General features: G+C 63.2%; 2 protein-coding genes across 2 annotated transcripts; one reads left to right on the top strand and one right to left on the bottom strand.

Moving 5' to 3' along the window:
• Nucleotides 1-5,511: 5,511 nt before the first annotated feature.
• On the bottom strand, nt 5,512-9,023 carry SOX8 (SRY (sex determining region Y)-box 8). Its single transcript, XM_012647610.1, has 3 exons — nt 8,498-9,023; nt 6,999-7,228; nt 5,512-6,305 (listed from the first exon to the last, which is right to left on the bottom strand). Exons 1-3 carry the CDS (start codon nt 8,917-8,919, stop codon nt 5,569-5,571), a joined length of 1,389 nt encoding a protein of 462 aa, XP_012503064.1. The 5' UTR covers nt 8,920-9,023; the 3' UTR covers nt 5,512-5,568.
• Nucleotides 9,024-17,660: 8,637 nt separating this feature from the next.
• LOC105812928 (lipase maturation factor 1-like) lies at nt 17,661-55,570 on the top strand (the record flags this gene model as incomplete). The annotated part of the gene is made up of 6 exons (XM_012647492.1): nt 17,661-17,832; nt 27,808-28,117; nt 37,999-38,009; nt 52,292-52,440; nt 55,182-55,262; nt 55,367-55,570. Coding segments are annotated over exons 1-6 (927 nt in total), but the record flags the coding sequence as incomplete, so codon positions are not given.
• Nucleotides 55,571-59,633: the final 4,063 nt, after the last annotated feature.

Here is a 59,633-nt window from a genome sequence, read left to right as displayed (position 1 = left end):
TCCCTCTTGCGGAGCAGGGAGCCCCCGCACCCCCACACCCCCGCGGCCTCTGTCCCCCGAGCCAGGCAGTGAAGTCCAAGGGGCAGTACAACCGCCCCAGCTCCCCTCTGGGTCCAAACACTTCCTACCGTGTCTGGGCACAGAAATTAACACTCGGATCTTGTCCGACCGATGCCACTGCCGCTCTGCTCGGAGAGGCAGGGCGCTGCGTCCACCCGGCCGCGCTGGGGCCCACAATGCCCGGCTCGCAGGCCTGCTGGCCGCGCATACAAAGCGCCGCGGGCCATTTTCGTTCCCGAGCCGCGGTGCCCGCTGCATCTCGCGGTCATTCAGCAGCCCTGATGACTTGTCAGTCCCTCGCCCTGCCATTTTCTGTCTAATTAATTCTTTTATTGTGCACCGGATAAAGAACGACAAAGGCCTCGCCGGCAGTGACGACTCATTAAGATGCAGCGCCTTCGCCCTGCGCTCTGGCCCGGCACCAGCGCCGCTCCGCCCGAGGTGGGCACGGCCGCCCGCGCCCCTTAACCCTTTGCGGGGTCCCCTGCGCTGGACGCCCGGCCCTCGCCATGGCCCTGGGGGAGCGGGGCCCAGGCGGCTGCCAGCTGTCCCCAGAAGGATCCAGCCCTTGGGGACGGGTCTCCTGAGCGTCCCAGGCTGTCCCCTGGCAGACCTTGGCGGGATGGAGCCTCCCAGGCTGGGCCAGCCCCATCGGGAGAGCCGCCAGGTGCGGGGAGGGGTGTCGCTACACCCAGGACCGGGGTTCTGGGGACAGGTCAGCTTGAGATAGACCAGCAAGGCCCACATGCAGCCACGGCCACGCCCAGCCGGGCTCAGTCGGTCCCCAGGCACCTCGGTGTCCCATGGTCACAGGGGAAACTGAGGCACAGGGTAGTGCACTGGTGGGGGCGGAGCTGCTGACCACCGCCAGCCCACCCTGCCTTCCCTCCGGGGACACAGCCCGGGAGGCCGGGCGCAGCCCACTTGGTTTTGGTACCCGGCAGTGGTGGGAGGAGGCGCGTGCTTTGCCGGTTTGGCTTTAATTTTCTTGCTGGCAAAGCTGCCCTGTGTTGCCGACAAGGAAAACGATTCGTCCCGCGGCTCGAGGTAGTAATGACACCACCAACGGTCCCTGCCGGGCACCGCACGAGGCCCCAGCACCCGGGGCCCCTCTTGTCTCACAGGTGGGGAAACCGAGGCTCTCGCAGGAAGCCCCAGAGCCCACGAAGAAGCAGAGCCGGGGCGGGCAGTGCCGGGGATGCTGCCGCACTCGGATGGTCCTCGAGCAGCAGGCGGAGCCGAGGCCCAGCCATGTGCTGCTAACGTCTTTCCTCTGAAGGCCCCACAGCCCATCTGGGACAGACCTGCTCTCTCCTGGACGCGGGCCGGGCAGTGGGAAGCGCTGGCACAGGCAGGGACCCCAGGGGCCTCTGAGGGCAGGTGGAGGTGACCACCCATTGCCCACACTCCTCCCTCCCCGACAAAGATGACAACTCAGGAATGTTGGGGTCCGGGGCTCGGGGACGGGCAGTCTCTGCAGCTCCCACTCCCCTGGCCGAGGGGCGGCGGCGCAGGGGCCTCGGGACGGGTCTGGCAGCGCCAGGCCGTGGGGACCAGGGGCGTGGCGTCCAGTCCCAGCAGGGAGAGGCGGGCGTCTTCGTGGGCAGGGCCCAAGCAGAGGGGTCTGAGCTGCGGGTCCAGCAGTTGCCCCACCTGGTGTGCCCACTGGCCCCATGGAGGGCACAAGCCACTGTGGGCGCAGCCATGGCTGGGAGGCCCTTCCCGTGGGGATGCTTCTTTGCCCACGCACCTGGCGGGGGCGCCTCGGCCCCCCTCACCTTGGGGTCCACGCTGACCCAGGGGTGGAGGTTGGTGATTTGGACAAAGTGCTGGTTCCATGGCCCAAGGCTGGGTCCCGAGTGGGGCTGAGTTGTGGTGATACTTGGAAGAACGTGGCCCAGCCGCCATCCACATGGGGTGTCCAGGTCCTCTCTGGCATCCAGTGGCCACCACGTCACCACCCAGAAACATGTCACAGAGCCTAGCGCCTGGGACGGCAGCCGCAGCAAACCAGAGCTGGGGTCGGCAACATCCTCCGTCCCGGGCCAGCTGGGGCCTGGCATCGGAGCAGACGCCGCCGAGGAAGGGTCCCCACGCCAGGACCCCGAGTCTACGACACCACTCGGGTGCCATCTCCTCATGCAGCCTCCTGCCCCAGGGGACTGGGAGGGTCCCGGCTCTGCCTCCCCCAGGCAGCTGCTGGGAGGACACAGGCGCTCGGAGGTGACAGCCACGCCTGCCGAGCTCTCGTCCCAGCGGAAAACCTGCCCCGGAGCCGCACAGTCCCGGGACGCCCGGGGGCTTTCCCAGACCCCCAGCACGGGCGGCTGTCAGCCCCACTTCCCCTTTCGGTCTGAACAGGGCATTCTGTTCGGCTGAGATCAGAGACAACGCTCTGCTCTGGGTGAGGAAATGAAGAATAAGGAACTTTTCCCGCTGGCCTGTCCAGGATGGGCTGATGGAGCGAGCGCTCTGGGGGGCGCTGGGCTTGGGAGGAGCTTGCACTTGGAGCCCGGCCAGCCTCGGAAAGAACGTCGCCAACCAGGGGCTCTTGGGGGGCTCGCCTTCCGCGGCAAAACCCACACCAGCCAGAGGGCCGGGCAGCAGCCTGACCCCAGGGAGCAGCCCTGGGGACCCGGCGCCTGGAGGCTCCCAGGACCCCTGGCCGGAGGGGTGCCCGGGGGGTGGGGGGCGCAGCGTGTCAGCAGCCAGGACACAGGGAGGGGTGGGGAGGGCAGAGAGGGGGCACAGGGAGGGTGCAGAGAGCCGGCTGCGGCGTGTGCCCCTGAGCCAGGCGGGGTGTCGGTGCACCGTGAGGGGTGGGGGCGGCCCCGATCCCCATGAAATGCAGATGTGGGAGAACCTACGGGAGGCCCCCCTGGGCCTGGGCCGAGGGGGCTTTTTACCCCACGGCAAGTCAGATGGAGGGCCCGGGCCCCCAGGAGTTAACACGCAGGCGCCCCGCCAAGGCCAAACAAAACTTCAGGGCCTTCCAGCCCTTGGGAACCTGGCAGGCCCCAGCGCGGATCCCGGGCTGCGGGGGCGGGGCCCGGCTGGCTTTGTCAGCGAGCCGGGCGCCTGGGGTTTTCCTTGGTTCGGGGTGTCAACGCGTAGCTTAGAGGGCCATATGGACCCGGACAGCCCTTGGCTGGACCCAGGACAGGCTGGGCCGGTTCCACGAAGGCCGCGGGCCGGGAAGGCTGTGGCATCGGGAGCCTGGCGGTGGCAGCCCCTCCCCAGATGCCCCCGCACCTGGGGGGCTTGGCACGGCCGACGTCAGGAACCCTCTTAAAGCCGCGCAGCTCTCCTCACACGCGGCCACTGGAGGGCCTGGAGCGGGAGCCCCGGAGTGGGCTGGGGAGGGGGCGGCTGGGCGGGCAGGGGCGGGCTGGGTGCCCCCACCGGGCCACCCCATTAGAGCTGCAGATGCAGCTGCCCCTCCTGTTTGGGTTCTCGTAGGAGGCACAATCCTCCCACCCCCAGACGGAGGTGCCTTGAGAGGCAGCGTCCGCGTCCGCGCAGCACAGAAGTGGCGGCCCCAGCCCGGAGCAGCCGTGCGCCCGGGAGGCCTGGCAAGGGGACGAGGCTGTCCCCGTTGGCTGTCACTCCCCACAACCATTTTCTCCCTAGAAACTTCCCTCCAACCAGACAGCTCTGCCCGGTCCCTGCGGGGCGGCTTTTATCCCGCTCCCAGCCTGGCTCCCTGCCAGGGCCCGAAAAATGCGGTCGGCTCCCAGCGCTGCGCAGCCACCCAGAACCGGCTCCGGGACTCGCCTGGGGGGGAAAACACGGCCCCGATCTGGCCCCCCTGGACCCGTTGTGCCCACCGAGGCCCCCCAAGAAGGGAGACGCGGCCCTGCTTCCCAGAGGTGGCTGCGGCAGGGCGGGGAGGGGTACACTGAGACCCCAGGCCCGCGGGCGCCTCGCGGGGTGAGGGGCTGCCCTGCCTCAGTGGGACCCTGCGTCGGCCTGCTCAGGGAGCCCAGGCCCAGCCTGTGCCGAGAGCACCAGACCTTCACCGCCGGAGCTCATGGAAGCAACACACAAAACGCAGCCCACGTAGATAAAAAGCACTTTTTTAATTTTATCAAACTGATCTGTACAAAAGTTAGTGTTGCTTGGTCAGAAACTAGCGCATTCCAGTGGGCGAGAGACAGCACGTCTTCCCGGACGCGGCGCCGAGAAACAGATCACATAAAACCAGTTTGCCACGGTCCCCCACCCCCAGAGAGAGGTGCAAAAAAAAATTCTTTTTTTTTCTAGAAAAAGGTAGGAAAAGTAGAAAAAGTAAAAAGAAGCAACTTCTCAGATGTATTTAAATTTACAAAGTTTTAAAGGCACGAGTTTCCACGAAGTAGGCGGTTATCATATGCTCAGCGAACAGCAGAAGCAGTGTAGCTAAATCAGCTTCTCTCCTCTAACTCTAAGGACCTAACGTTTAGTGGAGAAGGTTTAGTTTCACAGCTTGGTAGGTGGCGCCGGGTGCCTGCAGCCAAGATCCTCGCGTTTCTGAAGCCACCCTCCCCCGGAAATTCCTGTCTTCTGCCACCTGGCACACTGCGGGCAGGACCAGCCCTGCCTCCCAAACCCCAACCTAACCCTGGGCGCCGGGACACCCGACCTGGCCATAGACGCTGCAAGGCAACCCCTTCTCCTCCCGAGGGTTTCTGGCCACCGAGCGGGAGGGGGGGGGGCTGCCCAGCAGAGGGCGGGGCAGGTGTCCTCCCCAAACGCCCCAAATCTGAGCACTGAGATGCCGCCAAGGCTGCGACCCTCCTCCCCAGCGGCCCCGAGCAAGCTTCCCGGCTTCCATTTTGTCTTAAATTCTACTCTTTGCACAAACTACTTCATTAATTAAAGATAAAATAACATGGAACATAAATACATCTTTAACAGCTTTGAAAACAACATGTTTAAGCTTCAAAAATAAAAATTGCCAAAAAATAAAATAAAGAGAGAGACGTTTTGTTAAGCACAGCCACACCTTGCCCGGGAGAACCGACTACAAGAGCGCCAGGGTCTCACAGGCTGGTCCCGGCGCTCGCTCGCGTGGACCAATCCCGAGCGTGCGACACACCACCCGCCGTCCCGGGAGTGTCCTCGTCGGTGCCGGGGGTCTCCGTGCCCAGGCAGGCCTGGAGCCCGGGCAGCCACAGCCGAGACCACGCGCCTCCCGTCCTTTGTGCTGCTGCTTCGCACGGACAGAGACGAAGCCCCAGCAGCCGGAGTCCGTCGGCCACACAGAGGAGGGACGAGTGGCTGTCCTTCGGGATTCCAGTCACCTCAAAGAGGGAGGAGGAAGGAAAGAGAGGGCCGTCCCTCAGCCGAGGCTTGGAGACCTGCAGGCCTCAGGCCATCGGTGACAGAGGCGTTTTGGCAGCTCCGGCAGGCACTTGGCGGGCGACCCCCGCGGCAGCCGCCCACAACTGGGAGACCCGGGGCCTGGCCTGTCTTGGCCGAGAAGAGGCTGTCCTCCGCTGGCGGGAGCCCCTCCAGGGCGCGGCGGCCTCAGGGCCTGGTGAGCGTGGTGTACACGGGCTGCTCCCAGTTACTGGTGGGGCTGTGGGTGGGCGGCAGGGACAGCCCGTTGAGCAGGGGCGAGGCGTAGGGCCGGCGCGGCGAGTGGAAGTAGGGGTACTGGTAGAGGCCGGACGGGTAGCCGGGGTAGGGGCTGTAGTAGCCGGAGGCCTGCAGGTCGGCGTAGTCACACTGCGAGCCGGCGAAGGAGCCGGCGGCCGTGGCGGGGGCGGCCGTGGTCGCGCTGGCCTGGGCGCCGTAGGAGCCGTAGTCGGCGCGGCCGGGCGAGCCGTGGGGCTGGTCGCCGTAGTGGCCGGGGCTCAGCTGCTCCGTCTTGATGTGCGGCCGCGGGGGGCCCACCTCGGAGGGGGAGGCCGAGGCCGGCGGGGCGCCCTTGTGGGCCCACGCGGGGGACGCGCCGGGGTGAGAGTAGGAGGCGCCCGTGTAGGATCCGGCGGTGGCCTGGCTGGGCTCCGCGGGCAGGGCCGAGTGGCCGTTCAGGGGCAGGTACTGGTCGAACTCGTGGACGTCGAAGGTGTCCATGTTGCCGATGACCTCGCTGCTGAGCTCGGAGATGTCCACGTTGCTGAAGTCGATGTTCTGGCGCCCGCTGTCCACCAGGCGGCGCCCTTCCAGCTTCAGCTCCGGCTTGGCCCCGCCGCCGGCGCCCGCCTGGTGCAGGTCGGCCTTGGGGGTGGTGGGCGGGGTGGGCGGCCCGTGGGTCTGCCCTGCGGAGAGAGCACACTGCAGGGATGAATGCTCCTTCTGTGGGCGCGGGAGGGGCCGCGGCCGGCCACGAGGGGAGGGACACCGCAAGCTAACTGCCGCAGGTACGAATGAACGGCTTTTTGTTTCTTTACATTTCCCAGAAATGCCAGCAAAGTCAGACCCAGACTTCATTCCTCGGCCGAGAAAATTCCGTGAAGCGCAGTTCTACGGGAAGACCTCGGCCCATCCCGGGAGACCATGGTGGGGGTAGAGGGCGGCAAGCGGCAGCCGCGGCGAAGCCACACACAACCTCCTCCCCGGCACTGCCGAGCAAACCCGGGCTCCAGCCAACGTGGCCAAGGCCGCTGGGCTCCAGGAGTCCACCCGCCCGTCTGACCCTGGGGCTGGGGCTGCCACCGTGCGGCTGCCCTCCTGTCAGCACAGCCGGTCTGGCTGGGCCCCGCTGAAAACACCCACCTCCTGGGGCACCAGACCAAGGGAAGCCAACAGAGACGGCTGGGCAGCCCCCTGGTGGGTCAGAACCAGCTGTGCTGGGGGGCAGGGAAGGAGGCTCCCTGTTGGGCATCTGCGCTGGGCTGGCAGTGAGCCCCGCCCCCACCGCCGTGGCTCAGCCTGGCGCCGGCCAGACACCCAGACACGCCCCTACCTGCCCCCCACCCAACTCTCAGATGCCACGGGGCCCTGGCGCCCACCTGTGTGGTCGCCGTGGTGGTGCGCGTCACCGAGGCTGGCATCGGCCTTGTACATGGCGCCGCCAGGGTGGTGGCCCAGCTCGGCGCCCGAGTCCGAGTCGCTCTGGCCGGTCTTCACGCTCTTCCTGCGGCGCGGCTGGTACTTATAGTCTGGGTGGTCCTTCTTGTGCTGCACACGGAGCCGCTCCGCCTCCTCCACGAAGGGGCGCTTCTCGCTCTCGCTCAGCAAGCTGCAGGGCAGGGCGGACACAGGCATGGCCAGGGGCCCACGCATCCTACCCTGGGGCTGGCGGCGACGGCCAGGCCCGAGGGCCGAGGGCCGAGGTGCAGGGAAAGGACGAGACACCCTGTCCCGGGAAGCCGCCACAGGCGCAGCCCTCGCGGAGAACAGAAGGCGGGAGCTGCGGTGCCTGCCTGGGGGGCTGTGTGCTGTTCCAGCCAAAGGAGCGGCCCCAAACCTCTGACTTCTCCTCTTACTGCCCCCCTTCCCAAGCCTGTCTGTACCCTCCCTTTGGGGCTTTCTGAGGGAGGCAGGCAGGACCCAGCCTAGAACTACACTGTGGACAAAAGCAAGGCCTCCCGGGAGCTGTGCTGGACCCGGCGGGCAGCGGGCTTGCAGCCGCTCGGGTCCCAGACTTAGAAACTCTGGCGACACCCAGGCGTTTGTCCTCCCTGCGCCTCGGAACACACGTTCCGCACAGCTCCCGTCCAGCTGCCGCGGCAGGGCTCAGGGGAGCAGGGCTGTGCCCCAGGTCGCGACAGAAGGCAGGAAGGGCAGGTTTGAAAGCTCCAAGCCTCCGTTCACCAGGCGAGGAGCAGGAAACAGGGAACTAGAGCCCCAAACCCACAGACTTCCATTTTAAACCCAGGTGGAGGACGCTTGGTGGGGGTGGCCTGCTCCCGGCAACGAGTCCTCCACTGCGTGTCCTACTTTCTGCCAACGGCGTGTGCACAAAGCCTGCCTCGGCCCCGCAGCTCCCTCCTCGTCTCCCCTCCATCCTCCCCTGCTGCGGGCACAGAGGTGGCCGGGAGGGGCCGAAGCTGTGGGGAAGGCAGCAGCTGGCCAGCTGGCACCCCGTCCACCTGCCGGCCCCACTCCCTCCCATGGGCGTCCTGGGAGCCCTTTCCAAGAAGGGCTCCTCCCGGGAGCTGCAGGACGCCGCCTCCCGCGCCTGGCCCGCTCACAGTGGCTGGGGGTCACCTCGCGGTGCCAGCCACGGCCCCCGGCAGGATGTCCCCAGAGCTGGCCAATGTGCCCGAGAGCGTACATACCACAGGGGCGCACATGCCACAGCTGTCCCGGCAGGCCCAGACCCACGCCTGCTGCAGGATCTCGCCCGCAGGGTGCTTTCCCACTCGGGTCGCGGAGCCGGAGGAGGCCGGCGTGGGGTTGCAGCCCCTGAGCCCCCGCGCTCCCCCAGGCCCCGCTCGCAGCCGGAGGCCAAGCGGCCAGGGTCCCCGCTCCCCGCCGCCACGCGTCCCGGGGACAGCGCACTCACCGCCACAGCTTGCCCAGCGTCTTGCTCAGCTCCGCGTTGTGCAGGTGCGGGTACTGGTCCGCCAGCTTGCGGCGCGCCGCCTGCGCCCACACCATGAAGGCGTTCATGGGCCGCTTCACGTGAGGCTTGGCCTTGAGCGCGCCGCCCCCGCCCCCGCGCACGGGCATGGGCACCAGGCTCCAGTCGTAGCCCTTGAGCACCTGAGACACGGCGTCGCGGATGCAGGCGGGGAAGCGCTCGTCCGCCGCCTCGGCCGCGTCCCCCCGACCACCGCCTGCCGTGCTCCCCGCGCGGCCCAGGCCCTCGGAGCCCGCGGGCGACGGCGGCGCGTCCGAGTCCGAGTCCTCCACGTGCGACATGGAGCTGGCGGTGCCGGACGGGCTGCAGGGCGGCTGCGCGCGGGCCTCGCTCATGTCCAGCATCGGGGCTGCGCGCGGAGGGGCGCGCACGGGGAAGTGCACCGGGGCCGGCGCCCGGGCTGCGCTGCGGCCGCTGCGGGACCCGAGGTCGCCGCGCGGTGGCCCGACCTTCGTCGCCACCGCCGCCTCCCCAGCTCGGGCGCCCCCGCCGCCGCCGCCGCCGCAGCTCCGTCCGGGCTCCGAGACCCGCAACAAGTTTCTTTAAGCGGAGCCCGAGGCCCCTCCCCCCACCCGTCTCCCCATTGGCCGGGGCGCTCCCCACTCCCACGGGGGCGGAGCTCGGCCGCCCCCGCCCCCCCACCCATAAAGGAAGCTCCGCGGTTCCCGCTGCGCCCCCGCCCGCCCCGCCCGGCGCCGCACCACGTGGGCCCGGCGCGCCCAGCATCCCAGGACCCGCGCCCTCCCGCCTCCCCGCGCCGCGAGCCCCCCTTCCCGGGGGACCGGGAAGGAAAAAGGGGGCCCGGAGGGGGGCGGGGGCTCTGCGGCCCCGTGGCCGCTCCTGGGTGTCCCGCCCCCAGGCCCACGCTCAGCGAGGCAGCGGGTCCTCGGGGCCACCCCCAACACACTCTGCCCGTCTCCAGCCCCGACGTCTCGCGCGCAGCCCAGAGGCGCCGGGTCAGCCGTCGCCTGCCCGCGGCCCGGGGCAGGGTCCGCTCAGCCGCGCAGCGCCGACGCCCGGGCTCCCCGTCCGCGCGGGCGCGACGTGCGGGAGCCGCCAGCCGTTCCGAGCCTGCGGGCAGCGCACGTCCAGGTAACGCGCGCCCGGAGCCGGGAGATCCCAGGTCGCCCTCCCCGTCCGGGCGCGAGCGCTGGCGGGGGCGCGGTCCCGGGCCGGGCGGCGGGAGGGGCGGGAGCGCTGGGCGGGGCCTGGGCTGACCCCGGCTGCCGAGTCCCCGAGGCCACCAGGCGGATGGCGTGGCCGGACGCGGGGGCCTAGGGCCTTCCGGGTGTGACCCCGGGGTTGGAGGCGCACAGGCCCTCTGGCGCGGCGGCTCTGGGTGGTCCGACGGAGGCGGAGGCAGCGCCCTGGCCTCTGCGCCTGGGGCGCCTGGAGAGGAGGAGCGGGGGCGGCGGGGTCGGAGAGGGGACATTTCCCTCGAGGCGAGCGCCGAGCCACTGCTGCGAGTCCCCGCCCGCGGCCGCCCCCGCGAGTTGGCCCCAGGCCCGCAGTCCTCGAGCGCGGCCCGGATTCTGCCGACCAACGCGCGAGAGGCGACAGCCACGCCGGCCCCTTAGGCGGCCGACGCGGGACTCGTGCGTCCCCGAGGTGTATCCCGCGAGACCCGGCGACCCTAAGCAAGGGTGCCAGGTCCCCCAACCGCGCACGGCTCCCGCGTCACCTACGCCTGGGCCAGTGGCCGCCAGTGGCCACCGCAGTCCCGGAGTGGCGCCGCCTCCGACCGGGCCGGCAGAAGGGCCTGGTGTTCCCAAACGGCAAGTCGGCGGCTCGCGCTGCAACTTGCCAACCTCGGGCTCGCTCTGGCGGGCGGGGAGATGTGGCCCCGGGGCTGCCCGGACCCGCAGCCTCACATTTGGAACGGGTGGCACCATGTCCAGGAGCTGGGGCTTCAAGGCAGGCCTTTCCCGGGAAGCGTGGGTCTGGGGACGGAAGAGCTAGGGCTAGACTCCTGCCACCTGCCCGCGGTGGAGGGGAAGGTGCCCTTGTCTGGGCACACAGGGCTGACGGGGGGTGGGGCGTGGGGAGCCTTGGGGAGGGCCACCAAGGTGAGCTGTGCGCCGGGAGGCTCCCCGTGAACTGGGTACCAGAGTGGCTGTGCTGCCCTCTCCTCCGCCATCTGCCACCTCTGGCTCTGTCACCTGCCAAGGAAGACCCCTCCCCACCAGTCTGCTGCTGCTCCATGAGGAAGCCCCCCCTCACCCAGGTCCCTGCCTTGGTCCTCAGTGGTCTGCGCAGCAGAACCCATGGGGGCCTGAGTCGGGGTGCCACCAGGGGAGCCAGGGACCTTCTCGCCAGACCTTGGACCCGGCAGTTGAAAGCAGGGGTTTAAGTGGAGGGGACAGGGGTGGGGGACCTGGCCCAAAGGTACTGCCTCTCACACCCGCCCTGGTCCCTGGGGAGTAGACTTGCACCCCTCCCTCGGCCTGGGGTGCCACTGGGGCAACAGGTCTCCAGGGCTCCGCGTTGCCGGGGCAGACAACGCAGTGGTTTTGTGGGTGTGCGGGATGGCTCCCTGCCCACCGAGGAGGGCACCACACCCATGTCCCCACCCCTGGGACCCTTGGGGGAGAGGACACAGAGCCCAGGAGTCCAGCGCCTGGCCCGGGTCACACAGTGGTCAGTCAGGGCCGTCCAAGGTCCTACCTGGGCTGCGGTGACCACCCAGGGGCTGGCAGGAGGTGCCGGTGGGTGGCCCTGTCACACCTGTGCAGGCCACTGGGGGTGAGTGGGCAGGGGCACGGTCCCCGCCAGGGGTGGGCCCGGCTGGCCCAGAGGGTGTCTTTGCACGTCCCCAGAACACGGTGTGAGAGAGGGCCTGGCCCCTCCTGACCCAGCTCAGGGTCCAGGCCCTCGAGCCCCGTGTGGGGTGCAGGGACATCAGACTGGTCTCTGGTCCATCTTGCAGTCCGCAGGGCAATGCCAGAGCAGTGTGGGCTTCCCCCTCTGTTAGTGCTGACTCAGTTCTGCCCTCGGCCACTAGCTCCTAAGTGGACCCAGGGACCTGGCTTTCAGAGACGGAGATGCCTACGGTCGGTCCATGTGTTCCCAAGTATTGATTAAGCACCTGCTGTGTGCCGGGGGCTTTCCGTAGTGGCACTCCATACTCGTCCCAAAGATGCTGGCCTTGGGGCCTTGGGGCAGGGGAGGTAGCCAACAAACAAGTAGTGTCACCAGGGCAGAGGTCCTTGTCACTGGGCGGGATGGGGGGTCTGTAAGAAGGGATGGTCTGGGGAGGGTCCTTTGAGCCTTTGACAATTAGGCTGAGACCCAAAGCTTCCAACCTCATGGAGACAAGAAAAAGCATTCCCGGGGTGGGCGGCATGTGCAAAGGCCCTGTGACAGCACCGAGCACAGGGAATTTGATGATAGAGGCCCTGGTGGTTGAGGAGTTGAGGGGCAGCTGTTGGAGCCACCACTATACCCACGTCTTGGGCCCCACGTCCTCACGAGTGGGCCCCATTTCCCCCTCCCCTCACTCCCTCTTCCCTTCCCGGACCTGCTGGGCTGGCACAGGCCCCCCCACAACCCTCACAGCAGCTTCAGGGAGAGGGTCTGAGCAGTGGAACTGGAACCAGGTGTGGGAAGTTGACAGGAAAGAGGTTTCTAGACCCCCACCCTGCAGAGGCGCCCAGGGCACCTGCGCAGAAGGGGTGTGGCTGGAGGGTGCTGCCCGCGCCCCGAGAGGCCAGTCTCGGCCCGTGGGGGCCTCCAGGCCACAGACCCCACACAGCCCACTCGTGGGTTTCTAGGGATGGCGCCCCCGGAAGGCTGTGTGTGGACAGCGGTGTGACGTGCCGTGTGTTTACTTGTGTGTGTGGTGGGTGTCTGTTGTGTGTTTGGGGGTGTGCACAGCATGTGTGTTGTGCTGCATGGCCGAGTGCCCTCGTGGAGCGGCATGGCTGTCCCTCCCTGCTGGTCCCCTGTGGTCCCGCCCACCAGCCGCCTGGCCCAGCGAGGCCGCGTCGTGTTTTGTGCGGACTCCAAGGGAAAAGCGCTGGGGGCCGGTGGAGTGGCCCGTGTGTCCACAGCCCTGGCCTGGCCTCCTGGCCCTGTGCTCAGAGGCAGTTGGCGTCGCATCCCGGCGAGGCCTCGGACGTTAATTGGTGCTTTTAATTACCGGCTGGTGTTGCAGAGACGAAACAGCGATGGGTGCACAGCTCTGAGCAGCGGCTGGGTGGAGACAGCCGCCTGCCCCGCGGATCCCTGGAGAGGCCGGAGGGGCTCACCGGGCTCCACCCGGGGTCCCCCTTTCTGGAGCTGCCTCCTGGTACCAGGCTCGCGGGGCTCAGGAACAGCCTTCTGCTGAGCCTCCTAACGTGGCGTCCCTGGGGTGCTCATGGTGCCAGCTGGGGCCCGAGTCATGGTCTGGGTCAAGGCTGGCCCCTTGCTCGGGGTGACGTCTGCTCGGGACTGGCCCTGTCCATTCCCTGCCCTTTCTGCAGCCCTTGGACACGACGGAAACCACCCTGTGCTCCTCGTTCCTGGCCCTGCGGGAGCGGAGTGTTCCAGCGCCCGGGCGGGGCGAGCTGCCCGCGCCTGTCCCTCCACGTCCTCAGCCCTGCCCCCCTCCGTGCACCGAGAGCCCCTGATAAATGGACCCACACTCGTGGGTGGCCGTCCCGCTAGGAAAGGGTTCCGGGGGGGGCCCAGCGCTCATTTCTCCCCAGCGGCAGGTGCGCGCACGGATCACAGATGCGTTGGGAACTGCTGTGGTCCCCGCTGCTCTGCGTCCATCGCCCCGTGCCGCTAGCGGGTCCCCACACTCCCTGCTGTGCCCCATGCGCCCCTCCTCTCGGTCGGGGGTCGGGGTGGAGTGGACACCAACAGCGCCGTCAGCTCTTGGCGCTGCGTGCTCCATGGCAGGCAGAGGTGCTTCTGCAGCCAAGAAACACCTGCAGGCGGGGCCAGGGGCCTCCATGAGCAGCGAACCACGGAGGCACCTTCCACAAGGAAAGCCGAGTCTGTCGGTGATGTTTGAGGCTCGGGGTCGAGCCATCCCTGCTCCGGACGTTTCCGTCCCATAACGTAGATTCCCTTCCCCGACTGTGCCTTGCACCAGAAGGTTCTGTGATAGACACGTGGACCTCCAGCCCCATTCTGGGCCTCATCCCCTGGATCCGGGGCCCCAGCCCATCTCTGAGCCCCCAGTCCACCCTGGTCCCAGGCTCTTCTTCCGGGTATGAGCTCCTCGGAGAAGCCACCCCAGTGCCTGTGGAGAATTTCTCAGGCCCACCGGCGGGAGGGAAGCGGGACACTGGCGGGACTCTCACTTCAGAAAAGCAGCTTTCTGGGCCCAAACAGGCTGCCACGACCAGTGTCCGTCCTTCCAAGCCCGACTCTCGGATTTAATGAGGCTTCTTGCCCAAAATGCCCAAATTTGAAACCTGCCAGAGCAGACCTGTTTCAAGTATGACTAGGGAGGAAAATGTTGGCTCGAAATAAACACGTCACAAAGAAAAATCCCTTTCCAGTGAGGGGGCTCTGCCCGGCTCGGGTGCTGACCTCCTCTGCCATGATGGAACATTCCAGAGAATCATTAGGTCCACGGGCAAATTAAAACACACCCTCTGAAAAGATCTCTGCTGTCTCCCAAGTATTTATTTTTCTGAACATGCTGAAGGAAGGTTTGATTAAGATGCCCTCAGGCGTGTACGTTGGCAAAGTGGAGGAAAGCAGCTGGTTCTCAGCAATACAGATGGTGCTGCTTCGAGGGGCTGCAGTCAGGAGGCTCAAACCAGAGTCTGCAGCAAAGCTTTGCTCCCAGAGGCTTGTGGGGGGTGCAGGAGACACGGGATTCCTGGGTCTGCCTTTGCGCCGATTCCCGTGGGCTGTTTTTTCCGGGGTTTTTTTTTCGGCGGGCTTTGTGTGGTGTTTGTTGACTGACTGACTGATACTTCTCTGTGTGCACAGTGCAGCCCGTTGGCTTCCGGTTTGTGACCTCTGGGTGGGGCAATTTCCAAGACTTCTTCCAGTTCAGAATATGAATTCCAGGAGAAACACATTCTTTTTCTGCCACAGGACCCCACAGCCGGAGAACATGACTGCGTTAGGAGGTTTTCTTCCCACTCTGCCTACGAACCACGCTTGCCGGCTCGCGGGGCTACACGGGGCCACATCTTCTGGGGTACAGGGGCAGGAGCACTCCTGGCCCGGAGCCGAGGGTGCAGGAGGAGACCGGGCCAAGCAGAACAGCCGCCCGTGAGTCACCGTCCCAGGACGGCCGGCAAATGGCATGACACCTGCTCACCCGCCCCCACCGCACCTGCCAGCCTCACTCCGGGGGTGTTGGCCACTGGACAGCCACGGCGGCATCTGCCTGAACTGACCGCCCTTCCAGAAGGGTTAGCATCGACGGGTCCTGCCCCCCTCAAACAGATTTTAAGACATGAAAAATTGGGGTAAATGAAGGGTGCACGATTAGATTCGGGCCCAAGCTGGGTTCTTGTGGGTGCCAGAGACAGCTGCAACTGAACGTCAGGGACAATGGCCCTGATGCGGCGGGAGCTGCCAGGCCGGGGTGCCGGGGGGACAGCTGGACGAGGTGCTGACAGGGGCTCATTCCGCTGTGAAGCCGGCCCGCAGCTGCTGGGAGCGCAGCCAGCCCCCGGCTGTGTGTGCCTCGGTCCTGGGGGTGGTGCTGGCAGAGGCCGGGACAGCGGAGACAGGGTCCCACCCTGGGCGTCCACCACTTGAGCTGGCGCCTCCACTCAAGGAAGCACCTCCTGCTTTCTCCCGAAGCCCAGGGCAGCCCTGGGGCAGCCTCTCCTGTCAGCTGGACCTCTTCTCACATGGTCTCTGCTCTGCGGTGTGAGTTCAGGAGCCCCTCTGCCTCCCGTGGGCGGATCCTCGCCGCCTGTGGCCTGCGGGGCGCTGAGCTGCAGGGAGAAAGGACACATTCAGAGACCCCGCCTGGCAGGTGGCCCCCCTCCCCAGCACGGATCTTCCCGGCGCTGCAGCTTGGTCTGGGTTTGCAGAGGTTTCTATCTTTCTAAGTGGAGCACGGTCTTAGGGAGTGAGGCACACCCGTGTCTAAATGTTATTTTTAAGTTGCCAGATGCTCCTTCGTGCAGATGAAGCAGGTTTGGTGTAAATGGCACGACCCATTCAGGCAGGGGACAGCAGTGCCGGCCCGGTGGCTCTGCAGCCACACCAGTGCAGGGTTGTCTTTTGTTGTTTTGTTTTCGTTTTACTTTTTTTTTTTAATCGGGGTGAAATTCACAGAGCATAAAATTAAGCGTTTCAGGTGGTGTTTAGCACATCCACGCTGTGGCACAGCTCTCGCCAGACCTAGTCCCAGAGCGTTTTCATTGCCCCAGGAGGAAACACAACCACTAAACAGTCCTTCCCGCGCCCCCCAGCCCTGGCAGCCGCGAGTCTGCTTCCCTTCTCCGTGATGTGCCTGTTCTGGACATTTCACGTGAATGGAATCGCACATCACGTGGCTTCCGTGTTGGTCTTGTCTCGCTTAGCTTGGTATTTGTGAAGTTCGCCCATGCTGTAGAGTGTCAGAACTTTCTCTCTTAAGGCTGAGTGATACCCCAGAGCACTTTGGATCAGCTTCGGGCTGGGACGGGCAAGAACGGAGCCTGTCCTTGGCCAGGCCCTGCCCCACGTGACCCAGGCTCAAGCCCAGCCCTAGGTGGTGGACGGGCCCCACAGGAAACTCAGCGCAGGAGCTCCCTGCAGGCCCTGTGCACACCCAGAGCGAGCCCGGAGCACAGCCGGAGCCTGGAGCACTGGATGCGGAACAAGGGCCCTTTTCTGCGCTGCACAATGCCCCATTGTGCTCTTCCGGGGGGGACAACACAGCCCCAGCGAGGGGACGCTGGGAACAAAGGGGCCCTTTGTGAGACTGCCCCCACCTGAAATGCAGCACCCAGGGTCACACCTGATGCTAGAGCCGTCCCTCCTGGCCATCTGTCCCCTGGGCAGCTCTGGCATCCAGGCAGGGACCCAGAAGTCCTGCAGCTGGGGTGAGTGAGGGGCGGGGAGGTGCGGGTCTGGGGTCCCGTGGGAGGACTGGGTGCAGGGCGCAGGCTGGGCTAACTGTTCCTGCCATCCTGGGGCGCACACTGCCCTGCCCGGAACACGCGTGCTCCGCCCACCGCAACCCCTTTTACACAGCCCACCTCGCAGCTGGGCTCCCAAGGGAGGGGTTTTCGTGGAGAAGAAAAGGAAGCTTAAAGTCACACTGTGAGCTGTCCACGTACGCTGTCGCCCAACACGGGGCAGGCTGGCGGTTGGGGAGGGGTCCCCGCAGCTGCCGCGCTGGGCTGGTGTTGGGAGAGCCAAGGTCCAGCCAGTCCCTGTCCTCCTGAGGCTCACACTGCGGTGGTCAAGATATAATTAAACAAGCAATGAAGCTCGATCCTTTGACCATGCAAGTATTAATGATTTATGTCAAAACCCTGGGAATGAAATTGAGAGGCTGGGAAAAGCTGTAAAAACAAAAACAAACCCAGGGCAAACATTTGCATTACACACAAAAGAGCATTTCATATGTAAAAAGCTCTCACAAATAAATAAGGAAAAACCCACACCTCGAAGATTTCCTTCTGAAAGCCCTGCGTGTGTCCAAGGGCCGGGACCTCCACCCCTAGGGACCTGCGGCCCTGCCCCGCCGCCCTCGCCGCGGGCCTGAGCGCCCAGGTCAGAGTGCGGACTCCCCCGGGCGCGGCCTCCGTCAGTGGCACTAGGTCGGTGGCACTCGGGCCCCAGGGCGGCGGAAGCGGCCAGGCTGGGGCTCCCGGCGGGCGGAAGGTTCCGGGGGGTTGTAAGGCCCGGCCCAGGCCCACAGCCCCGCGCGCTGGGAACGGCGCCCGCCCGGGAACGCGGGGCAGGAGCGCGCCGGGGCCTCCACGGCGACGGCCGGAACCAGCAAGCGGGGTCTGTCACGCGCCCCTCCCGCACCCAGCCCCGGTCCCCCCGCCGCAGTGTCCGAGAGGCCGGCGGGGGCGGACTCCGCTGTGGGCGGGGCGTTCGGCCTGTGGGCGGGGCCTCCCGTGCGGAGGCGGGACGTCTGGGAGCGCGGCCCTCCCCGCGCATGCGCCGTGCCGGCCGAGCAATGGCTGCGCCTGAGGCGTCGTTGAGGAAGCGGAAAACCGGGGACGCCGACCCCGCGCCTGGGCCGCCGCCCGCTGCGGGCCGCGATTCCGCGGACAGCCCGGCCCGCCTCCGCTCGGGCACCTTCTGGCTGACCAGGATCGTGCTCCTGAAGGCCCTGGCTTTCGTTTACTGTGAGTGCCGGGCAGGCCCGGGCTCCCGCCGGCGTCAGCAGCGCCGCGCGCCCCGCACCCCACGCACGCCCCGCACCCCACGCACGCCCCCCGCTCCCCGCTCCGCCCCCGCGCACGCCCCGCACTCCGAGCCCCGCAACCCCCGCACCCGGCCCCTCCTCGCTGCCGCAGTCTGGGCGAGGCGAGGCGACGCGGGCAGGGGCGGGGAGGGGAGGGGAGGACGGGGTCGCGTAGCAGTGACTGCACCGGCCCCCTTTGCCGTCCGTGCCCGCCCGCCGGCTGTCGTCTCCTGGTGCCCCCCAAAGTTGGCACAGTGCAGTTGTGCGTGGCGGTGGCGGCCCCAGGGCCCCTGCCCCGAACCTCGGAGTCACCCGGCTCCGGCTCGGGATGAGGTCGGGGTTTGCGTGCGCCTGCTGCCCCGCGGCACGCGGCAGCCCCGCTGTGAAGGCGTGAGAAGTTCCCGCTCTTTCCCGGCCTCTGCAGCCCCTTCCCAAATCTGGGAGCCCCTCCCGCTCCGTGTCCCGGCGCGGAGTGGAAGGTGACTCTGGTGGTCCCGCGGCCGTTTCTTCTCTAACATTCTCGACCAAGCTGCTCCTTGGGGAGGGTTCCTGGAGGAGGCTGGGTGGGGAGGGGCGACGGGCCGAGGACTTCACTGGGGTCAGCCTGACGCCTCCCTCGGGGATTTGACCCACCGGCTGAGGACCCTCCAGGCCGCAGCTGTGCGGGGCCTGCCTGCTGACCAGCCTGCACAGCGGGCTTCTGGGAAGTCAGCTCAGGCTCAGAACCTCTGGACGTGTCCAACTTCCTCCCGCCCAGCCCCCTAAAACCCAGAACTTTGGTTTGGAGGGGACCGGTCCCGTGGTCATGGGGACGTTAGTGAACACGCAAATGTTTCATAGGCCCAACCTGTCAGTAGTAACAAAGACTGAACCCTGCGGTTCCCACGCAGGCTTGGAAGTGGGGGGAGAGCACAGGCAAGACGGTGCTGGCTGGGGTGGGAGGGCTGGGGCTGCAGAGGGGCTGGGCCGGGCGCTGCCCAGCGCGGTTGTCCGCTGTGGGCGTGGAGTGTCTGTCTCATTCTTCACCTGCTGTCCTTGCGCGGAAGGAAGGTCCCCATCGCAGAAGCTCTGTTCCCCGCGGCGTGGGCGGTTGGCTGGCATATTCCTGTGGAGGGGGAGGCTGGGCTTCACACTGTGTGTGACGACTCGGGCCACCTCCTAGTGCAGAGCAGAGACGCGGTCACTACCGTCGGGCTCTGTGGGGTTGCCCACGTGGGCTTCCGCTTAGGCACCTGCGTGCACTGGAGCACTTTCCCTGCCTGGAGCTGTTAAAAAACAATAGTTCTCCCCAGCGGTGCTTTCTCCTGCACAGCATTGAACAGTCATTTATAAAAGTTTGCGCTGTCACTTAGCAAAAGATAAAGTCAAGATAAAGTGAATCTGTGAGACTTTAATAGACCTTTAAAAGGAGAGCCTACACTGCAGTGGGAGCCCCAGCGGCTTTGCGTGCTCGCGCTAACCCTGCGCAGGGGCTTTGCAAGGAGCGGAGGCTGCCTTTGATCTCCGCAGGGACCCTCTGTTCCATTAAATGTTAAACCACTGGGTCAAGCGGGTATTTTAAGCCTGGTGCCCAGCATGGAGCAGTTTGCTTTGATGTGCATTTTCTTCTGTCTTGTGAGTGAGTATATTTGGGGTAGAATCAATGCTTTTCAGCTGTATCAAGGAACCAATTTCCCATCTTCCGGGGATGTGGTTTTCTGGCTGAGGCCTGGTGCAAGCTGACAGTCATCCTGCATTTACCTCTTTCTAGAAAGTTCTGGATTTACTGGGACCGTGAGCCACATCCTGTCCCACAGAATCCCAGGGTTTTTCCAGAATGCCATAGGGGCTCTCCAGATATTTCACTCGAGGTTGAGTTTTACAATGTTTCTGGCTACAGAAATACTTGTAATAGAAGACACAGCCAAACCCGTTCTGTAGAAACTCCCGTTGAAAGATGCTGAACTCAGGCAGGCTTAGCCTCAGGCAGCTTCTCTCCAAAGGCATGTAATAAAGACAGAGAGATCAGGAGAACTGGTTGCTTCAGAAACACAGAAAGGCCCGGTGAAGACTTGAAGCCAGACCCGAGAGGTTGGCTGCCAGCAACAAGCTTCTTCCTGTCTCAGCCGGGTTTTGTGTCCGTGGCGCGGGGCCCTTCCCCAGCAGCCGTAGGCGACTCTGCGGTATGTCGGGGTGTGTCGATGCCAGGGCTGCGCTCACTGCACGTGGTTCAGGCCGTGCACGAAATGGTTTCTGGGCCGTCTGCGGTGATCGTGGGGGCCGGAGCGTGTTCTATTATAGGGAAGCCGCGTCTCAGCAGGGCTGAGGAGCAGGCCGGAGTAAGGATGCGCCTGTCATCTTGACGTGCGGCCCCGTCCCTGAGATGCTAATTGTGCTGAACAGGCATTGCTGTGGCACCTTGCCCGGGCGCTTCTCAGTGCACCTTCACCCCCTGGCGACGTCCCCCTCCCGGTGGGCAGCGAGGAGGCGGGCTCAGCCGCCGGCCTGTGTGCGTCGAGTGCTGACGGTCCTGGGGTCCAGGCCCCTGGCTCCAGCCCACGTATCCCAAACACCAGCTTCACCTCTCAGGCCGTGAGGGGCCCCTGGGAGGACAGTGGCTGCCCTGCCAAGGTGGCAGTGGACACCTGACACCGCCCGTGCACCGCGGACGGGTTGCTGCTGCCAGGAGAGGCTGGATCTGGGTGAGTAAAAGCTCACGTGGTAGGACTTCCCGGCCTGGGCTGCGGTATCTGGGTGCTGGTCCCTCCTGTGGTCAGGCCCGTTCCTGTCCCTGTGTACAGAGACAGAGCCCAAGAGCGAGTGCCGCACTCAGGGTCCCTGGGGACGAAGGACAGAGCAGCCTGGCCAGGAAGCCCTGTGACACGGCCCCTCCCGATGGCCGTCATGCTAACAAGCGCGACCTGGTGTTCTCTCATGAAGAGTGGGGCTAGCAGGGCCCACCCCTGGAGCCTTCGAGGGACACGTAGGAGGGCGGTGCGTGTTGCTGTGAGCCCTGCATGGGGCTGGACACGCAAGTGCTCACCTCGTCTTAGAGACGGACCTCAAGTGCTGAGCCTCTTTCTGCTGGGCTCTGCGGGTAGAAGGCAGCGGAGGACGTGGTAGAGACTGTTGAGCCCTGCGGGGAGAGGCGTGTCCAGTAAAGAGCTGGTCTGGAGCCCTGCAACCGGCCCGGCCCCTGGGCCCTTTGAAAACCCCCCTTCCTGGGTGCGGAGGAAGGTCCGTGGTCTGCGGCCCAGAGCAGCCGGGGCAGAGCTCGTGGGATTCCGGGCGGCTCCTGCGCTTGTGAAAGCCGCCGTCGGTGAAGCCGCGTTTGGAGCCACGTGGGTGCTGCGAGTGACCCGCCAGAGCGAGACTCGATCAAATCCGTGCCTGCTTTTCCTGGGCTGGACTCAGACTGGTTTACCGTTGATGAGAATTACACATGATATGTCGGCGAGGTGTCTAAGCCACGTTGGAATCGAGAAATTATTTGGAAATAACGTCAGTACAGTTGGTTGGCATTGGATTGATCGTTGCCGGTTCACTGAAGAGAACTTTCCGGAAGCGTGTGATCGGTGGGAACTGCGAGGCTCAGAGCTGGTCCTCCACACCCAGCCGTGTGACCTTGGCCACGCCACTCATCTAGACGGTTCCGTCACGAGGCGGACAGCTGGCTCGGCCACCGCGGGGCTGGGGCGAGACTCCTGCGCGGTCAGGCATGCTAGCTACCCTGAGAACAGACCGGGACGCGCTGGGAGAGGCTTGCGGGCAGCCGCTGAGCGCACCTGAGCGTAGCGAGAGGACATTTCCTTTGAAGTTCAAACGTTCAGGAGACATTTTTCCAGCTGGGGAGGCGTTTGTGGAGACCGGCGGGCGCGCGTCTGCAGACTGGTGCTGCGCTGTCCGGCGCTCCACCTCCCCGTCATGTGACAAGGCGCCTGGGAGGCTCTTGTTCTCTCCTGGGGGCCTCAGGCGCTGTCCAGTCTCAAGACCGCGTCCTTATCCCTGGACGAGCTGGCCTCACTGCGTCCCTCAGTCCAAGTCCCGCGTCTGCGCCAAGCGGAGCGGCCCGGCTGGGGACCCTTGCGCGTCCAGCTTGAGCTGGAACGGGAAACATGCCCCTCATGAAGCGTAAATAGAGAAGAAAGTGGCTCCTCCCGGCCCACTGCTTGGCGTGGTCCTCGGGTGACGTGGGCTCCCCAGGGCGGCAGGAGGCATCCGAGCTTGTCCTCCGCTTCCACGTGTTCCCCTCGAGCCCCGGGGCACGTTTCTTCCCAAAACGCGACTTCTGAAGGGCCTCAGAGCCAGCGGTGGGTGGTTTTGCTGGCGACGCCGTCGCTCGGGTTCAGACGCGTGTGTGGCGCGCGTCTCGCAGGGCCCGTCGTCCTGTCATGCTACACGTCGCCGGGGCTTCACCGCTTCTCCCCACAGTCGCCGTCGGGGTACACTGAGGCGCATCTGAATGGCGCTTTGGGAAGCTCGTCTCGCGCTTCTTCGAGATAAATCCAGCCTCAGCTGAGCCCCCGTGGCTCCGCCTTCTCGACGGCACCAGGACGGGACTGACTCGGCCAGCAGACCCGTGGCACCGTGTTTGCCAGCCTCCCGGCTGCTCCTTGGAAAATTCGAGGACACAGGGCCAAGAGGAATGGTTGAAGTCCCGCTCTTATTCTGTTCTGTTCTGAGCGCTCGGTGGTTCTGAGAGTGCGCGGCGCGCCCCTCTCTCCAGGCCGCTTGAACGCTAGCGACAGGACACGCGCCGCTTGGCTCTGCAGGCCCCTGTGTGGAAGGCCTGGGCGTGTCCACAGAGCAAACCGCTCGCCGAGCTCTGGGCTCTGCAGCACCGGCCTTCAGAGGGAGCGCCCTCGAGGCCATCGTGCCAAGGCCTGGAACTTAACCACAGAAATAAAAAGCACCCAGCGGAGAATGACATTTCTGGGATGATTCTGTTTTAGTTTTATGGCAGTTTATCTGAAGTGGAAAGAAAAAGAGCAAACTAGTTTTTTTGTGTGTGATCTTAAGTAAATATTTGCAGGTCATCGTCGCTGAAACAGCTTAGGTGACACGGTGTCTCCTGGCCGCTGCTCCTAGGTCAGGCTCAGGCCGGTGACAGCTGCAGGGTCTCCGGGGCTCGGCCGGCCACCCTCCTTCGCGGGGCGGTGACTGCGCCTGTCTGAGGGGCTTGGTCGGCTGGTTTGGCTTTGGGAGCCTGTGGCGTCCGGAAACGTTCGCTCTGCTTTCTGCTTAGCCGTTTTTGTGACGCGGGAGGAAGCTGGAGTAGCTTTGTTCCCTGCAACCTAAGTCTAGTCTCTCTCCATTCTCTCCTGGTAAGTAGGAAGTTTCCTATGTGTCTTGTCTTAGAATTATTGCTTAAAACTTAAACTTAAGATTTGATCTTGTTTTTCTTCTGTGGCATTGCAGTCTGAACCGTGGTCTAGCTGTTGAGCTGTTGCTAATTAGGTCCTGGTGTGGAAGGAGCCCCAGCCCGCGCGGGTTAGGGTCGGCCGGCCGCCATCTGTGCTTCCCCCACTCCACATGCACACGCACTCACATGCACACACTCGTACACACGCACACACATGCATGTACATTTACACACACGTGCATACGTATACACATGCACATGTGTGCACATACCCACACATGACCTGGGCTCTGCTGGAAGCAGCTGGCACTGTCCGTCCACATGCGGCTGCCAGGGCGGGCCTCGCGGTGGGGCGTCCTTGCGTTGCTGAGAAGGGCCACGGCAGAGGCAGGAGGGCTGTGGCCGCCGCTGCGGCCCTGTGCTCTGCTGCGTCTCCGCCGTCTTCCCGTTTACGCGCTGCCACTCTCCATCCCAGCACCTCTAGGGGACCGGCCGGCTGGCAGTTTGTAGCCCTGGGGCCTGCAGTGCTCGCACTGTGGGAAGGGGCAGGTCCCAGCTCCCTGTGCGTCCCTGCCGGGCGCCACGTAGTGGGCGCCACGTAGTGGGCTCACAGGAGACGTTCTCTCTCCCTGCCCCCTCCTCTCTCCCTCCCCCTCCCTCTCTCCCACACACACACCATTACTAGTCAAACTGCTGACTCTCTGAGTTTCCCACCACTGCGCTCCCTACTCAGGACCCCGGCAACCACGCTGCACTCAGTCCTCTCGTGTCCTTCCTCCCCTCTGGCCTGGGACCGCCTGTCCCAGATTGCACGACCTTGGCAGTTGGAGCAGTCCTGCCGTGTGGTTTGTGGACCGCCCCCCAGACTGGGTCTTTCTGGTGTTTTCTTGGGATTAGACTGGGCAGGGGTTTGGGAAGACCCCAGAGCGGCGAGGGGCCCTTCTGGTCTCACGTGAGGGCACCCGGAACTGCATGGCTCTGGTCTCCTGGCTGAGCTGTGTCTGCCAGGCGCCTCCTGCCGAGTCCCCGCTTCCCACCTTCTGTCCTCTGGACGCTGGTCACTGTGTCCAGCCACCTCCAGGGGAGGGGACCCCGTGCCGCCTCCTGGGGGTCTGCAGGTACGATTTGGAATTGCTCTGTAAGGAAGACTGTCTCCTGCCCCATGGGTTTGTACACCAGTCACTGATTTGTGTCCCTACGGACGCGGGCACTTTGATTTTATACTCTGGGCGAGAGTCCAGGGGAATCTTCACCAGCCTGTGGCTCAGCTCGTCCCAGCTGTGGCCACTGGTGGTCTTCTCAGGGGGTTTCCTTGTCCCTTTGCTGCGCCTCTGTCCTTTCATGGACACCTCCCTGTCCTCTGGTGCCACAGGACGCTGCAGGCTCGTCTCGTGGTTCCTGCCGCAGCCCTGGAGTCAGCCGTCTCTCCAGGGGTGCTGGCGCCGTGTGTTGGGGCTGGTGTTGGAGACCCCAGTCTGGGTGCTGGGGGTGCCGTTCCTACGGGGTGGCGCCGCCTCTAGCCCTCTTGGTGGACAGCGCCAGGTGGCGTACGAACTGCCCTGTTAACGCACACGTGACTGTTTCTCTGTGTGTCCCCACACGTGTGCCGTGGTGAACGTGGTCCACACCGAAATCTCGCTCTAACCAGCACGCCGCATCCTCGCCTGCCCCGGCTTATCCGAGCACCCCCCGTCCTCGCCGTGCTTGGGAGACCCCAGTGCCCCTGCCAAGAAGCTCAGAATTGTTCACCCAGACCGCAGCTGGAGCCCGGTGTTCGTGTGCTGTTCCTCTGCCCTTGTCCTCGCACTTTCCATGGGAACTGTCCCCGGAGCTGCCCAGCCGGCTCCCCCAGCACTCGGCGTGGCTGTGAAACACGTCTGCGTCAGAGTCGTCCTCACGGTCCGCATTCCGTCCTCACCGCCTAGTTGGGTTTTTTTGATAGTTGATTCATGTTTAAATGATTAAAGTTCATTTTTGTGTGATGTGCAATGCTGAGGGTTTAGACACTGCACAGAGTCATCCGTGACCCCGGCACGGTGCGGAACAATTGGAGCCCTGAGTTTGCCGGTGTGTGGGCGACTTTCCCTCCACCAGCCCCGCACGCTCGCATCCGTCCTCCGCCCCTGTGGTTTTGCCCTTCCCAGCGCCTCACGTGAGTGGAATCATGCATGTGCTTTCTGGGTCTGGGCTCTTGCTTAGCAAAGTGCATGTAAGATCCATCCTCGTTGCTGACTGAGTCGCTAGCTCCTGCGTTTTTATCTCCGAATATTATTCCGTCGTGTTAACGTGAACGCGCCGCAGTTTGTTTATCTGTCTCCACCTTGAAGGGCACCTTGCTTGTTTCTCGGTTTTAGTGGTTACGAGCGAAGCCGCTGTAAACATTCCCACGCAGGTTTGCGTGTTCGTTCAGGTGAACGCTGAGCGCCCCATGGCTGGTCGTACGGTGGCGCCCTGCTACCCGCACGGGATGCCGCCACACAGACGGTGCAGTGGCTGCGTCGTTGTGCGTTCCCACCAGCAACAAGTGGCCGTTCCTGTTGCTCAGAATCCTCCGGAACATTTGGTATCGTTAATTTTTAAAAATCTGGCCATTGGGACAAGTGTGTGGTGACGTCACATTGTGGTTTAATCGGCATCTCCCAGCGATGGGGGCGTTGAGCGTCGTTTCACGTGCGTGTGTGTGCGTGTGCACGTGTGTGCATGTGTGTGCACGTATGTGTGTGTCTGCCGTCTGCACGTCGCTCACGTGAAACAACTTACGTGCCTGCTCAGAGCTTCGGCTTCTGTGTTCTTCCCGCCTTTAAAGCCGGGTTGCTCGCTTTCCTGTTGAGGTTGAGTCGCTTGCACGTTCTAGACGCAAGTCCTTTCTCAGAGGTGCGACTCGTGGGTGCCTCTCCCCGTCTGCGGCTGCTCTCGTCGTTCTCTTAAAAGCATCTTCTGCAGACCAGAAGTTTTCCGTTCTGACAAAGTCCAGTTTGCTAGTTTCTTATGTCACGGGCCATACTTTTGGTGTTGTCTAAAGACTCGTTGCCAAACCCAAGCCACGCAGATGCTCTTCCACAAGTTTATACGTTTCTGTATCGCACGCAGGTCTGTGGCGCTTTCTGAGTGAATTTCCATGTAGGGTGCTCGCAGAGGTTTGTCTGTGCGAGTGGACGTCCGTTTGTCCCGTTTACTGCACCCGCGTGGGGCTGTGTCTGGGCTCTCCGTTCTGCTCCATCGGCTTACGTGGCCGTCCTTTTCCAGTGCCACACTGTCCCGGTCTGCTCACAGCAAGTCTTTTTGTTTGTTTGTTTTGAGACAGGGTTTGGCTCTGTCACCCAGGCTGGAGTGCCATGGCGTCATCACAGCTCACAGCAGCCTCAAACTCCTGGGCTCAAGGGATTCTCCTGCCTCAGCCTCCTGAGTAGCTGGGACTACAGGCACCACCACGCCTGGCTAATTTTTGTATTTTTTGTAGAGACGGGGTCTCACTATATTGCCCAGGCTGGTCTCAAGTGATCTTCCGGCCTTGGCCGCCCAAAGTGCTGGGACGACAGGCAAGACCCACAGCACCCAGCCTTTATAGCAAGCCTTGAATTTGGGTAACGTGAGCCTTCCAACTTTGTTCTTCTTTCAGAATTACTTTAGCCATCCCAGTTCCGTTGTCTTTCACATACATTTTAGAATCAGAAAATCCTGCTGGATATTTTGGTTCAGATTGTGTTGAACTTGTGGATCAAAGTAGGGAGAATTGATTCCTTAATGATTTTGACTCTTCCAGTCCGTGAACGTGGTCTCTGCACGTAGTTAGATCCGTGGTCTTCTCTCCGGTGCTTCGCGGGTGTCCACGTGCGGGTTCTGTCCTGCTCCGTGAGCTCTGTCTTTCTGTGCTCGGGGTGGCTGTTGTCATCCCTCATCGTTGTGCGGCCTCCTCCGCCCTCCCTCCTTGCCGCCGAGTCCATTTGTGCAGCGGTGACGTCGCCCCCAGCTTGCTCTGGTTTTGCGTTTTCGGGGTCCGTCTTTGTTACTTTAACCTACTTTTTTGTCCTTCACGGCTACACACGGGAGTGTGGTTCCGCGTCTCCGTGTCCGCACTGACGCCCGGAGCACGCGGGAGCACTCGCGGGGTGGGGACCTGGGCAGTGACCGCAGAAGCTGTGGCTGGGTGGAGGGTGATCATGGCTCTCGTGTGAGCGACATGCCTCGAGCCCTGTGGCGTGTTTGGGGGCAGCGCTCTCAGCCGACCCGTGGTTCTCAGGACGTGTTTCGTGGCGGCAGATGCGGAGAGCGGTCTGGACGGCCAGCTCACCCCTCATGTGCGAGCAGGCACGTGTGCTATGTGAATGCCGTCTAATTTGTTTATACACACGTGTAGGTGGAGAAGACACACATGTGCGTATACACACACACATAGACAACGCGTCTTTCCCAGGTTGGGTTTTCCAGCATTTCCCCCGAGACTTCAAGAAGGTGCTGACTGGAGCCGGAGCTTGGACTCTGCCCCCTCTTCCCGCCAGCCACGCCCCGCGCGTCTCACCGGTGTCCACAGACGGCTTGTCCTGCTCACCGTCCGTTGTCCTCCTTCTCTTCCAGGCGTGGCCTTCTGGGTGGCTTTCCGGCAGAACAAGCAACTGATTGGCGACCGGGGCCTGCTGCCCTGCAAAGCGTACCTGGCCAGAGTCCAGCGCCACTTCCAGGGCAGGCGCGGCTGGGAGGCCCTGAGCTCTGCTCCGACCGTCCTCTGGCTGCTGGACTGGTCAAACATGAACTTCAACCTGGACCTCCTGGCACTGCTGGGGCTGGGCATCTCCTCGTTCGTCCTGATAACCGGCTGCGCCAACATGGTCCTCATGGCCGCTCTCTGGGTGCTCTACCTGTCCCTGGTCAACGTGGGGCAGGTCTGGTAAGTGGGCAGGAGCGAGGTGCCCGCAGCGCAGAGCTGCTGCCACCCGGCGTTCTGGGGACGCTCCCTGCGAATCGCACTCCCAGGTCTCCTGGCGGGTGCGGAGCCCGAACACGCTTTCGTCTTGCATTAATTCAGGGGAACGTCATCATTTCACAAGGCCATGGTAGAGGCTGCTGGTGGCCCATCAGCCAAACTGCAGGAGCCGTTATGTTGGGGAACAAGACCGTGGTTCGTCCCCACTGGAGACGCCCCGCGGCCAGCCTGGGGGAGGCAGAGGCAGGGGTGGGCTTTGGGAGCACTCTGGGGGGCTGGATTTTGAGGCTGGCCCTATTACTCCCCCCTTCCTCATTCAAGAGGAACCACCACCAGTCCCAGGCGCAGTGTTGGGGTCACAGGTCAGACCTACCCCTGGTAGGAGGAGTGGACCTTATGGCCGTGGAGACCAGAGGTAGACGTGGGGCGGCCGTCCGTGTGGAGTGTGGGAGGTGGAGACTTCCAGGCCTCTCTCAGTGACCCGTGTGGGCTGTTTGTCCTCCCGGGGAGGCGTGTCGTCCTGACTCTCTGCAGTGCCGGCCTAGGGCGAGCGGCTCCCTCGGCCGTGGATCGGGACGTGGCGCTTCCTGAGCGTGGACTTCGAACGCAGCGCCGGTGCTCGGGCACTTGGCACCGAGCTTCTCAGCGTGGCCCTTGCTGGCCCAGCCGACGGCTCCAGGCTGGGAGCCGCCGTCTGCGGGCCCACCTCGGTCGCGCGTCCCGCCCTCTGCAGCCGTCTGAGAGGCTTTGTCCCACCCGGGGCCCTGCTTGCTGGTGGGACGCTGGGTTTGCGCAGGCCCATGGGGGCTGGGCTTGGGGGGCCACGTGTGTGTGACCCTGGGTAGCAGGCGTGAAAGGGGCCGCGGGACTGTAGACTGGGCGCTGCGGGCCTGAGGCCGCCACTGTCCCGGGCCGTGCCTGTCTGCTCCCGCACAAGCAGGCGCGCCGTGCCTGGCGGAGCTCTGAGGTTCAGGGAAGGCGCTCAGGAGCGCTCCAGCTCCGTTCCGTCGTGGCGTGAGCTGTGCCACACAGGAGACTGAGCTGCGTGTCGTCGCAGGGAGCAGCGAGGGGCTGTTGCAGCCATTCACTCGACCACAGGCCTGTCTTCTATGAGCCGTTTGTAAAACGTGGGTCCCTGAGACCAAAAACACATCGTGGTTGAACACCATGGCGTTCAGTCCATACGGGACTGTGCTGGTTTCCTAGAGAGGGATGAACCGCGAGGGTGGAGATAGGAGCTGTTGCGCAGCCACTGTTGGTTGCTGCGTGGCGAGGAGGCCGTCGTGCACGCCCCAGCCGTCTGGTTGCCGTGGGGGCCCACGTGCGCTCACCGTGCTGGCCGAGCCGCTGCGGTGGGGGAAGCCTCCTCCGCACCCCTCCCCCGTGGTGCGCAGGGGCTGCCGTCGCCTCGGGCCCTGGCGTCCGCGCTCCCCCAGTCTCCTGGGGCAGTGAAAGGGGAAGTTTACAGCACGGGGGACTCTGGCTGCGTTCTCCTGCGACTCTCGGAGGCTGCTGGTTTTTTGAGACGTGGTGGTTTTAGTCCAAACCAGAGGAGGAGAGTTGGAGGTGCCCCAGCCCAGCGACACCGGTGGGAGTCACAGCAGGTGAGCGCGCCCAGCCGTGGTGCACGCGGGCGGCTCCCAGCCCGACGCGAGCCTCAGACCCCACATCGCTCCACTCAGCAACCGGGAGAAACTGCACGGACTCCGAGTCTGACTTTGCAAAGTAGTTCTGTCGTGTCCGGGACGTGCGGATCGGGAAAGATTAACCCCGTTTGAGGTTTTGAAGACCAGCTGAGCACTCAGGGCGAGAAGGTCGTCTTGTATTTCTTCATGGAAAAGATACTCTGTCCCCCCTTGGACGTGTTAAAAGACGTGACTCAAATTCATTCAAGCTCCCTAAAGCCAAATGAAATGGAAGGACGTTTTCTCAAAAACGATGCCCGAGTTGTTGAGGTGAAACGTGCAAGAAGAGGCTCTCGGTGGAGACAGGCGGCTGACCCGCCCTTGGTGCGGGAGGTCTGTGCTCGCGGCGCCGGGCCCTGCCTGGGGGTCCAGAGGTGTGTGGCCGTGGTGCCGGGACACACACGCCACGTGCCCGGGTGAGGTGCTTGACTGGACGCAGGCCGTGCACGCAGACGGTGCTCTCAGCTCAGCCTGGAGCCTGGTTTCCCTGGCGGACGGCAGTTTTCGGGGTGTTCAAGCTTGAGGAAAGGTCACCTTGACAACACCCCAGACGGCGACGACCTGCCAAGCAGAAAAGGCTTTCTCCCTCCTGCTACCCCAAATTCAAAGTTAAAGTCAGACACAGTCTCTCGCTTACATCCGTGTATTTTAAGTTGAGAGAAGAGAACCTGTGTTTGGGGCTGAGATGCTCAGACGGGGCGCCGATGCCGGAGCGCGTCCACGCGGGGGCAGCAGAGGGAGGGTCGCGCCCACCCGTCCAGCTCAGCACCTTCCACTCGGCGCCGCACAGGTTCTTGGAGGCCCATCAGTGCTGTGCCCGGGAACCGGCTGCCTCTTCGGAGGCCTGTCGGCCGCGTAGGTGGCCGCCTGTCGGCTTCTCCCGACTCAGACAGAGGCCGAGAGGAAGTCCCAGCGTCGGAGTCACTGTCGTCCACAGACGTTGGGAATCTCCCGCTTCTGCTGAGGGCTCCAAGGCACGGGGGCCTCAGCCTGGTGGTGGGTGTTGGGGACCCGGCTGCCGCCCCAGGCCCCGTCCCCGTGGTCGGGTGTGACTGGACGAGCCTTGGAGTGATGACGTTCAAGGACAGGAGCGGTGGCACGGGTCTCAGGGGCTGTCTCTGAGGGCGTGTGGCTAGGGGCAGTCAGGGCCATTCTGGGTCCCCTTTCTTAAATAGAGAAGGTCTTTGTGAGAGACAGAGAATTTTGTGCTTTTTCCGTATTGTCAAAACCCATATGACCTACCTGTCCCGGGACATCCAGTAATGCCACATGCTGGCCCCAGGCTGCTCTGTGGTCGGTCAGTGGTCTTGCCTGTCAGTGGTCCTGTCAGTGGTTGGTCAGTGGTCCTGTCCATGGTGGGTCAGTGGTCAGTCAGTGGTCGGTCAGTGGTGGTCAGTGGTCCTGTCAGTGATCAGTCAGTGGTCCTGTCCGTAGTCAGTCAGTGGCTGGTCAGTGGTCAGTCAACAGTGGCAGGTCAGTGGTCAGTCAGTGGTCCTGTCAGTGGTCGGTCAGTGGTCCTGTCCGTGGTCCTATCAGTGGTCAGTCAGTGGCAGGTCAGTGGTCTGGTCACTCTTGTGCCTGTCACCACAGGGCTCTTTCCAGGCCAGGTGGCTCGGCTGAGCCTGCTCTGGCTCCCGCACCCCCAGCCTGGTTCTCGTGAGGGGCTGGCAGCTGCGGGGTCCCAGGCAGCTCTTGTGGGTGTCAGGGAGGGAGACAGGAGCAAACTGGCCTGGTCCCCAGGGGTCAGAACCAGGACTCTGTCCAAACACGCCCCCTTAGACTGGCCAGAGGACCCTGTGGGATGAGACTGGAGTGTCATCGAGGACACCAGTGAATTCGTGACGTGCTGAGAACTTGGCTTTATCTGTCTCGCGGGGAACTCCCGTTTCCCAGATGTCGCATTGAGCGGAGGCTGATGACGCCACAACCTGGCCTTGGTGGCACAGCACAGTGCCCCGAGGTTTGTGCAGGGGACAGGAGCTGGCACACAGGGCGCCTGCAGGTGAGTATGACCCCCCGCCATGTGGCTGTGCTGGCCTCGAGGCCGGTATTCCTCCCAGGTGGCAGCACACTGGGTCAGAAGGGTGTCATTGACTGTCACCCTCTTACAGGGCAGGGCGGGAAGCTGCTGCCCACGGCCGGCTCTGCCCCACGGCCTCTCTGTGGCCAAGGCACACGCGTGCAGTCAGGACGGGCTCCGGCGTGTGCTGGGATCGGTGTTCGCCGCTGGCTGGTGTGCAGGGAGGGGGCTTGTTCCTGCGGACCTGCCCGTGCACAGCCGCCGTGGCTGTTGGTGGTTTGCCAGGGAGCCTCTTCCCCACGTGGTGCTGGGCACCCGCTGCCCACACGACTCACCCGTAGGACGTTGCCCCTGCCCGTCCAGCGGGGCGTGCTGTCGGCTTTCTCCACGCAAGCCGCTTCCCCCTCGCATCCAGAGCTTTCTGGGAGGAGTCTGTGCAGCCACGCGCAGGCCCGGGGGCCCCGCCTCCCTGGGGGGTGAGGACGCTTCTGCGGGGAGCTGTGTCCCCGGTCCCCCATCACTGTTGATCTGATCACTGTGCGTGTCAGCGCGGACTCAGATGTGTTCTAGCACTTTGGGTGTCTGTCTTGGTCTAGGAGTTTAAATGTCTTGGGGAGCGCCGGCGTGCGAGGCAGGCGGAGCCGGTGTCTAGTGGCCGTCACCGCACACGGATGTAAATGGCTCTAAAGAGGGCCTGACTCTGATTGGAGCTGGCCTCTCCACAGCGGGCCTCGCGCGCGGAGAGTCGGAGCCCTCGGAACCGCTCCCGTCTCTCCAGTTGGCGTCGACTTGGGCAGACGTCGTGTTTCCGATCCTTTATCTGCGCTTTACTTGGCAGCGGCCCTGAGAGTCTCTCTGCTGCTGTCCCGGACGGCTGCACAGCACCCTTTTCTCTTTCCCAACCCCGACAGGAAGAAAAGATTATCTCTAGAAACTTGGGCGGAAGTCGGGGGGTCTCAGGGGTCCTCCCTCCTGCGGGGGAGCTGCCGTTGGCACTTCCTTCCTAGACAGGAGGGACGGTGGCTCCGCTTCAAAGAGTGCCGCAGCAGAGGCCGGCGCTGCAGGGGCGTTCAGCCCGTGCCAGGTGGGCTTGGGCTCCCGGCTCCGTTTTTGACCAACGAGGAAACAAAAGTTGTTCTGGTGCCAGGACTTGAACGCAGTGAGGTTCCGTACATTTCCCCACCTGCCCTGCGCGGGTCTGTAGGTCCGCCTCGGTGGGCCTGGGGCTGTGCCCCTCTCCTGGGTGGGCCGCATCCCTGTCTTTGGCGCACTTTAGGGATTCGAAGGGCAGAGATGTGTTCGATGTGCAAGCCACCTGAGCTGTCTGTTCACAAGGTCCACGGACTCTGGCGGGAGCGGTCGCTGCAGAGCAGGTGCTCCAGGGCCTGTCCCCGGCCTCTCCTGCGTCAGCAGGGCCACAATCGGGTCCTGCTTCTTAACTGCCGTGAACTGGGCGTTGGTGCCATTTGCCAGACGCCTTAGTCTGAGGCACCTACTGCTGCCCGAGCTCAGCGTCAGCGCGGAGGCAGCGGGTGGCCGGCGTGGACGGCTGGGTGTCAGAACCTGCGGCACGTCACAGAACTTCACAATATATGCAGCAAAAATCGACAGAACTAAAGGAAGAAATGCGCAAATTCACAGTTACGGTTGGAGGTTCAGTGCGATTCTGTCAGTAACTGAAAGAACAGCTGAACCAACCCCTGTGAGGGTCAGACGGTCCCAACGGCGCCTCCGGCCACTCTGCGCGGTCGATAAATCTCTTCACCCCGAACACGTCGGGGTGTGTTTCCTGAGAATGTTCTTTTACGTTCCTACGGAATCAACCTCTGTACGTTCCACGTGGATCCACCCGTGACCTCATCTCCTGCTCGTTTGCCGGTTTTGTTACCTGACCTGAGAACGATCTCTGCGACGTTTACTTTCCGGTCTAGGGTCAGCGTCGGGCTTAGTCGTCACGTCTCGTCCGTGCCCCTCGCTCTGCGACATCCGCCTTTTACAACGGTTCTAAAATCACGCGTCGCTTTGAACCACACAGGGCTTCTCGTGGGTTTGTCTGCGTTTCCTGTGGTCGCATGTTCCTGGCGGGACGCCGAGAGTGAGCGCCTGCCGGGGCACCCTGCCCGTCCTCAGGTGTGGCGCCGGCTCCCCGGGAGGTGAATCCGTGCTTCGGGGTGGTCACCTGGGAGTGGAGCCGTGTCCAGACCACTGCCCACCACCCTGTGGGAGACGCACAGCTGACGTTCTGTGGCCGCACGATGGCCACTCGCTGGGGCTTCAAACAATAGAACTCTATTCTCTCGGTTCTTGGGGCCAGACGCGCGAGGTCAGGGTGTCAGCAGGGCCGCGTCTGCTCCCAGTCTACAAGGAGGAGCCTCCCGTGTCTCCCAGCTCCTGGGGCCCTGGCGGGCCTTGGCCGGTGGCCGCACTGGTCCGCTCTCTGCCTCTGGCCGTGTGAGCTCCTCTCCTGCCTGTCCCGTGTTTCCTGTGCCTTCTGATGCAGACATGCGTGGTTGGATGATCTCGTCCCAAGAGCCTTAATTTAGTGACCTCTGCAGAGACCCCTGGTCCAGATAAGCCGTGGGTTCGGGAGTGCGGCACCGACACGCCCGCCTGGGCCCCCGATCGCCCGCAGCCCGGTTTCTCCCGCACAGAGAGGGGCCCCGCTGCAGGGCTGTTTCCTGCTCTGTGTGTTTCACTTAATTCTTAAGTTGTGTTTATTACAATATTTCATAACAGTATTTGAAATAACCACCTAAACGTTTTTTAACTTCATGTCAGATTATGACTATCTTCCCGTGTCACCGCTGTTCCGCGGCAGCGTCTGGTCGCACCTCCTGCTTTCCTCGCTGCCAACGCAGGTGGAGACGAATGTGTCCCGCGTCTGAGTCGCTGCTGAGAAAGCAGGTGTTGGCGCCGGCGCCCTGCGACGCGTGTGCTTTTTATTCACTAAACAGGGTCACGCCAGCCGCAGCACCACACACGTCTGCCGTCTTGACTCGGGTCGTTCGCTGACGTGTGCGGTGGCTGCGGGTACCTGTCACATGCCTGTCACACGCGCTCGCTGTGGTGACCAAGCTCCGCCCACGGGCGTTTCCTTCGTGTCTGTTTTTTACCACTGGAAGTGATGCTGCGTCAGACAGCTCTGTGGCTCACGACCTTTTGCAGATCCGTGACCTACCGCGTGGGCTGCGAGGTCAGAGTGCGTCGCCAGGGCGGCACCGCGGGCGGCCGCGTGCAGTGGTCGGGCCTTGCCGCGTCCTTTTGCTTACGCAGGATATCACGTTCCCAAAGAGAGTCTCTCAGAGTTTGACAAGTGAAAAATATGATTTAAACACATTTCCCTGACAGTGTTTCCTGGTTGGTTTTTGCTGTTTCTGTTTCTCTTGGGATTTGCATTCGGGCCTTGGCCGCGTTCCCCAGGGGCGAGCGTTTTCTGCTCCTCATCTCTAAGAGGCCTCGACATGTCGCACCTGTCCGGCCCTCTGACCCTCAGCACGATGTGTTTCACGTGGAAAACGCGTGTGCAGGTCTAACCCGTGTGCCCCGTCGTGTGTGTGATGTCATCATTTGCCGCCCGAGGCTCCTTCGTGGAGTCAAATCTGTCAGTCCCGTTCCTTTCCGACTGGTGCTGGGTGGAAACACCCACCGCACTTGGTCCTTGTACTTCATGGGTCTTCGACCATGTCTTAAATTGCTCACTTTTTCCGTGAACGGAACACGTGGTCTGCAGGCAGCTCTCGGATGGCGTGAGAGCCTGTCTGCGCCCGTCTGCGCCGCGTTGCTCCCAGCGCCATCCGCGTGTGGAGCCGATGCCTCCTGACGCCCACGGGGATTCGCGGGCTCCTTCACGACGGCAGTACGTGGTGACGGTGTTCCCGAAGGCCGCTCTTGTCATTAGCGTTTTGCTTTCCGTGTTGTGTGAACACAGTGTTAGGGTGGCTGAGGGTTAACGGAGTGACCCAGCCCCTCCCTGCCGACCCCGCCAGCCACTGTCCAGCTCTTCCCCTGCGCCAGGCAGGCTGGGCCGCGGTGGGCTTGCTGTCGCACGTGGTCCCCATCCTGGCGACTGGGTGGGAGGCACGGGGGCCTGCTGGGCACGCCCCGCCCCCTCCCGGGCCGTCTCCACGAAGGCCACTGCTGTAGCGCCTGTGGCGTCTTCCTGAGCTTCTGCGAACAAATCCAGGTATGGGCCGTCACCACATGGCAAGGACTCCGCCGTGGTGGTGTCAGCTGCACGTCAGGAGTGCGGGTGTGGGTTAGCAGAGCAGTGTGCTGATTCTCCACTGAGCACTTCCTGGGTGGGCTTCCGGGAAGTTCTCTGTGCCGGGCAAGAAAGTGGAAGAATTCTTGTACGTTTACAGCCAGACGGCCCATGCTGGGGGCAAATCTGACACATGTTTACACACGAAGCCTTTTTACAGACGAGAAGTCGCTGAAACCAGTGCCCTTCCCCATCAGAGGCTCCGACCAGAACGGGGCCTCGTGGAAAAGCTGCCGGTGGGACGGGGCTGCAGCAGGACGGGCCTGTGCCGGGGTCTTCCTGCTTCCTCAGCCCGCAGACCGAGGGACCCTCCGTCCGCCTGGGGCCTCGCGGGGGAGCAGGACCCTCTTTAGCAGACAGACGGGGCGCGCAACACGCAGCAGGTGCGGTAAAGTTGACGTCGCCCAGAGCAAAGAAGGACTTGAGTTTCTTTAGAGAATAAAAGAACGGAATAACCCCCAGGATAACGCCAAGTCGGCATCTTCCAAAATAAGTGGCAGCTGTTGAAAGTATAATGAGACCGTAAAAGCCACGAAGACCTTCTCGTGTTTCGTGAATTAGCTGAAACAGCCTGGCGTCTGAATCTCCCGCACCGGCAGCCTTGCCGCTCAGCTTCCGACCAGGCGAAGCCACGAAGGTCCCACTTCCCGGCATCCGCAGCGTGGCGCGTGGGGGGCGCGGGGGCAGTGTCTGGGGACGCCCTGGACTCGGGCCGCGCGAGCTCTGGCGGCCCTGGCCCTCCTGGCGCGTCCAGTCTGGTCCGATGCAAACGCAGAACTTTTCCTCACGGGTTTTGACATCAGCCGCTTTCCCGTTTGCTGTTCCTCAGGGTTACCCGTTGGGAGAGGTTGTGGGGTGAACTGACTCCTGGCATCAGCCGGCGAGCGCGGCGGTGGTGAAAGGTTTTCCTCGTGGAGACCGAGAGGCGCGTCCATGGGGGCCGCCTCCCTCCCAGCTCCCCTCCTCTGGCGTGGGGACACGCCCCGCGTCGTGCTGCTGTACCTACGCGGTGTGGTCCTGCCGGGGGAGGGCGACCGACGAGGACACCAGAACCATGGCATCCGCAGCTGGGGAGGAGCCAACACTCGTCCCCCTCCCTCCTCCCCCCACAGCGCCACAGATGCATTCAGAGTGGGGTGGGCGCCTGGGGCGCGTCAGAGCCCCGCCCTGCCGGCTGCGCCCGTCCTGCCTTCCGTCCGGCCCACTCCCCACCAGGTGCAGTGCACACCAAACATCCAGGCTTGGGAGGGGCCAGTCAGTGGTTTCGTGTGTTCACTGGGTTCTACGGCCCTCACTGTTGCTCAGTCTAGAACGTTCTGCTCACCCCACTTCAGCCCCCTCCCCCTCCCCCTGGCAGCTGCTGGCCCACAGCCCGTCCCTCGGGGCTGGCCTGTTCCGGGCCTTTCCTGAAACGGAGTTGCATCCGCGGGGCCTTCTGTGTCTGGCTCAGCTCACGGAGCTCCGTGTTTCGGGGTTCGCCACGCCGGGGCGTGTCCGCGCCTTGTCCCTTTAGTGCCGAGAACTGGGCCCGATGCTGGCCGAGGCGGCCGGGCAGGTGTTCGTCCTGCACCCAGGGTGGGCTTGGACGTTGGTGGGGCCGCGTGTGACCCCAGCCGCTGGGTGTTCCCGGACGTGGTCGGATCCAAACGCGGGCGACTCGCTGTTGCTGCGTCTTCGCTCCCTGGGGTGTGGGGGGCTCCTGGGCCCAGCGCTCGGCCGGCGGGTTCTCGCGTCAGCTGCCCTGACCCCACGCTGTCCCGGGGGCCCACGGTGGGGTGGGGGCTTCACATGTCAGGGAAACACAGTGGTTTAACTTATCATAAGTCTTTGGTCGAAGCAAGCCAAAATTTTAATACATTTTTCTTTTTTTGTTTTTCAGGTATTCTTTTGGTAAGTGAAAGCCGCTGGCCCGCGTGTCGGTAGGTGTCTGCGCGCATCTTCCCCCGCTGTTCTCCCCGCTCGGGCCTCCGCCGCCAGCGTCCCAGTGCGCTGAGCCCTGGGCTCAGCTCTGCGTCCCGCAAGCCGGCTCCGCCCAGAGAGCGGCCAGTGCCGAGGTGGAAACTCACAAGTGCCTTGGGCAGCTGCTTTGTCCGATCAGGGGACCCCAACGGTGCCACCCCCACCCCTTCCCTGGGGTGGAGCCCCAGCTGTCCGTCCCCCAGCACACGTGAGCCTTGCGGCCCGTTCGCACAGGTGCTGGTGCGGCCCACGGGCAGTGTGGTTTGTGCTTCGTCGGATGGGGGAGGCTTCAGGCCGTCCAGCCCAGGCAAGGAGAGAGCTGGCGGAGGGCGGGAGGACGGTGGGCGTGAGGACGGTGGGTGTGCACCAGGTCGGGCCAAGGCCTCTGGGAGGTCCTAGGACACAGGGTGGGCCTGTGACTCGACCGACTGCGGGGTCCTTGGGAAGCGGGATGCCCTCCTCCCGCGACTTGAGGGAGGGAGGAGGAAGAGGCAGGTTTCCGTCTGTAAGGGCCTTACAGGTGCGTGAGCCTCGCGGACCAGCCCACCTGGGCTTTTCCTCCGTTCTGGGGGTGGGGGAGGGGCGTCTCGTCCGGGCCCCCCACGGCTTCAGGCCACAGAACCGTGTTCTTGTGTTACGGGCCACTCTCTCCGTGTTTTGTTCCTTGTATATTTTCATTCCTAAGTATTGAGGGCCTGTGGTGTCAGAAATTTGGATCTACTAAAGAAATGAACATCAGAATGTGCTAAAATGTAAATTTAAAAAGTTTCCTGATTTTTAATCACCTTAAAAGGCAGGTAACTGTCTGAAGCCACAATGATCAGCTGTCTCAGGCCTGGTGCCATCTGGGTGCGCCGGCCGGGCCGGCTCCAGGGACCGACAGGATGTGGGGCTCTGGGACGTCCTGTGTGCGAGGAAGGGTTATTTCAGGGGCTCCTTCTCCATTTGCAGGTTGACATGACCTGCTCATAACCAGCTAGTCACAGGACCTGTTAGTGGCACAAAGTCGCGTCAAAGGAAAGGAACTCGGGAGAGTTTAGAAGGGAGGAGAGACGTCAGAAGGTGCCGCGCATCCTGCGCAAGGCCCGGGCCTCCTCGTGGGGTGAATAAAATTTGTGCGATACCAAAATTCCTCTCCAACGGTTGGATCAGCAAACCTTCTTTCCTAGTAAGCTCTACTTGCTTATCTGCAGTCGCAGCAGCATCACTTCTTTCCAGTGGCTTCGCGCAATGAGAGTGTCGGGCCCTGGCTCCCGGGCGCGGCGGGGGAGGCCCCTGCTCTTGGATGAAGCGAATTCTGGGCAGCAAACCACATGCGCATGTTGGCGCCACTCGGGGCTGCGCGAGGGCAGGTGGCGGAGTCATCGCCGGGGGTGGGGGCAGGGGGCATCGGGGAGCTGGGCTGTCTGGCACCCGAAACCCCCACCCTCCGCTCCCTCGTCAGGGGTGGGGCACCGGCCGCGGGCAGTGGACGCCAGGCGGGCGACGCTGGAGCTGCCCTCCCACGCCCCAGCCACCGGCAAAGCGAAAGCGACTCGAGGTCCCCGCAGCGGTGGCGCGTGAGCCGTTAGGGCCGGGCAGGAGCCGGGCTGGAGCAGAAGCGAATCTGCCTTCCGTGTTTGCTTCTGTTGGTGCTACCTGGGGTCTTCGCAAACGTCACTGCTGCTTTGGTCGCAGTGATAATTGCGTGATAATTTGGTGATAATTTTAGGGACTTTGAAGCAAATTGTTGACTCAATACATTTTCCTCACGAGAGCCCCCGCGGGGGACTGGATCTCGCGCTGTCTTCGCTCGTGCAGCGCAGCACGCTGTTCCGAATATCGCGTGGGAATTAGACCCCGAGGTGTAGCCGCTCCCTCCCCACCCTGAGCGGCGCAGGTCCTGGGACTGTCGTCTCCGTCCCTCGTCTTGGAGAGCGGGAAGCAGCCAGGTACTGAGGCGGGCCGGAGCCAGGGTCGGAAAGCCCTGGGAAGTCAGACGCCTGCTCGACCCGCGGGTTTCCTTCCTCTGGCCTCGCTGCGGGTCGCCCAGGTTTTCACGGAGAGCACGCCGTCTCCCCCTGGTTCTGTCTTTATGCTCACGTGATTAACGATGACACCTACTGTGTCTTCATTCCGCGAAGCAGCTTTAATGAGAACGTGGCAGCCGCGTAGCTCGCGCTGAGATGGTGCAGCCCGCGCCCGCGGGAGGCTCGTCCCCAGCAGCAGCCTCGCGGCCCCGTGTTTCTGAAGTTCGTCAGAGAGGAGACGCTGGGTCCTCCGTGGCGCCAGCTGCACCTCAAGCGCGCAGCCGCCGTGTGCGGCCAGGCCTCACGGGGCGGCGACGGCCCCCTCCCACCCGCGCCGTCCGCTTCCTCCTGGGGCCCAGGCTCTGTGTGCCCCGCCCTCGAGCCTTCGTGGGCAGCGGGGCGCGTGGGGGTTTGCACGGGTGACGTGGGGTTTGCGGCTGGCTCCCCTCGCTGTGCCTGACGTCTGCGTCTCTGTCGGCACTTTCCTACGGCCTTAAGGCCCCCTCGGCTGTCCGGCTGTGTCCCCTGTGGAGACGCCGCGAGCGGGGGTGTGATTCGCAGGACACAGGAAAAGCGCAGTGTTCGTTAGACCCGCGTCTGCGTCTCTGCTGAGGTTTGGATGTGGCCGCGCTTCGAAGGCCGCCGAGTCCGGTGACATCTACTTCAAAGGATGAGGCCGAAGTAATGAATTCCGCGCCCCGTGAGTGCTGCCTGCTTCCTGGCCCTGCAGGAAGTGAGCTTTTTGATATTTGGTGAGCTCGGACCCCAGAGCCGTTCTCGAACTTCGTGCTGTCCTTGTGCGTCTGAGAACGACGCGGGAATCTAAGAGGGCGCGAGTCTGGGCGGCCTCCCGGGGCTCCCCGCCTGTTCCCCCAGGACCGGGCGCTCTTGGCAGGCGCCTCTTGAGTTCACAGCCCCTGAGCGGGGTCTCGTTCCCCCTGGGGCTCCAAGCTGAGTGCCCAGGCCGTCCAGGGAGCTCCGGGGAGGGTTCCGGGGCTGAGTCCTGGGAACCTGTCCCCAGCGTAGACTCTGCAGGCTGCTCTCAGGCCTGGTCGGCCACCAGGGTGAGGGTGGGAGAGAGAAGCGTGGTAAGGGCCTCGTGACCAGGAGCTGCACCTGCCCCCCAGGACCAAGCAGCAGCCTTGCGTGATGACAGGGCGGTCCACTCAGGCCGGGCCGGTGTGGGGCTTCCTCCGGCTGCCCCCAGGCCATTTTGCAGGGTCCTTGTGCCCAGACACAGCCATGGGGGTTGGGGGAGACCGGCACTTTCCGGAGGCCCGTGGAGCGCCGTGGCCCCAGAAGGCGTTTGCGCTTGCTCTTCCTTTGGTTGTTTTTAGCTCAGTGGACTCGGGCGTGGGCGGGTCGGCCTCCAAGCAGTACAGTGAGGGCGTCTCCGCCCCGCACCGCAGGGCCCCTCTGGCGGACGCAGGGAGTGGGGGGAGTGGGGCCGAGCAGGGGGACCAGAGTGCGGTGGGGACTGTGGAGGGGGCGGGCCTGAGGGTGGGCGCCGTGGCCCCGCTGCCCCAGGGCGCTACCGGGGGGTGGCGGTTCCAGGATGGGGCCTGGGGGTCCTGGCGCCCCGGGCTACTCTCTACAGCGGCGTCCCCCGCACTGCCTGAGCTCCGCACCACCCTCCCCACCCACGATACCCACCCCACCCCTGTCCGCGGAAAATCATCTTCCGTGAAACCGGTCCCTGGTGCCAAAAAGGTTGGGGACGCTGCTTTATAGGAAAACGTGTTCTGTTTTTAACCACGGCCCCTGCAGGTGAGAACTGGTCACCCTCGGGGCTGGGCGTCGGGCCTCCTTTCAGGAGGAAGCTTTATTGGCGAAGCCCAGGCAGATGAATGCCAGCTGGTCCCAGCGCCAGGTGTCAGCGAGTGCGGCCGCGCACAACGGGCTCGTGGGAGACGCTGCACTTGAGCTCCGCGTCGCAGGGGACCCGGGATGAGCACCCCCAGGCGGCAGCAGGTCAGTGGGGGGCCGGGTGGGGGCACAGGAGAGCACGGGGTCCGCCCGCGTCGCAGGGGCTGGCGCAGACTGGCCGTGTCTTGGGCTCGTGCCGGGTGCTGCTCCCCTCCCCCGCCTCACCGGGTCTGTCTCAGGCCAGCACTGACCCAGGCGAGGGCCGAGCTGACTGCCGACACGGCCTGGACACTGCGCTCGGGGTTTTCCATCCCGGCAGCTGCGACCTGACTGCCCGTGTGACCCTTCACCCTGGCTGCTCCTAAATCCATGCTTTAAAAATAATACAGCGTAACCAGGGCTTTGCTGGCCCAGTTGGAAACTTTTACCAAAGCCTGTTAGTGCCGGAGCAGGGCCGGCCTGCAGGCAGCGCGGCGGGTTCCTCCGAACAGCTCCCAGGCCCGAGCCTCCGACACCGCGGCTCTCCTGCCGCTGCTGCCGGGGATGGTCCGCCTCATTCTCTTCCCAGCCCCGAGTGCAGCGATGCGGCTTCTGCTGATTAAATCGTCCCCGTGCTCAGAGGCGGCCCCGATTGGCCGTCCCGGGCTTACCGCTGCCAGGCTACCGCCGGCAGGGCCGGCCCCAGGCTCCTTTCTGGGGTCTTCTCGGGCCTTTCCGTGTTGCTTAGTCGCTCAGCCTGCACCGGGGGAGCACTCTGGAGAGCGCAGCCCCCAAGCGCCGGCTGAGCCTGGAAGCAGAGCCCCTCCCGCCTGCTCCCTGGCAGCGTCTGGCCGAGTCCCGCAGGGAAGCCTGGGTCAGGTGGCTCTAAGCACTTGCCGGTGACGCGTGCTGGCCGAGGACCGGTCACTGCCCAGGTGGAGAGGGTTCCTGCATTCTCTCGCGAGTGGCCCTCAGTTGGCCGTGAACACCGGAGAGGGAGGGGCCCCCACAGGCCACCTCGCGGCCCCCGGGCCCAGGTCTCCTCCTCGGATCAGCGCCGTTCTGGAATCCCCGACGCTGTCCACCAGGGTCTTGGGGTCTCTCTTGGCTCCAGCAGTTGCGTTTCTGCCCGGTTGCTCCTCTTTGTCGCCACGTCACCGTGCTGTCTGTCCACTTGGCCACCGGGACACCAGCCTTGGGAGGTGGTGCTGCCCAGGGCGCGGCTTCCTGCTGCTGGAAGGGAAAATGGGGGAGCGGAGAGGCGCAGAACTGGGCCGGGCAAGGGTGCCGCCCCCAGGGAGCCCATAGGACCTGTGGCGGGAGCGTGGCCAGTGTGCGGCCAGCGCGGGGCAGGAGAAGAGGGAAGCCGCCGCCGGGCGGACGCCGGGACCCCGGACGCGAGCAGCCCCTGTGGTGTGCGTGCTGCTTTCTGCACGTGCGCGCTCGGCCTCACGGGGCACGCGTTTTCAGAGTGGTCTTTACATCTGGTTTCTGTCCTCTGCCTGCGTTAACCTCTGGCCATACCCTTCCTTCTCTGCTGCCGACTCAGATCTGCGTGCAAGTAGGCACATGCACACGCGTGCACACACGTGTACACATACACACAGGATTTAGGGGTCAGTGTTTGCTTTACCCAGACCAGGCCGTATTATATTCATTTCTTTCGCTCCATTTTTTCACTTAGTAATTACGGGCGACGATTGTCCGGTTGAACGTAGAAGAAAACGCGTCTTAAAGACCACGTCTTCACTTTCACACGATCATGGACGTCTGTCCGCTCTGAATCTCTCCCGTTGCGTCCCGTTCCCGTCTCTGGTTCTGAAACGCGGTGTCTCTTCCGCGTGCAGAGTTCTGCTCTGAGTTCGTGCTCCAGTCCCGCGTCCGTTTGGTGCCCCTGTCCAGACTTCGTCTCGGCCATTCTTAGTTTTCTGTACCAGATCGTGCGGACGAGGGGCGTTTGGCCAGCGTTTGCTTTTTGTCCAGAGCGTGGCAAGGACGTGGCGGCTGTGAGTTTCCTGCATGGGGCGCCGTGGCGGGTGACGGGACCTTAGCACCCCCGCTCTCTGGGGGCAGCTGGGCCTGGCGGTGGTTCCAGGACTTGCTCCGCGCCCCCTGTGCAGGGCGGCCCCGCCCACGGTCGGTCTCCTCCTGCGTGGGCCGAGTGCTGCTCAGGTCCCTCCTCTCCTCATGCTCAGAACGGCCGTAGGTGGCCCCCTTTGTGGGTCCTTTCAAAGAAATGGTTTTATTCGTCAGATTTTTAGAAACGCATCCAGCTTATTAATTTTTACTTTGTGTAGGTTTCTTCCTCCTGGGAGGAAAGGGTTTATTTTATTCTTTTCCAACGTCTCGAGCTGATGGCTTCATTCGTTCATTTTCCATCTCTCATCTGCTAACAAAAGCACACTGCAGGCGACGACCCACCTTGGGCTGGGTCCCTGTCTGCCCATCAGCTGGGCCTGGGTCCCCTGCTGGGCAGGCGATGTGGTTCCAGAACCTTTCGTGCCGACGCCTCTGAGCCCAGGACTGCTGGAGCAACGCTTCAAAATGCCGCGGGCGCAGGCTCACAGGTCACCACAGCCAGGCAGTGTGGCCTCGGGTTGTTTCCCGTTATTAAAAAATAAAAACTCATCCGTGTGCCCGGATGAGTCAAGCCGTGTCCCGCGGGCTACAGAAGAGCAGCAGGTCCCCGATGTGTCTCTCTCCACCCCGGTGCTGGTCTCCAGCCCTGCCTTGGTGTTCCCTCCGTGTCCCGAAGAGCGTGTTCCGGCCGGTTCTTGGTGTCCCGCTGTAGGCGGTGTCTGCGCACCCTGCTCCGAGGACAGGGACGCCCTCCCAGCCCTCGCTGTCTCAGCTCCTTCTCTGTAATTCTCTTGTTTTTGTTTTGTTTTTAAATTTTCTATGTAGGCAGTCACGTTTCTTCTGTTTCGGACCTTATAACTTATTTGTTTTTGCCATAAGAATCGGGCCTGAGTGGCCTGGGCCTCCAGGGAAGGGGCGTCTCATCCTGCTGGCGGGGGTCCCCGTGGGCGGGACTCCTGTCACCTGCCTGGGCCGAGAGTGAGCCCGTGCGCTGATTCTTCTGGGAAGAAGCGTTCCTGGCCTTTGTCCAGGCGTCAAGCGCCTGCTGCGCAGGACGTCACTGCCCCTCCCCGAGTTGCTGCGCCACCCAGACCCCTCCCTGGGTGAGACGTGGCCGTCGGCAGAGCCCGCTGGGTCCCGGGCTGGGGCCAGGTGCCCATTCTTCCTGTCCAGTCCTCGTTCCTGTGCCCCCAGGAATGCTCACTATGGCCTGGTCGGCCCCTTGGTGCCCAGGCGGGTCTGTGGGGGGCTGTCCCTCAGCAGGCCCTGGTCTTTCGGCCCTCGTGCCCTGGCGGGAGGGCCGGAGACAGCTGACTCACGGGGTGTGAGGGGGGCCAGGGCGGCATGGCCATGGTGGGCGGGGGGAGAGCTGCGTGTCCACTGCGGGCTCTTGGCAGAGACCATGTCTGTGCGGGGCAGAGGCCCCAGGGCCACCCTGACCTCTGAGCTGACCTCTGACCTGGGCGCATGCCGGCCGTGGTGTGGGTGACTCCCGCCCGCTTCCCCGGTGTGCCGACTGTGGCTCCTTCCCGGTGGGTGTGGGAGCTCATGGGACTGGGCACGCCTGGTTCCACCTGTGGCAGCCTGTGCCCGGCGGTGGCACCTGGGACACGGGGCGGCTCTGACCACCAAGCGTGTGGGGAGGCGTGTCTGCTGACACACGGACAGGGCGCTCAGGCCCAGCGAGCTCCGGCTGACTTTCAGCCACGGGAAACGGAAGCAGAGGAAGGGTCCGGCCTGTGCCCCGCAGCCTGGCATGGCTTAAATACGCGGAACGTATTAATCCTGAAACCCTCTGTTGCTAAGTCTAATTTCCGTTGACAGGAAGCATTTTCATATTTATCCCAAACCAATAAAGCTGCTAAGGTCACTGCTTGGGTTTTGTTTTCAGGCTGCTGGAGACACCTGGACGCAGCTCAACTGCCCAGACACCGGGGGCCAGGAAGTCCGGTTGTCACGGCAACCGAGCACTAACAAGCACCACGAGGGGCGGGATGGAGGGTCGCTGGCAGCATGTGGGTTACAGAGGTCACTTCCTGTCTCTCTACAGAGCCCGAGGACGTCCTTGAAATACATATTCAGTTTGCTAAGTGCTCCATGACTGGGAGCGTGAAGCCTTTAACCAGCTCTTCCGAAAGTCTCCGCTTGCTAGAAAATGCTCTCCGTTTACGACCTGCTCTCTGGTTCGAGTCCCGCCGGCCGGGGTCGGACGCTTCCTGAGGCGTCCCAGGCTGTGCAGGTGCGTTTCTGTCGGCCGCTGTGCAGCAGGTCCGCAAAACGCACACAAAACGCCATCCTGACGGGAACGTGACCTGGAGCCGGGCGAGGCTGTGACGGGGTCGTGTCCAGAGGGACCCGACCGGCTCGGGCCACGCTGCAGACTCCTGTGCAGAGCTCGGCCCGGGGAGGCCCGGCCCGTACCCCGGGGACCCCCAGTGAGGAGCACTGGTGGCAGGGCTGCCGGGCCGTGCCGCCTGGTCGTCGCCAAGGGCCGGAGGGGTCAGCAGGCCTGGGCGAGACCCCACGTGCGGGCCGTGCTCACAAGGCCGTGTGCCCGCTGGGCGGGGGGGTGTGAGATGGTGGCGGCCGTCCGTGTGCAGGACGGGCTCTGAGCGCGGGCTCCAGCTGGCTGAGCTAGAAACCGCTCCGCGAGCGCTTCGGCCCGACTCCGTGCAGTCGCCTCCGTGTGCCAGGCCAAAGCAGGTCCACGCGTGACCTTAGCTCTGCCTAAAGAACGCAGTGCCAGCACTCCCACCCTCCAGTGGGGTCTCCGTCACGGACACCGAGCGGCGCTCACCGGAGCTCTCGGAGTGGCTTTGCAGGGCAGGGCGTGTAACAGAAGCGTGGATCACGCATCTGAGGGTCTGAAGACAGCGACACCCCGAATGCCGGCGGGGAAGAGCAGGTTTTCTCCTTGGCGTTGCCTCGGTTGCCGCCAGGGAGCCCGTGAGACGCTCCGAGGCCAGTGGCAGAGCCTGCACCTGCCGCCTTTGCAGCAGGGACGTGGCAGTCGTGGGTCACAGGAGACACGGTCCCTGGGGTCAGAGACACGTGGAGAAGTGGGGTCCGTGGCTTTGTGTGTGGCGGTTGTAGCGCCGTGTGGGTCTGGCCTGCGAGCGCCGCCGCCCCCTGCGCTGGCCGGGCCGCGTCTGGACACAGGTCCGGTGGCCGCGGTGGCTTGGCAGCCGGTCCGGCCCCGGGTGTGCAGCAGCAGCTCTTCCCTGCGTGGGCCGTGGCGCACTGAGGTCTCGGAATGCTGCTTCATAACTTTCATCCTAAAATATAACCTGTGAAGATTGAGGAAACTTTTAAAAGCTCCCAGCTCTCTCCAGGGCCACGATTAGAAGCCCCTCGGGTGGCAGAGGGCGGCCAGCTCGGCGCTGAGTGACAGCCGGGCGGGAGGGAAGGGCGCTCCCGCACCCGTCGCAGCAGCGCAGCTAATGGATTTCCTGCTTCTAACTCGGATGGCGGCTGTCATTTCTGAAGGATCCATCTGTGCTATATTTAATCACTCTCCAAGCAGCTGAAATAGTTTCAACAAAGTTAATGAGACCTCAGTTGGTGTTTTCCTGCTGGCGTGGCCATCGTGGTGGTTCGCGCCTCTGAAACGTCGTGTTGAATCACGTTTCTGCCGTGGTCAGAGGCGGCTCAGCCCCAACACACTGACCTGACCACGTGCGTCTCCCGGGCCTGACGCCCCTGCCCAGCCCCCGCCCCAGCCCCCGCCCCAGCCCCCGCCTGGCTCCAGCTCACCCTGGCGGCCTTCGCTCCCCGTCCAGCCTCGGCACACGTGACTCCAGCCAGACCACGACGTGCCTCCGGTCCGGCCCTCGCTGACCTGGAGCAAGTGGGCTGGGCGTCCCCACCCATCCCAAGGGCCCCCTCCCTCCTCCCGCACCTCCGTCCTCAGCCCCTGCCCCGATTCCTCCGCCTCGGTGGGGCCTCTGGCAGGGGCCGGTGTTTCACGCGTTTTACGTAATTCAGTCAAATTGACTCTTGAAAATCCAGCTCCGTGACCGCTTGTCTCAAACTGTCGTTGCCTCTTTGCTGCTCTCACAAAAAACTCCAGCTCAGGCCTAGCCCTGCTCTGCCTGGCAGGGCACGTCCCGCCCTCGCCGGCCGCCGCGATGCCCCCCACCAACCACGGCGGCCACGGTCAGTTGTCGGCAGGAGCTGCTGCTGGCTGAGCGTCCTCACCCTTCCCACCACAAGCAGCCGCGTCACGCCGGTGCCCCCGCAGCAGTAGCCCTGGCCGCGCCGCCCCTCGCTGGTTCGGTGCCTGTTCCCTCCCCTGTCACCAGGCGCGGATCAGGCCTCCTGGTGGCGAATCGTCTGGTTCCTCCGTCTTTGGTGTGCGTGAGCAGAGAAGGGCGCGGCCTTGCTGCTGCGCTGGTTTTACTGGGGAGCGGGTGCCCCAAGTACGGCCCTAGAGCACGGGCAGCCCCGGGCCACCCCGATGATGGGGGCTCTGGGCGGAAGGCAGCTCTCTGCCCTGCCACGCGGCTCCACCTGCTGGGCCACCCTCAGCCCTGTCCTGTGTCCGGCTCCTCGTGGGTGTTCCGGCCCCTGCTGTACCCGCCCGGCCTGCGCAGCCTGCGTGTCCCCAGGCCACGCGCCCCTTGGACTGCTGCTCTGGCTGTCCGAAGCCCGGGTCCTGGGCGTTTTTCCCTCGGCTGGTTTTAAATAGGTGCCCAAACAGGTAGTATCAGACTCGCCGTCTGCAAGGCAGGTGGGAGGGCAATGCCTGGCACCCTGTGAGCCTCGGGAGGTCGGAGGTCGGAGGACGCCCCTTCCTGGGCCAGCACAAGGAGTTCTCAGCCTTGGTTTTGGGTGAGAACCGCGTGGCCCTCTGGTTCCGCGTCTACGTGTCATTAGTGGTGTGCGCTTGGGGACTTAGTGCAGAGAAACCACATCTTCTGAGCCCACGGCAGCGGGTGTCTCGCCACCGCGGCTGGAGGGAGGAAGGGAGAGAACTGGGAAGGCCGGAGCAGTACCGTGGCCTGCGGCCCACGCTGAGTGTGCGTTTTCCTGCGGGCCCCAGGAGCCAGCGTCTGCGCGGGTCCTGCAGGGCAGGGAGGCCAGGCAGGGAGGCCACGGTGCGCGAGGCTCCGGTGTGTGACCCGCTCTGGCCTGTCACTGCCCCTTGGTGAGGCTCTTCCTGCCTTTGTCCACTTGACACCCGGGCTGGTCACCGATGCTGGAAGGATTTGTACTGAAGCCATCGCTCTTTCTTGAACGTGGAGCGTTTCTCTGTGTCTCAGGAGCGGTCGGAGCTGGCCCGGGGGACAGGTGTCGTCATGCCTGCAGACAAGTTTTTCCCAGCAGGTGGACACGGAACGTGGGCTGGCATTGAGGTCAGCACCAGCCATGAGCGGGAGGGGCTGGCTCTGCCACGGGGGTCTGGTTCCCTCACCCCGTGCCACGAGTCTGCCCGGCCGGGGCTGGTCCAAGTCCGCGGGGCCGAGCTGCCGGGGGTCACGACTGACTGACGCCCGGGCAGTCTGCACACCACAGGCGAGGACCTGGGGCCGTGGACGGGGCGGCGGCCCCCGAGGCTGCGGTCAGACCTGCACTGGGGCCAGTCGTCTGTGAGGTCTGAGCTGGACGCGCCCCGTGGACTCCTGGAGTGTGGCCCCGGCCTCAGGGCGGTGTCTGTGCCCCCCACTGTGTCCTCCCGAGGTGGGAGCCTCTGGGGACGTCCCTGGGGGACAGTGAGCCCCCAGCCTCAGGCCGGCACCTCCAGAAAGCAGTGCAGCCCCGGCCGCCCTCCTGTCCCTGGCTGCACCTGCCTCCCGGCCTCTCGTGCCGAGTGGCTCCCTTGGTTTTGTGCCTGCGGCTTCTCCAGCGGGTTGGTTTTGTGCCAGAGCCACCGTCCTCCCCGCCACCTCCCCCCGGGGAAGGGCCCGGCGGGCAGTAGAGCCCAGACGTCGTGCGTGGAGGGCCGCGTGCCTGGGACAGGCGCTCGGTGGGTCTGCGGCTGCCCTGTCCTCCGTGCTGCCCGGGGCGCGCTGGGCAAGAGCAGCGCGAAGAGACACCAGCCCCTCGGCCCTGGCAGGCGCGGGCTGTTTGTTTTTCTGGGGGACGCGCCGTCCCCCACGCTGAGGTGGAGAACAATGATGCTCCTTGTCCGGTGGCACAGCTGCTGGGACACCGCGGGACCCGAGCACAGTAGACAGAGGCAGGGGGGTCCTCGCGACCCTTCCCTGCCCAGAGCGTCCGCGAGGGCCCGCAGCCGGCCGGCGGCTCCAGCTCCTGCTGGGGAGATGGGGCCAGGGAGCCCTGGGGGCGCGGGTGGAGGGGCCTGCTGCACGAGACCCCCAGGCCTCTGCTCAGTGGCCCGCCTGCTCCCGAGCCGCGTTAGGACCGTGGGCCGCTCCGGAGGGGCTGGGAGGCCACACCCCCTGGGCCTGGTGGCAACGGCCGCCCCCGGGTGCTGCTGTGGTTCCTTTAACCTGTACCAGTTCTGCTCGTTCCAGAACTTTCTGTAAGGGGAACCACAGTGTGCCTGCCCTTGTCTAAAGCCTTGTTTACTCAGCGCGTCTGGGGATCCATCTCGTTGGGATTAAGTCACTGCGTGATCCCCGGGTCCCTGGTGACAGGTGGGTCCCCGGTAAACCGGCCCCTCGGTGTTCCTCCTCTTGGTGACAAGCTGCAGCTGCACAGCCCTGGGAGGCAGCTCGGGGGTCCCAGGGCCCCCCGCACCCGCTGCGTCCTCCGCCCCGGAAGGACCCTAGGACCCCACTGCTGCAGCTGCCGTCTCGGGGTCCGGTGTCTGCTGCTCCCAGACAGCCAGGCCTGTCCTGCCTGTGGTCAGAGCCCCCCCAGTCTCCTCCAGCCACAGGTTCCCGTTAGAACCGTCGGTGACCCGCAGGAGGGCGCTGGGGGTGTTCGTCGGCTGCCTCCTTGGCGGCAGGCTGGCGTCCCGTCTCGTGGGTGATAGTCGTTAGAGCGAAATGCAAACCCGGGCGCAGGGCTGGAGGATGGGGGGCGGGGCAGACCCTCGGGCCGAGCGGAGCCAGGGCTGGGGCACAGCCGCAAGCCCCAACTTTTTAAAATAGGTTTTATCTTTCAGAGCATTTTAGATTTACAGAAAAATCGCGGAGCTGGTACATGGAGTTCCGCGTACCCCACACCCAGCTCCGCGGAGCCGGCATCTTGCGTGAGTGCGGCTCGTTGGTCACACAGCTCGTCAGCCACGTCCACGCGGCCTCCCGCTCCCTCGGTCCTTCCCCGGGGCCCTTCCCGACCCAGGGTCCCAGGGACGCTTGGTGGCCACGTCTCCTCAGGCGTCTTGGGCTTTCCTTGTTTTGGTGACTGGGACGGCTCTGGGGGTTCTGGGATGTGGACGGGGCGCCCGTCCACGGGTGTCGTTGGTCGTCTCACAGTGGCCGGGTTGGGGAGGACGACACCTCTGCACACGGTCCCCGGATACCGCTGCCCACGGGACGCGTCCCCGCCTGGCGAGCTGTTGGTCCTCTCCACGTGGGCGACTCCGCCCCTCCCGTCCTGCGCTCTTTGGGAGGAGTCTGTGCGCGGCCACACGCGGGCCTGGCGCTCTGCCTCTGGGGGGTCTGCGTGGGTCGTGAGGATTCTTCTGCAGGGGGCGTGTCCTGGTCCCCGTGTCCCTGTCGATTTGATGATTTACGTCATCGTGGACTCAGGGATGCGTATCTCATGCTTTCCGTTGTAGTTCAGCGCTACTTTGTTAGCTTCTTCTTTAAAAGCTTTTATTTTAAAATACTTTCTAGCTAGGGAAGGACCCCCACTGCGAGCCTCTGTCCACGTGTCCTGCCAGCCCCGCCACGTCCCCGTGTGTGCGTGCGCAGGTGCTGTTCTCAATGCCAGGCGTCCGTCAGTGTCACGCGGAGCAGGTGGGCTCTGGTCCTGTCTGGTGCCCGGGGAGGCTGGCGTGGGGCCCCTGGTCCCCCAGGATGGTGAGCTTCAGGGACAGCCACATCCATGACGGGGCTTGGCTCAGTGGGTTTCTGTGGGAACGTGGGCCGTCCCGACTGTGAGCACAGAGCCGAGATGGACGAACCCGTCGGGTTTCTCGTGCCGCGCTCGCCGCTACCGTCCCACACGGGGATGGCGGCCAAGGCACGTCCTTGTTTCCTGCGCAGACGCTACTGCTGTTCAGACGGACGCGGTGGGGCTCGTGCCCGCTCGGTGGCGAGGTCAGTCCCACGTTAAGGACTGTGCCGGTTGAACCGAGTGGGGGAGACGGCTTCTCTGTGCACTTCTGGCTCTTGCTGACACGCCGCGTCTCGTCTGTCGTTTCAGGATGGGAGTCCCAGCTCCTGGAAACAGGGTTCCTGGGGGTGTTCCTGTGCCCGCTGTGGACCCTGGCGCGACTGCCCAGGCACAGCCCCACGTCCCGGGTCGTCCTGTGGGGCTTCCGCTGGCTGGTGTTCAGGATCATGCTCGGCGCGGTAAGTAGAGCTCTGGTTTGTCAGCGACGTGCCGAACCATGCCCGCGGCTGAGCCGTGCGGCTTCCAGGCGAGGTGGGATGTGTCCCCCTCGCTGGCCTGTGGCTTTCTGTCCTCCCCTCGGCCCGGCCTGGCCAGCCCCATGTCCTTCCGCGTCCCGCAGCGACGGCTGAGCACTTGGAACTCAGCTGGCTCCTCCCGCCGTGTTCGCGGCCGCGACTGCGGGAAACAGCCCACGGGGCTCACCTCGCCAGGAGCCTCTCGGGGAGCAGCCGCCTGGGCCACTCCCTCTCCCCCAGCCCCTCCCGCGGGTTCCGGGGTGTCTGAAATGCTGCAAAGATCGTTTTTAAAGGGTGAAAGTCACGTGCCATATGGGGGTCATCTGTGATTCTGCCGGGAAGCCTTTTCTGCTAGTCCTTTCTTGTGGACGCCAGCTCGCCTGGTTCTGGGTGTGTCTCTTATAAAAGCCACGTACGGGCCGGGCGTCGTGGCCCCTATAGTCCCAGCTGCTCGGGAGGCCGAGGCCGGAGGGTCGCTGGAGCCCAGGAGTTGGAGGCCGCAGTGAGCTGTGATGACGCTGTTGCACTGTAGCCGGGTGACAGAGCGAGACCCTCAGAAAAACGAAACAAACTAGAAAGCCAAGTGCGTGGGGGAGGTTTCCTTGGAATCTGGCGGACGAACGGGCTGCGCGTGCCTTGTGCCCGTCTGTCCTCCATGTCCCTGCTGGTCCCCGGAGATGCGCAAGGCAGACACACATCCCTCCTGCTTTTCCTTCTGGCAGCGGCTGCCTTCACGGTTTCCGAGACCTTCCTTGAACTTGGAAATCGAGAGTGACGTGCTTCCTTCCGACTGCGCTGAGCAGAGTTTGGCGACCTTCACTCACTCTCTCTTGCACTTCTCACTGTTCGTTAGATCTTAATTTTTATACTAGAATTATTATTAAATATTCAGGTTGTTACACTGGAGGCCCTGTGCAGATATGCTAGCGTGATTGTTTGGATTTGGGGGCTGGGCCCATCGCACACTCACCAGGAGTTAGGGTGGCGCGACGGCTGCTCCTGGCCCTGGGGGCGGCTGCCGTGCCAGGACCTCACGTGGTCGTCCCGCCGTCTCCTCCTCTGCTTCAGCCTGAGTGTTCCACGGCCTCCCCGCCAGCCCTGGCCTGGCACTTGGGCCGTGCGTGGGGGCCGGGCCCTGCGGGGCTGTGGCGCCGTCTCACCCGCGCCAGCTGCAGACTCAGGCGGTGACGTTCCCAGCGGGAGCTGCCCGGGGCCCGTCGGCAGGTGCGTGTGGCCCCCCAAGGCCCTCGCCCGTCCCCTCACGTCTCGGCCAGCACCAGCCTGACCGGAGCCCGTGGACATCTGCTCTGCGCGGGGGTGGACAGGCCGGCGCCTGGACGAGACGCCTGACGCCTGTCCCCGGGGCCAGGCTCGCCCGCTGTCTCGGCAGACGCAGCCACGTCAGTCTCGGCAGCCCGGCCGCAGCAGCAGGAGACTCCGGCACAGCCTCAAGGCCGAGGCCCTCGCGACCCAGGACTAGGAGGCTGGGAGCCTCCCTTCTCCCTCCCCGCGTCGCGACATGGCGGCCTCAGCCCCGGTGCTCCTGCCCCTCGGATGTCACCATGCCCTGGTGGCCAGGGAGGGGCAGGCCGCTCCACGTGAGGAGACGCGGGCACTTATGGACAGCGGGCGCCAGGGCACGCCTGGCGGCTGGGTCACCTCTGACATCCTTGTGGTCTGACCGTGTGGACGCAGAAGGCCGGCCCGATTCCCAGGAGCCCACCCCGTACTCCGTGATACCCGCCTGCGTGGTGACCGTGTGTGGTTAGCTCTGCGTAGGGCTCAGTGGGCGGGGCCCCAGGACGTGCTGGAGGCAGCTGGAGCAGCAGGGCGTCGCCACGTCACTCCAGAGGGCGGCGCACCTGCCTCCCGCCAGGCCAGGTGTGTGGGGCCGCACCGCAGCAGGAGGGCCGGCCGGGTAGAGCTTTGGGGAGCCCCATGGCAAGGCCCAGCCCAGGTAGAGCACGAGTGGCCACAGGTGATGAGGAGGGGCCGGCGGGGTGGGGTCGAAGCAGCGACCCTGTGTCCAGACCCCACGGTGGAGTGTGATGCTGTCTCCAGATGCATTTTTCCAGGTCATTAGAAAGACAGATGTTTCCGTGGTTCCCTTTAATAAAACGTCGAAAGTCTTTTTCGTCGCTAATCACAGCACAGATGTTCTTAGGCTGTGGCCCCTCGTCCGTCTAGGACTTAGTCTTAGCGTCATCCCTAGCTGGCTTTAGTAAGCATACAAACGTATGAAATGTCTCAAAGGACTTTACGTGGACCACAGCTTCGGCAGGCGAGGCAGCGTCGAGGCGAAGCCCGGGGAGAAGCTGCCAGACTGTTCCATGCCAGGTTCGTGGTGCCAAACTCCCACGGTGCCCGGCAGAGGCGGTGAATTATCAGCACACCCAGAGCACCTTTTACGGCGTCTGATTGCCGGTTAGTGCCCGCAGGTGAGACGTCGCCGGGCGCGCTGAGAGGCGTAATTTCCCGGACGGTCTGGTGCTGGACGTCACTAACTCACCGCGGCGGGAGGCAGGAAGGCCGAGCTGGCTGAGCAGGAGAGAGTGGCAGCAGCAGAACGTGCCTCTGTGGCGAGGTGGAGACAGCCGCGGCAGACGCTGGCGGGCAGGCGGGCAGCACCCTCACCCCACGCGTGTGCTCTTGGTCAGAGCCGGAGCCCGTGGTCGGCTTGGCAGGTTCACTCAGAAAGCAGCACCCGTGGTTTTGTGGCCGGCGTGTCTCGGGAGCCTGTTCTGGGGGAGCCCCACGGCCGCCAGGTGAGGGTGCTGAGCAGAAGGGCAGGGACAGGCTCGTCCTCCACGCCCGCAAGACGCCTGGTCCAGGGTGCTGAGCCCTCCTGACCCCAGAGGACCCTGCGCAGGGCCGTGTGGACGCTGGCACCAGCGGGAGGCTCGTGCAGCTGCTGTGCGTGGTCGTCTGTGGGGAAGCCCCCGTGGCCGTGCTCTCGGGGCCACAGCTTCAGACGGAGGGCAGGCAGCGAGGGGCCAGGCCTGGGGTGCGGGGAGCAGAGGTCAGTGAAGGGCGCAGGCGTGGCCCCCTCCAGATGCTGCTGGAACTGGGCAGGGTACGGAGAGGGATCCGTGCGGACGAGGGGCTGCGAGGACACAACATCACTTCTTTATTTTTGAAAACACGCCCGGCTGCCGTCTGGTCACGAGAATCTTCAGACAAACCCTTGCGGAGAGACCGGCGTTCTGATGGGCACCAAAGTCACGGGAGATGGCAGAGCCCAAGCAGCTGTCCACCTCGGGAGCGTGACGGTTAAATGCTTCCCGGGTGGGGTCCTGGTACAGAAAAGGCGTGGCGGGAACCCTGGGGAAACGCGGCGGGCTGTGACGGTGGCCGTCCTGACGGGTGTGAGGCGGCGGCTCGCCGTGGCTTCCACTGGCCGCGCCATGGTGACCAGTGACGGAAGCCATCACTTTCCCTGTACTTGTTGGCCGTTTGCGTGTCGTCTTTGGAAAAATGTCTGTTCCGACTCTTTGCTCACTTTTTATCATGACCGTGTTGTTTCTGTGCCGTTGAATATGCAGATGTTTCGCAGATGTTAACATTCTAGACGTCAGCGTCATCCGATACGCGGTTGCAAACGTCTCCTCCCGTTCGCAGGCCGCCTTTCCCTGAGCTGGTTGTCTCTCCGCCGTGTAGAGCTCTGCGGTTTGTCGTGGCCCCGCCATCTCTCTGTGCTTCGTGCCTGTCCTCTGGTGCATGTCACGGCCAAGGCTGGTGTCTGGGAGCTTTTCCTTGCTTTCTCCTGGGAGTTGTACGGTTTCGGGTCTTGTACTACATTCGAGTCTTTATTTTGAGTTAGTTTTGTGAGTGGTGTTAGATAAGGTGCGGTTTCATTGTTTCACGTGTAAATATCCAGTTTTCCCATTTATGTGTCTTCCTGGAGCTCTTGTCAAATCATAGTTGATTGTACACGAGTGAGTTTACTTCTGGGCTCTCTGCTTTGTTCCCTTGGTCGATGGCTCTTATTTTTATGCCCATAGCCTGCTGCTCTGATTACCATGGCCTTGTAGTGTAGTTTGAAATCAGGAAGTGAGATGGGGTCTTGCTGTGTTGCCCAGGCAGGTCTTGAACTCCTGGCCTCAAGCGATCCTCCCACCTCGGCCTCCAGAGTCACAGGGACTACAGGTGTGAGCCACCGCACCTGGCCATTGCCTCCAGCTTTGTTCTTTCTCAAGATTACATTGGATATTGAGGGTCTTTTGTGGTTCCAAGTAAATTTTAGGATTGTTTTTTCTGTTTCTGTGACAAATGCAAGTGGAGTTTTGATAGGGATTGCGTGGAATCCGCAGGTCACTTTGGGTGGTGTGGACGTTAGATGACAGGTGCCGGCGAGGACGCGGAGCCCCGCGCACGGTTGGCGGGGGCGTAAACTAGCAGCCACTACGGAGAACAGAATGGAGGTTCCTCAAAAACTGAAGGTAGAACTACCATCCGGCCCAGCAGTCCCATGGCTGGCGTCTATCCAAAGGAAAGAAAGCCAGTCTGTGGAAGGGACGTCTGCACCCCGCGTTTGCCGTAGCACTGTTCACGGTGGCCAGGACACGGAATCGGCCCCCGGTGTGGTGTGTGCACATGGTGGGACACGTTCAGCCATACAAGGATGAGGTCCTGTCGTTGGCAGCAATACGGATAGAGCTGGAAGTTACCATGTTAGGTGGAATAAGCCAGACGCAGAGACGTGTCTCGTGTTCTCGCGCGTGTGGGAGTGAAGGAGGGTGACCGCGGGGAAGTGGGGAGCAGAACGGTGGAGCGGGAGGGAGCTGGGGGGAGACCGGCGGACGGGCGCGCAGTCACGGCCCGCGGGAAGCACCGTGCTGTGCCCCGCGGACGGCAGGTGAGCAGAGTCAAAGACGATCCGTTGTATATTTTCAGAAACCCAGGAGGGAGGGTTTCAGATGTTCCCAGCACGACGAATCATACGTGTTTGAGGTTGTGGATAAGCCAGGCCCCTGACTTGACCATCACACTCTGCGGACGTGTCTCGAACCGTCACTCTGTGTCCCGTAAATACGAGCAATTATCATGTGCCAACTAAAAATAAAAGGAAAATTAAAAAAAAAATGAAGACGAGGATGCGAACAGACAGGAAAAATTCCAACAGGCTGGGTGTCGAGTTAGCGGCGTGGCCTCAACAGTGACGGGGACGCCATCCTGCTTGCACAGCTTTGCTGTAAGTCTTAGGGTTTTTAAAGTAAAAATTTAAAGACAAATATATGCAACTTTATGCATATAAATTAATGACCTGAGACGAAATGATTAAATTCCTTCAAAGACATAGATTACCAAAGTGACAGAGGAAGAACTGAAAATTGTAAATAGCTCTGAAAATTTAGGCAGTTAAAACAAACAAACAAAAAATACCTTCCTGCTAAGAACGCTCCGGGCCGAAAGACTTCAGCGATGAGTTCCGTGGGATGGCCGAGGAAGAAATGCTGCAACTCCCACCCACATCCGGGGACGGGGACCTTCCCGCGCCTTCTCAGGAGGCCGCGGGGACGAGGACGTTTCAAGAAGAGGCAGTTACGGAGCAGTGTTCTTCACGAGCGCACACAGAACGTTCTTAAGGGGTTATTAGCACGAACCCGGCAGTACGTAAAAAGTGTAACGTGTCAACCGAGTGCGATTTCACCCAGAATGCAGGGTTGGCCGAGCGTTAATAAACTGAGGTAATTCACCAAGTTACCAGATTAAAGGAGAAAGCTATAAAATAATAGGATCATTTCAGTAGACGTAGAAAAGCATTTGAGGAAACTAAACACTCATGCATGATCGACAAAGACGATTTCTCAACAAACGGGGCCTGGAGGGAAACTTCCTCAGCCTGACAAGACGACGGCGTGAACCACCTACGGCTGAGTCGGGCCTCGTGGTGAAGCCTGAGCACGTCTCCCCCGAGATGGGCGGTCAGGCGGGCGGCCCAGCGCCCACCCACATCACGGGCGTCCGACGGTGCGTGGAAGGTCTCAGCTTGTGCAGTAAAAGAAGAAGAAGAAACGGAAGCCGTGAAGATTAGAACAGAAGCAGAGCGATCCGTGTGCGTACGCTACGTGTGGAACGTCACAGGCCCTCAGCTCACGGGGACTGAACCACGCCGCAGGCTTAAGGCGCTGGCAGCGTCAGCTGTGTTCTTACAGGCTGGTGGAAACGATTGGAAGACGACATTTTTAAAATGCAGCATTCATAATGATATCCGAAACCACAAAACAGGAAATTTTAACAAAAGAAGTACAAGACTTACACACTGAAAGCAGGCCGGTGTTGCCGAGAGGAGGACAAAGGCGTGTGAGCTACACCACGCTCGTGAACTCAGGCCCAGCATTACTAAACTGTCCTGTTCCCAGCTGGTCCAGAGATTTCATGAAACCCCAGGCATAATCCCTGAGGACTTTTTTCAGCAACTGATAAACTGACTTTTAGATGTACACGGACATGCCAAGGACCCAAACAGCCGAATGACACTGAGTAGGAACGAGGTAGGAGTCACTCTGCCCGACTCCCAGACGCACTGTGGAACTGCGGTCACGGAGACCGTGACGTGGGCAGGAGGGGACAGGTAACTGTGTCGACAGAGCAGGTTAAAGGGGGCAGAAGTCGTCCCACGCTGACATCACCGACAGGGCTTTTGGACAATCACCGAGTCAATTCAACCGAGAGAGAGAAGCCTCCGCAAAACCTGCCGGACACCCAGAAATCCACCTGGGGTAAACGCGCCATGACCCCTCCGCCGTGCCGTACGCAAAACCGATTTGAGACTGGTTGCAAGCATAAAAGCCCTCGAACATAGCGTAGAATATTTTTGCATTCTTGCGGTAGGCAAAGATCTCTCATGACACAGAAAACATTAATCATGAAAGAAAAGAGTAGATAAATCGAACTTCATCAAAATTTAAAATTTCTATTCTTCTAAAGACACCATTGAGAAAATAGCAAGGCACAGATTAGGAGAAAAATATTCATAATACCATTATATGTGACAAAGAACCTGTATCTGGAATACATAAAGAATTCATAAAGTTCAATAATAAAGACAATTTGATTTTTAAAATAAGGAAAGGATTTTAGCAGATGCTTCACAAAAGAAAATATGCAAATGGCTATTAAAAGCACTTGAAAGA

This window comes from Propithecus coquereli, unplaced genomic scaffold, assembly GCF_000956105.1.
Source record: "Propithecus coquereli isolate 6110/MARCELLA unplaced genomic scaffold, Pcoq_1.0 Scaffold27, whole genome shotgun sequence".
Taxonomy (NCBI): Eukaryota; Metazoa; Chordata; class Mammalia; order Primates; family Indriidae; genus Propithecus; species Propithecus coquereli.
The sequence above is the reverse complement of the archived record's forward strand: the minus strand, read 5'-3'. Positions and strand labels throughout refer to the sequence as shown.

What these genes read in the sequence shown, in the direction of transcription:
- SOX8 (XM_012647610.1), bottom strand. Translation starts at nt 8,919, where the DNA reads ATGCTGGACATGAGCGAGGCCCGCGCGCAGCCGCCCTGCAGCCCGTCC. An exon ending in ACGCTGGGCAAGCTGTGGCG is followed by an intron (nt 7,229 to 8,497) that starts GTGAGTGCGCTG and finishes CCTGCCCTGCAG; the next exon opens with CTTGCTGAGCGAGAGCGAGA. An exon ending in CCACCACGGCGACCACACAG is followed by an intron (nt 6,306 to 6,998) that starts GTGGGCGCCAGG and finishes CTCTCTCCGCAG; the next exon opens with GGCAGACCCACGGGCCGCCC.